The 71,811-nt window shown below is 37.8% G+C and overlaps 6 protein-coding genes and 1 pseudogene across 6 annotated transcripts; 3 read left to right on the plus strand and 4 right to left on the minus strand.

Annotated features, from left to right (window-relative positions):
* Positions 1-28,526: 28,526 nt before the first annotated feature.
* Positions 28,527-32,078, minus strand: LOC125218457 (signal peptidase complex subunit 2-like). Its single transcript, XM_048120128.2, has 5 exons — positions 31,918-32,078; positions 31,615-31,766; positions 31,159-31,240; positions 28,886-29,028; positions 28,527-28,813 (listed from the first exon to the last, which is right to left on the minus strand). The coding sequence occupies exons 1-5, from the start codon at positions 32,020-32,022 to the stop codon at positions 28,717-28,719; spliced, it is 579 nt and encodes a 192-aa protein (XP_047976085.1). The 5' UTR covers positions 32,023-32,078; the 3' UTR covers positions 28,527-28,716.
* Positions 32,079-32,451: 373 nt separating this feature from the next.
* LOC125223506 (peroxisomal nicotinamide adenine dinucleotide carrier) lies at positions 32,452-39,661 on the minus strand. Its single transcript, XM_048126684.2, has 11 exons — positions 39,293-39,661; positions 39,061-39,138; positions 38,886-38,960; positions 34,834-34,964; positions 34,700-34,754; positions 34,404-34,505; positions 33,677-33,745; positions 33,495-33,602; positions 33,323-33,391; positions 33,090-33,141; positions 32,452-32,986 (listed from the first exon to the last, which is right to left on the minus strand). The coding sequence occupies exons 1-11, from the start codon at positions 39,371-39,373 to the stop codon at positions 32,802-32,804; spliced, it is 1,005 nt and encodes a 334-aa protein (XP_047982641.1). The 5' UTR covers positions 39,374-39,661; the 3' UTR covers positions 32,452-32,801.
* Positions 39,662-50,292: 10,631 nt separating this feature from the next.
* On the plus strand, positions 50,293-51,949 carry LOC125223539 (putative acetyltransferase At3g50280). The gene has a single exon (XM_048126731.2). The coding sequence runs from the start codon at positions 50,358-50,360 to the stop codon at positions 51,789-51,791; it is 1,434 nt and encodes a 477-aa protein (XP_047982688.2). The 5' UTR covers positions 50,293-50,357; the 3' UTR covers positions 51,792-51,949.
* A 6,249-nt stretch (positions 51,950-58,198) lies between these two features.
* Positions 58,199-59,879, plus strand: LOC125221171 (uncharacterized; annotated as a pseudogene).
* Positions 59,880-60,944: 1,065 nt separating this feature from the next.
* On the plus strand, positions 60,945-61,717 carry LOC125223704 (Fasciclin-like arabinogalactan family protein). The gene has a single exon (XM_048126966.2). The coding sequence runs from the start codon at positions 61,048-61,050 to the stop codon at positions 61,621-61,623; it is 576 nt and encodes a 191-aa protein (XP_047982923.2). The 5' UTR covers positions 60,945-61,047; the 3' UTR covers positions 61,624-61,717.
* Positions 61,718-62,675: 958 nt separating this feature from the next.
* LOC125224338 (26S proteasome non-ATPase regulatory subunit 7 homolog A-like) lies at positions 62,676-66,963 on the minus strand. The gene is made up of 10 exons (XM_048127719.2): positions 66,705-66,963; positions 66,062-66,154; positions 65,887-65,968; positions 64,617-64,713; positions 64,397-64,472; positions 64,165-64,223; positions 63,955-64,077; positions 63,797-63,854; positions 63,594-63,679; positions 62,676-63,065 (listed from the first exon to the last, which is right to left on the minus strand). The coding sequence occupies exons 1-10, from the start codon at positions 66,889-66,891 to the stop codon at positions 62,994-62,996; spliced, it is 933 nt and encodes a 310-aa protein (XP_047983676.1). The 5' UTR covers positions 66,892-66,963; the 3' UTR covers positions 62,676-62,993.
* A 573-nt stretch (positions 66,964-67,536) lies between these two features.
* LOC125220112 (putative aquaporin PIP1-4) lies at positions 67,537-69,255 on the minus strand. Its single transcript, XM_048122248.2, has 4 exons — positions 68,878-69,255; positions 68,284-68,579; positions 68,047-68,187; positions 67,537-67,904 (listed from the first exon to the last, which is right to left on the minus strand). Exons 1-4 carry the CDS (start codon positions 69,206-69,208, stop codon positions 67,812-67,814), a joined length of 861 nt encoding a protein of 286 aa, XP_047978205.2. The 5' UTR covers positions 69,209-69,255; the 3' UTR covers positions 67,537-67,811.
* Between the last annotated feature and the right edge of the window lie 2,556 nt (positions 69,256-71,811).

Consider the following 71,811-nt stretch of genomic DNA (forward strand, 5'->3'; position numbering starts at 1 on the left):
GCATTGCCACTCCTTGGCATGTGGAGGGCATTTCGGACCTAGGAAGACTGCTAGAAAAGTGCTAGATAGCGGATTGTACTGGCCAACCCTGAATAGAGATGCATACGAGTTCTGCAAGGGTTGTGACCGTTGCCAACTGACCGGTGGAATCTCCGCAAGGGATGAAATGCCGCAAGTTCCAGTGATAGTTTGTGAGGTGTTTGACATCTGGGGTATGGACTTCATGGGTCCTTTTCCCTCATCTTATGGAAACTCCTACATCTTAGTGGCAGTTGACTACGTGTCGAAATGGATAGAGGCCAAGGCCACAAGCACTTGTGAATCCAAAGAAGTCACCAAGTTCCTCAAGAGTCATATATTCAGCCGGTTTGGGATACCAAGAGCAATCATCTCTGATCAAGGGACTCACTTTTGCAACCGAACGGTCGAAGCATTGATGAAGAAGTACGGAGTTCACCACCGCCTATCCAGTCCTTACCACCCCCAAGCCAACGGGCAGGCAGAGATCTCAAACAGGGAAATAAAGAGCATTTTAGAGAAGACAGTCAACCCCTCCAGAAAAGATTGGAGCATGAGGTTGGAAGACGCTCTGTGGGCATATCGGACAGCATACAAAACTCCTATAGGGATGTCCCCCTACCGCATCGTCTTTGGGAAGATGTGTCACTTGCCAGTGGGAATTGAGCACCGAGCATACTGGGCAGTACAACAGGTTAATGTGGATGCTAAGGCCTGTGAAGAGGAAAGGAAGCTACAACTACAGGAGCTGGAAGAGCTCAGATTGGAGTCATTTGACTCAGCCATGTGGTACAAGGAGAAAACAAAGATGTGGCACGACAAAAATCTGAGAACCAAGGATCTCCAAGTTGGCCAGAAAGTACTACTCTTCCAGTCAAGATTGAAGCTGATGCCTGGGAAGCTCAAATCAAAATGGGCAGGACCTTATATTATCACTGCATTACGTGCTAATGGAGCGGTCGAGATTTCAGGGAGTATCCCTAACTCCGAACCTTTTGTCGTTAATGGACATAGATTGAAAATATACAGGGAAAATGAAGAGGTGTGTGTAGTGGAAGAAATTCCACTACACTTTAAGAGCATTTAAATGACCAGTAGGAAAGGGATTTGAAGTTTCACTTGGTCAGCAGCATAGTATTGTACTTACTGACCGGGTAGAACTTCAAATACCCTTATTAAGGATGTAAATATTGTAAATAATTGTTATTTTAATTTAAGTCAAGAAAGAAAAACAACAAAAAGATTTTTTTCTCGGATCTTAAATATTAATTCGGAGTTCGTACTGACCACAAGGATGCCACTTAGGTGAAACTCTGAATTATATTAAAGAACCTTTTATTTACTTTTTCTAATTCTAGCTAATTGAGAAGAGGGAGTTGAGTAAAGTTTGAATTTTGGGTGTGTTGCAGCTTTGCAGGCGAGTGCAGAGGCTGGGAGGCGCGTGAGGCAAGGACGTGACAAGCAACGTCCAATCGGCTGTCAGCAAACACAACCGCCTCCCACACGAAGCGTCTCAACCGAGCGACTGCCTACAACCGGTCAAAACCCTCAACTGCCCACCCCTCTATAAAACACCCCACCGCCTACTCCCCTTCACTTTACAAACCCTTACCTGCACTCTCTCTCTCACAACCACCACCCCCACTCCGAAAAACCACCACCCACTACAGAAACTACCGCAAACCACACCGGCACAGCCATGGCAAAGAAGAAAGCAACCGTCAACCGAGCATCTACCGCAGGCGCGGCCTCGTCTGAACCCCAGACAGCTGCCGAATCAAGGCCGCCAAGCCCACAACAAGCACAACCACCGCCGACGACACAGACTCCGGCGATGGTTCCTTTAGACGCATTGGCGGCGTTTCTAAGCCAACAGGACCCCAACAGAGACTGGGCAGCAACCCTAGCCGGATTTGGCTTAACCGGAGGAGTGCCGGCGACATCAAACCCTTCCCCAACCATAACCACAGAAAATCCACCCACCACCACCCCAAAAACCTTAATTCCGACGTCCGAAAATATTTCCCCGACAATTCCTGCATAAGCAGAACCCTTCCACCCTTCTCTCACACACCAAACAGAGCCGCTGGACGTCAGCCCTCTTTCCGCCTATCAAGATCCCAACTGGGGAGAAACGCAAGATAAGGAAGGTGGAGGGAAGGCAAGCGAGAGCAAGAAGGATGAAGCAGAGGAGATTAGGGCCACTGAAGCAGATATCGATGCAGCGAAGGAGAAGATAGATCTGAACGAAACGGCCAGGAAGCAAGGGATAATGACAGAGGAAGAATTTCAAGCGGTTTTGGGTAAAGGGGATCGAATCGTGGTGAACACTGAAGGGGTGGCTGAGGTACTGGACCTCGCATCCCAGGCAGTAGGGAATGAGGAAGCAACAAAGAAAGCGGAAAGGTCGGAAGGGGTAGCCCACCAGTCAGAAGAGGAGAGACGAGACCCAGAAACACCTCAAGAGGAAGCCTCAGTGGTGACTAAACCCAAACCAGTAAAGAGGAGGCTAGTGTTGAAAAAGACCCCAAGGCGGAAAGGCAGAAACCCCAAAGAGTGTCACAGAGATGTTTGGGAAAGTGGACGTCCAACAAGGCAGGAGCAAACACCGCCGCAGATGCAGTGGAGATTTCGAGTGATGCCGAGAAGACTACTCCTACAAAACCTGGGGAGGAGCCCTCGAATGCTAGCCAGGAGGACACCCAATTGGCAACAGGGACAGTATCAACAACGCCGACTGACCAAGAGGAAAATACTGACAAGGTGGCTGAGGGTCTGGACCTCGCATCAGAGTCAGTAGGTCGGGAGGAGGCAGCAAGGAGTGATACTAGTACCCGCATGGTGGCCGAGCCTACCGCCCAGGAGAACATTTCAACACAAGCCGACGAGGAAGCAGAGGCAATGGATGTCGAAGAGACTAAGTACATTCAAGAAAGGAAGAGAAAGGGGAAAGCCCCTGTCAAGAAGAAACAAGTAAAGAAGAAGCAGCGCACTGCCAATGCAAGCATAGTGATCAGAGAGCCAGAAGAGAAAGAGAGATCAAGCGACACAGACTACACTTCCAGCGAGGATTCTGACTCAGAGAGTGATATCTCTCTGGAAGGAGAAGACTATCACGAGCAGCAGCTCCCAGACAACCACTTTGAACTAGTCCACCCTCCGGTAGAGAGGATTGTATACCGGCGATGGAGGGTAACGCTCACTGATGAGCTTATGGAGGACATGAAGCACTTCGACACCCAAAAGCTTCAGGACGCATTTGACGACAAGGATGCCAGTAGCAAACAAGTCAAATGCGGAAAGGTACTCCATATACCCTCTTTGGATGAGTTGTCTGTTCGTGATTCTTTCCTGGCCAGTATAGAGGCATTGGGCTTTGAGTGGCTGTTAGATAATAGGGACCCAGAGATATCCGTGAGATTAGCAAAGGAGTTTTTCACCACGTTTAGGTTCCAAGTAACCACAGACCTAGACGAGGTGTCAATCTCCTTTAGGATATTCGGTGGTGAACTGTCGATGAGTTTGATAGAGTGGACTGTCAGATTGGGAATGTGTAGCCTGGAGGAGGCTATAGGGCCGGACTGGAGAAGCCGTGAGAGGGGGGTACCGAGGCGTCATATAGATTTTGAGCCCCAGGAAGCCTGGGAGGAGTTAACCCACCCCAATGCTGGCCAGTTCGCCTCCATAAAATCCAGATCCACCCACTTCAACAATTCCATGCTACGGTTGGTGCAGCTCTACTTAGGCTACAACTTGTTGGGGCAGAGTAACTCAGCCGCCAGAACGTCCATGACAGAATTGTACCTAGTGTGGTGTGCTAAGCGTGGATGAAAACTACACTTGGGATTTTGGATAGCCTACCAATGCCATCTAATAGCCACCTACCCAGCCAGAAACTTGTCTCTCTGCAACATCTTGGGAGCCTTTGTGCGCAACAACATAATCATAACGGAGGCAGAGGACTTGTCTCCAATGTACATGGTCGACGCTCCTGGCCTATTTGATGTACCCTTCTTTGTCCGCACCAACTTGGTATATTATAGAGAAGGAGTACCCCAGTTCTACCCAATGGGAGAAGCCCCTGGGGGAAGGGCACAACAAGGCCAGGAGGTGCAAGCTGCCCCGATCGACCAAGCGCAGAGGCTGAGGCAAGAGAATCTGGAGCGGGCAGTGACTGAGCTGGCTGAGGAGAACAGACAATCGCGGGCGGAGATGGCGAAACTGACAGCACTGATGGAGAGCGTACTAAAGGAGTTCGCAAGAGGAAAAGCAAGCAATGAAGCTGGACCAAGCGGACATGGAGGACAAGATGCTGGAACCACCGGACCTGAGGAAGAGGAAGATGATGAGCAAGAGGAGGACGATGACAACCAACCCGGACCTGCTGAGGAAGAACCAACGGACCAACCTGCACAGAACCCTGCCCCAAGAAGGAGCAGGAGGTACATCTGATCGAACCACCCCTACTGACCAGTTAGTTTTTCTTTTTTTTTTAATTTTTTTAGTGTCTCTTTTATTTTGTTATTATGTCTTTCTTTGGTGCATATGTTATAATGTTTGTCTATGTGTTTAGTCGTGAGCATGTACCTCACACTTAGCCTACTGCGTAGTCTAAGTGTGAGGAGTTTATATGTTTATATTTCATGTTTGTAAATATTTTTGTTCTGTTTTGTACATCTATGTTTATATCTGAAACTCTCCCACTTAGCCTATTGCATAGTCTAAGTGTGAGAAGTTTTTAGATATAATATGTGTTTGTTATAAGTGTGTTTCCGTCATACTAGCCATTCCCACTTTTCACTTCACAGCCCGTATCTGGGGCAGACACTTGTGAAGTGAGAGGGGGGAGCAAATGGCCAGTATGACATGTATATATGTGTTATTTGAGTCAATACATGTTAGTTTTTTTAGGTTTGTTTAGGTCTAAGAATTATGTGCTATGTTTTATGAATGGGCTTAAAACTCAACTGCCTCGAACTGACGGTGAGGGGAATTGAGGGAGATAAGACATGCCGGAAAACGGGAACCACCCCCTCCAGTAACCCCTAGTCAGTATAGATGATGCGAGTATGAAGGAAAAACCCAACCCTTAGGTCAGACACGAAAGCCCTCTTAAAAGGTGAGTTAAAGGCCTAAGGTGGAACCACTTTCCACTAAATACTGAAAAAAAGAGAAGAGAGGCTACCACATGATGTCTAGGGCAAGGTGACCGCGTGTAGCAAACCCTGAAGGCAGTAGGAAACCCCCCTCAAAAAAAAAAAAAAAAAAAAAAAAAAAAAAAAGACCTACCCTTAGAACCCCATTTTCTAGCCTGACTTATACCCCGAAATAACCCATCAGCCACTGGAACTGTGTGCGTGCAAGGCATAAGGCAAGGAGGCAACTGCCCAGGAGGACATACAAAAGGAACCAGCTGAAGAAAAGAAAGGCAAAGAAAGAAGGAGAAAATCGATCTGGAATTTCCAGGTCCAAAAAAAATAAAGAAGGAATAAGGGTGGCAAAGCCACAAAGAAGAAAATTGAAGGAAATGGTCGCAGATACTTGACCACAAAAAGACGAAGGAGGAAGAAGGAATAAGGGTGGCGAAGCCACAAGGAAGCTACTGACCAGTTGGAGGCCAATGCCAGAAGTTGTCCGGCCGAAGAAGAAGCCCTAGCCAGAAGCCCGAATGCACACAGTTCTCCCTCATCGAAATAAAAAAATTAGTTTTTGAACTTAGAGCCTTAGGGACAACTACCCCAAACGCTACAAGCCACTAGCCCCATTACAAGCCTTAAAGACCTTCGGGAGCTGCATGTGAGATCTGAGTCCGAAACATCTGTGGTTTAGCATTGAGAGAAAACAGTCCTAACATCCCCTGTGATGAATGAGTGACTGAGTGAACCCAGTGTTTGGCCTAGGATTGGGTGATCGTGACAAGCAGATATACTGACTGGGGAAGAAAAGGGGGGCGGCGAAAGTTCAAGGCTGCCTAAGGCCGGATTGCACCTGATCTCGAGGGGAAGGGTGGTTGAAAATATAGCCTATTCTATGTGTATGTGTTTGTGTCATTAGTGTTTTCTTTTCTTTTGCGTCAGAGTCTTGAGTCTAGCTAGGTAGAGTCAGTCAGGGGGAGTAACCAGGCTCGAATTCGACTTATTTCTTTTTGTTTGTCTTCACGCTTGAGGACAAGCATGTGGTAAGTGTGAGCAGTTTGATAAGTCGTATTCTAAGCCTTGGTTACTGGTCAGTATGTCGTGAAATACATGTATTATCTGCAAAACAGTTGCTTAAGTGTGCAGGATTGAAGGATCCAAGTCAGTAGGTGACGATTCGTGTGACGCAAGTGAAAAGGGCACTAGAAGGGTGCGATACTGACCAGAATGCATGCCAGAGAAAAGTCTCGAGCTGGAGAAGGAGGATAGCTGGGATGATTATTTTACAAGGGCAAAAAGGTCAAAATGCGGGAGAAGTCTACCCTAAAAGCAAGGGCAAGCCTCCCTATAAAAGAAGCCATTTGGAGAGAGAGAAGGAGTTCGGTTCGGAGTTTGACAATCATACTTGGTAGAATTCTCTCTAGAAGATCCATCCTTCAGCATTATCTTACCTCTCGTTCCTCGCCACAGCCATGGTCACTTGACGTCCAGAGTTTGCCGGAGAAGTCATCAGTCCGTCGTTCCAGCCAGTTATCGTAGCAGTGTAGTAGTATCATCGCCCGGAGTGGCACAAACAATCTTAATCGCTTTCTTAGTTAAAGTTTACTTGTTTTCATCAACTAGTTATTCTGCAAACACTCATCGTTGTTGCTCTTTTGAAGTACTTTGTTATTTTCTAACATTTACGTTATGAAGTTTCTATTTCGCATGTCACTTTGGTTTGAGTTTGCTTCATTCTGCCTAGGGAAGTTAGATTTAGTTATTGCTTTCAATTTCTAAGTGTTTTCTATTCGGGAGTTGTTGAATTGAAGTTGTAGCTAAGTTAGTAAAATTCTCGTGCATGAGTTTCTTTTCTGCGCCGTGATTACCACCTTGCATGTCAGTCAGTAGAAGTAAAAGTTGCAGTTTACCGTTTAATTTAAGTTTAAGCATTTTAATCGATGGATCTTGAGTTTGAATGCATGAATCTGAAGTTTAGTTATGGTGTCTGTGTTCATATGATTTTCGTCAATACTTGGTGAGGAAGAAAACGTCAAAATCAACTTTAGTTTGAACCACTTTTGCTTTTAAGTTACTTTTTACTTTTGTTCCCTACTTTTCAGAGGTACTATCCAGACTTGTCAGAAAGCCCCCAGCCATCAGATACACTTTGTTCTCTAACTTTCCTCTTTTAGTAACTGTCTACTTTCCACATGTCTCTGATACACCTTGTCCCCTACTTTCACGAACACTCCCACATGTCTGTTATTTTCCCGCCTACTAGTCAGTAGAGTACTACCTTATTTCCTGTCTAGGTAAATCTCAACCCAAGCGTGGTAGCTAACCAAACACCCAGGAAAGTCACCACAGTTATCTAAACGTGTCCATCCTCGTGGGATTCGAGGCCAAGTGTGGAGGCTAGGGTTTTTTATAACATATGTGTCTCCTCCTTACATTCTTATTTATAGAGTTTATGATGGGCTAGGTTAGGGATCTATGGGGCTTGGATTGGGCCTCCCCCATTGGACCTTCTTTACTAATTAAATTATAACCCATAATTTTATATAAGGCCAATGGAATATTTCTTGTGCCACTATAGAAGAAATATTGACCGCCCATCCAATCCGTGATTACAAACAATCCGGGTTAACCTCTTTAATATATTATTTCCCGTGTCTAAGAATTTCTATATCCATTAATTAATTTTTAGTCTGCTATAGACTTTAAATTAATTAATATCTTTATTTCCAATAGTTTTTCTAGTACGAGATGTATATTAAAAATATACTTTTCCTTTTCTATTTATTCTTGGATTAAATCCAAACCGGTCGGGTTTCCGAATAATAGAACTTCTCTCGAACACCTCTTGGGGATATAGTCAAACCGCGCAGGCACACGATTCAATGTAATAATAAAACTGACACCATTCTAGTTATTAATTACTACTACCCAAGATATCAGGAATATTGGGTTACGAAAAACCCGCACCTATTGATAAGTCAAAGCAGCGTATGATTAAATAACGTGTGTCCTATATTATTACAAAGATTAGGAAATATTAAATCTCCAAGACATCGTCTTACAGTAGATAGCAACAAAGACGTGTTTATACTTTAGATCCATTCAATGCTATACCACACCAGTGTCACTAGTCATTCTCAAGGTAAAGACGACTTTCGGATGGACACTGTAACCTTTCACGATAGGTAGCCAAAGCCTATCTAGGTTGTGAAAAAGTTTTACTTCTACAAGGTACCGGTTGGGCCACCTACTGTGATGACCTGTTCCACGACCCAACCTATGTAGAAGACTTAGACTGATTTTACTTTCCGGCGTTTTAATTATATAATTTAATATATAATTAAATACGGTCAATACCCATTAAAGTAAAATACACAGTGTGAAGAAAACATTTATTATTCTCATTAAATGAAGAGTGTTTACAATATACAAGCAATTTATCAAATTCAAAAACTCGAAAAATGTTTTTTAGTATATATGTTCCAACAATCTCCCACTTATACTCAAAACATGCTTTCGAGTATACTACTGTCAATTTTCTTCAATTTCTCCCACTTATAGAGAAAGCAGGTCTGAGTCTTTAATGCATCTAACACTTATCCCTTCCATATGACGATCAAACGTCCCACCCGAGAGGGCTTTCGTGAAAGGATCAGCAAGGTTGTTTTCTGTTGCAATCTTGACTACTTGTATATTACCTCTCTGTACAATCTTCCGAATGATATGGTACTTCCTCTCAATGTGTTTGCTTGCCTTATGGGATCGTGGTTCCTTTGAGTTTGCAACAGCTCTAGAGTTATCACAATATACCGTGATGCTCTTGGGCAAACTCTGAATCACACCCAACTCCTTTAGGAAGTTCTTGAGCCATACAACCTCTTTTGCAGCTTCAGAAGCAGCTACATACTCGGCTTCCATGGTCGAGTCCGCAATGCATTTCTGCTTTGCACTCTTCCATATAACGGCTCCACCTCCCAAGGTGAACACATAACCAGAAGTAGACTTCCTCGAATCACGATCAGATTGAAAATCTGAATCCGTGTACCCCATCGGACATAGATCAGATGCCTTGTAAACTAGAACATACTCTTTAGTCCTCTTCAGGTACTTGAGTATATTCTTTACTGTAGTCCAATGTCCTTGGCCAGGGTTCGACTGATACCTAGCCACCATGCCTACGGCAAAGCATATATCAGGTCGTGTACACAACATAGCATACATGAGACTTCCAACTGCCGAGGCATATGGAACCTTTTTCATGTCCTCTATCTCTGTATGTGTCGTAGGACACATCTCCTTTGATAGATGAATTCCATGTCTGAAAGGAATTAAACCTCTCTTGGAATTTTCCATGCTAAAACGTTGTAGTACAGTATCGATGTAGGATTCTTGAGACAAGCACAACATTCTTTTCTTGCGATCTCTGATCACTTTGATTCCTAGAATGTGTCCTGCATCTCCCAAGTCCTTCATCTCAAACTGGGTAGACAACCAGTTTCTTACGGACGACAACATCTTATTATTGTTTCCAATTAGTAAGATGTCATCCACGTAAAGTACCAAGAACACCACATTTGCACCTTCAACTTTCTTATATACGCAACTCTCTTCTGGGCACTGATCAAAACCAAATGATTTAACAGTTTTATCAAAGCACATGTTCCATGCTCTGGATGCTTGCTTGAGTCCATAAATGGATCTTTTAAGCTTCCACACCATGTGCTCCTTGCCCTTAATTTCATAGCCCTCGGGTTGTTTCATGTAAATAGTTTCCTCAAGACTACCAGGCAAGAAGGCGGTCTTGACATCCATTTGCCAAACTTCCCAGTCCATGTAGGCTGCGATGGATAGGAGAATCCGAATTGATTTAAGCATAGCGACGGGTGAGAAGGTCTCATCATAATCGATGACTTCTCTTTGGGTATAACCCTTTGCCACTAATCTAGCTTTGAACAATTTAACTTTCCCATCCGGACCTCGTTTACGCTTGAATACCCACTTACTCCCAATGGCAATGCAGCCTTCGGGTAGATTTTCAAGGTCGTAAACGTCCTTATCCTCCATTGATTTTAATTCGGAATCCATTGCCTCAATCCAATTGAGACTATCCAAATCATTTATTGCTTCTTTGTAGTTCAGGGGTCAGGTTCCAGATGTCCGGAAGCTGAGTCTGAAGACTCTCCCAGACCAATCCACATTTCCGGTTCTTTTGAAACCCTCCCACTACGACGAGGCTCTACAATCGTAGGAGTAGAAGAAGTTGTATTACTTGGATCTTTAAGTAGCACATGTGCCGGACAACCCCATATCTTGATATGTTCTAGCTTGGGCTTACGCCCAGTCCACAACTCATGAGGTGTTTTGGGCGCTGACTTTGTAGGTAAGTTATTGTGGGTATAACACGTTGTTTCTAGCGCAAACCCCCAAAGGAATTTTGGCAACTGAGCATAACACATCATTGATCGAACCATTTCAAGAAATGTTCGATTTCTCCTTTCCGCAACTCCATTTTGTTGAGGAGTGCCAGGTGCAGTCAGTTGGGATTCAATCCCAGCTTCCGCTAAGTAACCCAAAAATTCATCACTAAGATACTCGCCTCCTCGATCAGATCGTAAGGCTTTTATAGTCTTACTATGACGCGTTTCTGCAAATGCCTTGAATAGTTTGAATTTTTCAAAAGATTCTGATTTGCGTTGCATCAAATAGACTTGGGCTAGTCTTGAATAATCATCAATAAAGGTGATGAAATATACATAGCCTCCCCTAGTTTGAATTTGGAATGGACCACACACATCCGAGTGAATGAGATCTAGTACTTTCTTGGCTCTATTTCCTTTGATCTTAAAGGATCTTTTGGTCATCTTGCCCTCCAAGCAGGATTCGCAAGTTGGAAAAGGGTCTAAGCTTAGTCCCTCAATTGAGCCAAGGCTCGCCAACTTTTGGATCCTTCTCGGATTGGCATGCCCAAGCCTTAGATGCCATAAGTACATATCATTCATATCATGTGGTGAAGTCTTTCTCTTGCGAGAAACAGATATGTTATTCGACTCAACAACTTGATGCGTAGAGCGTATAGTATACAAGTTATTATCCATGATACCTTGACAGATAAAATAATCATCTCTCCTTATAATGCAAGCATCATTGAAAGAAATAGAATATCCGTCAAAAACCAGTTTAGAAACAGAAATCAAGTTCCTTCTAAACGAAGGTATCAATAAAACATTGTTTAATACCAAAACTCTACTACTAGAAAAACGAATATAAACAGCTCCCACTGCAATCGCTCCCACTCTAGTAGCATCCCCCAGATGGACAATGATCTCCCCTTCACTTAGTTTCCTTGAATCCTGCAACAAAGCGGGATCGAAACATACATGATCAGTTGCTCCCGTATCTACTACCCATTGATGGGTAGAAACAGTTGCTAAGTAAGTTTCAAGAACATGAGCTTGGTGTTTACCTTGACCATTTGGACCTTTACCCTTCTTGGGGCAATCAGGCTTCCAATGTCCCTTTTCACCACACTTGAAACACTTTCCAGTTTTTCTTGCTTTAACCTTCTTCTTGCCCTTCCTTGCCTTCAATCCCTTGGCAGCCTGCTCTGTCTTGCCATCCTTCCTAGGTCTAGTGACTTTGGAACTGGAGGCGCGGTCAACCAACATAGCTTGCTTGGCTTGGGCATAAATGCCTTCAGCGTTTTGAAGCTCAGTTAGAAGCTCAGCCAAGTTAAGGTCTTGCTTAGTCATCTCATAGTTGACTTTAAACTGTTGAAAGCTTGCCGGAAGACTTTGGAGTATTATGTCTACCTGAGAATCTGGATCAATCGATCCTCCCAAGACCTCAATTTGATTGAGATGACGCATCATTTCAAGGACATGGTCCCTGACTGGCGTGCCCTCCTTCATCGTCTTATTCATGAGACTCCTAATCGCTAGAGATCTAGCAGATCGACTCTGAGTCCCAAAAAGAGATCTAAGGTTCTCCATGATCTCATAAGCGGATTCGTAGGAATGATGCTGATGTTGAAGCACATTTGACATAGAAGCCAAAATATAGCACTTCGCCATCTCATTGGCCTTAATCCACTTATTGTACACGGCCTTATCTTCCGCATAAGCATTATCAGCAGGTTTTGCAGGGCAATCGGTTTCAAGCACAAACTTATAATCATCAGCGATAAGGACAATGTCCAAATTACGTTTCCAGTCTACATAGTTAGGCCCCTCGAGTTTGTTTTCTTTCAAGATCACAGATAATGGATTGAGCGACATAATTGATATTGACTGAGAAAAATAAAAGGTATCCATCACACAACCATACATGATAAAGGAATGTAAAAACCATAAAACATTCGAAAATCACATATGCTATTAAAACGCTAAATAAACAAGCACCAAAAGGATGTCATGGATTATTTAGATTTTTAAAAAAAATTCTTGGTCACAATACCGACAGATAGTCCAGAGACCATAAGAATGGCATGGCTGCCTAATATTGCCTAAGCTAGTACCATAATTCTAGTCCTCAAGAATCTTATCTTGCTTTGAATACTCCTCTAAAGAAAGGTCGCACGCCACTCAACAAGATTCTAAGACCATGATTTAACATCTTTTAAATAATGCTCATTTCGTGATAATATCGCTCCCACTGGACTCAATATTCCTTCAGAAACATGCCTTTCATTTAAAAGAACCATTTTAGTTATTCAAATCTTATGAAAGCTGTAAATATTACTAATAACATAACTCCTCTAAAGAAAGGTCGAAATGTTATATAATTTACTTCACATTTGAATACCATTTATGGAGACCATATACAACATGACTGTTCGTAATTATCGCTTAGTCATTTTTTGTTAAAATGGTTTTCATTTGATTATCATGCAAGCAAATAATTATTTAACTCACATAAGATGTAAATCACATAGGCAAATAAATTTGCACACTTTGTCACATCACACATAACCAAATAAATCATTTGATTTTAAACCACTAAGTGTCTAAAACCAAATAATTAAAATAAATCACAATTTATCCTTTCCATGAACCATGGTACTCCGGATAAAAAGGATTAAATAAAATATATACCCCATTTGAATAAAACAAATATCTAGGGTATAAAAATTAGGTCAAGACCACACATTGGGCCTTGCCTATTAATCGGGCCATCTAAAACCCTAATTAGGGTTTTGCCCTAAAATAAAAGCAACTAGCCGCCGCCGCCTTCTAGGGATCCGCGCCGCCGTCGTCTTCATCGGGCTGCCTTGCCGCCGCCGAGCACCGAGAGCTGCCGCCGCACCGTCAGCCACCAGCCGCCGCTGCCTCGATCTGCGTGCGGTCGAACCCTAGGGGTCTCGACTGCCGCCAAGGCTGCGCGCCCAGCCGCCGCCGCCCAGCCTCCGCCAGCCACTGCTCCGCCGCTGTCTCGATCTGCGTGCGGCTATAAGCCGTCGCCAAGACTGCCGCCAGCCGCTGCTCGCCGCCTGCCCAGCCGCCGCCACCGCCTAGATCTGCGTGCGGCCGAGCCCGCTAGGGTTTCGGCCGCCGCCTAGGCCTTCTCCTCGTCGGCTTCGTCTTCGTCTTGTTTTTCTCCATCGTATTACATTTGTTTGTATTCTAACTATTACATTTGTTTACAAAAGAAATATACAAGGGAAAAACAAAACCTAATCTACCACGGTCAACCCCCGTGGGTTTACAATAAAACGAAGAACAACAAAATTCAACAATCACGCAATATTGCAAGCATGAAAACAATCATCCATCACATTTTTCAAACATGTAGATCTACACAAGTAGAACACAATAAACATAGATCAAGAATAAACTATCATAGATCTACAATATTCATAAGAATATTCTTATAGATCTAGAATATTCCATTAAACAACTATATAAAATAGATCTAGAATATGTTCTATAGATGTTGGAGTACTCTATTGTAGATCAAGACATTCTTCATCAATCTTGAATAAAATTCATAGATCTAGAATGTTCTTTAGCCGATCTAGAGTATTCACTTATAGATCTAAAATATTCTTCATTGATCCATGTAAGTTTGAAAAAAAAAAGATTAAACCCACATAATCAGAGCCTAAAAGCCTGGCTCTGATACCAGTTGTTGGGGATAATCGCAGCGGAAAATGCAAAACAAATAAATCCACATAAGAATCTATTTACGTGATTATGTGGGTCGATTCAATTTCATGCTTGAACATGTAGAAACATATAATTGTGCAATTAATCACATAATTTAATTTAAATTATGTTGTTGAATACTTACAACAATGATTCTCCAAAGAATCGAAGTGGCTTGCTACTTCTCCACGTGTAGATCTTGAAGCTTGATTGTGAATGTAAGACCAAAGATCTTCTAACCTATGACCCTTAACTCTATAGATCTAAATTCCTTGTAGGAGGAATCTCTTAGAAATTATAAGAATCTTGAAGGAGAAGAAAAGAAAGCCAAGTGTGGAGGCTAGGGTTTGTGATAACATGTGTGTCTCCTCCTTACATTCTTATTTATAGAGTTTATGATGGGCTAGGTTAGGGATCTATGGGGCTTGGATTGAGCCTCCTCCATTGGACCTTCTTTACTAATTAAATTATAACCCATAATTTAATATAAGGCCAATGGAATATTTCTTGTGCCACTATAGAAGAAATATTGACCGCCCATCCAATCCGTGATTACAAGCAATCCGGGTTAACCTCTTTAATATATTATTTCCCGTGTCTAAGACTTTCTATATCCATTAATTAATTTGTAGTCTGCTATAGACTTTAAATTAATTAATATCTTTATTTCCAAGAGTTTGTCTAGTACGAGATGTATATTAAAAATATACTTTTCCTTTTCTATTTATTCTTGGATTAAATCCAAACCGGTCGGGTTTCCGAATAATAGAACTTCTCTCGAACACCTCTTGGGGATATAGTCACACCGCGCAGGCACACGATTCAATGTAATAATAAAACTGACACCATTCTAGTTATTAATTACTACTACCCAAGATATCAGGAATATTGGGTTACGAAAAACCCGCACCTATTGATAAGTCAAAGAAGCGTATGATTAAATAACGTGTGTCCTATATTATTACAAAGATTAGGAAATATTAAATCTCCAAGACATCGTCTTACAGTAGATAGCAACAAAGACGTGTCTATACTTTAGATCCATTCAATGCTATACCACACCAGTGTCACTAGTCATTCTCAAGGTAAAGACGACTTTCGGATGGACACTGCAACCTTTCACGATAGGTAGCCAAAGCCTATCTAGGTTGTGAAAAAGTTTTACTTCTACAAGGTACCGGTTGGGCCACCTACTGTGATGACCTGTTCCACGACCCAACCTTCAATGTAGAAGACTTAGACTGATTTTACTTTCCGGCGTTTTAATTATATAATTTAATATATAATTAAATACGGTCAATACCCATTAAAGTAAAATACACAGTGTGAAGAAAACATTTATTATTCTCATTAAATGAAGAGTGTTTACAATATACAAGCAATTTATCAAATTCAAAAACTCGAAAAATGCTTTTTAGTATATATGTTCCAACATTTACACCATAAGGAGACGAGCAAAGGGTTATGATCAGTAGTGGGAGTCTAATCTCCATTAACGAATCCAAGCATTCATCTAACGAATGTGATAGTTATGTAAGAAGGAATCAAAGTCTTTCTAAGACAAGTTTGATTAAGAGATGAGTTGCACTCATTAAAATCTTATCATTGATGGGATAAACATTAAAGAAACTACCAACATCAGTACCTTCTAAAAAAACACGAGTTTTGGACTAGAACGTCTCTAGTCTAGCACATCTCAAGGTGTAATGTTGTTCCAACACATGTTGGAAAAGTGTCCAAGAAATTGGAGTTGAGTACTGAGGCATGTTTTAAGGTTTTTCCCAAATGATGTAAGGTTATAAGTTCTGTAATCTTCAAAGATATAATTCTTGTATGAAGATCAAGAAATGAACTACAAGCCTAACAACGTGATAACTCTCAAAATAAAGAGAGAGATATCGGATTTTCCACATTACCAAGAAGTCATACCATTAGAAACTTTTGCACTAATAAAATCAACTTCAGTACCTAAGATTGTAAGAACCATATCGTAGTGGGAGCGTTCCACTGGAACACAATAAGTTCATGGGTCTAAGAGTGTCGTAAGACTCAGTCTTAGATTAACTTGAACATAATCCTTTAACTACAATGTAGTATTGGTTAATTTGGATAATCATCTTTGAACAGGTGATGGATTCCATATTACAATCTAAGATAGACAACATGTTTTACAAGACTTGCAATAGTACGTACAGGCTGTGTCAGTCAGTGGGAGCAAATATCTTTGCAAGTGTAAATGTGGATCTCAAATGGCTAGACAATGACAATGGGTTATGCCCAAAGAGAATTATCTTCTTGCTATCGTTGTGCCAAGATTTATTCGATCATATTGTCTATTAGAACTTACATAAATTAGAATGTATGTATTATGATTGTCAAGACAGTCTTCTATAAATAGAAGTCTTGAGGAAATCATCTACTAGAACATTCTAATGGAATATGTAATTAAGGGCAAGAAACGCATGATTGGAAGCTTATATAGACCTTCGTGGTCTTAGGCAAGCATCTAAATCAGAGTATATGTGTTTTGCCCATAGCAGTGTTGTAAGCACAAGGAAGTTGAAAGTGCATTACATATGGTATTATTGGTACTCTACGATGATGCAATCTACAAAAGTTGCAAACAACTAAGATTGACATCTGGCGTGGGAAACTGGTTGTCTACCCAGTTTAAGATAAATGATCTAAGAGAAACTAATTACATTCTTAGCATCTAAGTCCTTTTAAGATGCTAGAAAGAATGTTGAGATTCTCTTAGGAATCCTATATCTACACATTGCTTGGAACATTTAAGCATTAGAAATTCCATGAAAAGGTTTATACCTCTCAAGATGGAATTGTCTTGTCTCTAGTCAAGTGTCGTTTGACGCTTAGTGAGATCAAGAATTATGAGACTAGTTTCGGAGATAGTTGTCTCATGTATGCTATAATGTGTACTAAGTTTGATATTAGTTTTGCTTATGCATAGCAAGTATATATCATATTAACCATGGCAAAGGATTTTGATTGAGGTAATGAATATACCCTAGTGCTTGAGAAAGACTAGTAACTATATTCTAGTTTACCAGTCATTCATGTAATGTCCTTGGGGTTACACTGTCTTAGTTTTATGACTAATCAGTGATCGAGTAAGTCATCATCTGAATATGTGTTTACCTTAGGAATATCTTCCTAATAGCTTTAATCGTAAGTTTGAGTACGCCTACAAGTACTATTTTTTTTATTACTCTAGTAAAGGCTAACTCAAGGGACACACGAGTTTATTAAGCTAAGCAATCACATATGGGGATGAAATTAATTAAAGATCAAGTATGCAGCAAAGACATTATGGTGAAAAAGATATAATCAGAGAACAACCAAGCAGATTCTTCTTTCACCTTGTGAAATAAATGGTAGTTTGATATATCTAGCATCAAAACCTGCTTTGTGTATAAGTGGGAGAGTTTTTGGCAGTGGGTATACTCGAAAGCATGTTTTGAGTATAAGTGGGAGATTGTTAGGTTTGGTATACTGAAAAGCATGTTTCGAGCAAGTTTCGCGCGAATAGAATCTTGCTTGTATACGTAAAACTCTACAATCCACTTTTAACCCGATTCAGTATTATTCGAGCAGTCTCGCACGAATAGAATCACTATTATTATTACATTCTGTTTGCTTGTGCATTTATAAGATGTTTTACAAACATTTAAATGCAAAAGAAGTAAACAAAGTCTAAGTCTTTAGCTTAGTAGACCGGTTGTGGGCGTCGTCCATGTAACGACCCGCCCATCTAGGGTATAATAAATGCGGCGACCGTTAACTAGGCGGACTTAAATGCATCAAAGATCATAGGCTAGGGTTTAATTTAAAAAGGGATTTAACCAAAGCATTTAATGAACAATTAAATAGGAAAAGAATAATGCCTTAGCAAAGGAATCCAACCAAAAAGGCTATCGCAATAAATGCTTATCAAAGTATCCAAAATATTCCCACGAAATAAAAGAGTTTAACCCAACCAAAGATCACAAGTTTCATAATATAGCGGAAGCGACCAAGAAAGAAGTGAGGCTATGTATGGAGACACAACGACACTTTAAGTACCAACAGATCATCTTATTATTTCCTACTCAACACCGCCGCCCGCTCGCCACCACTCAACCTGCACATAGGGAAAACACATGCAGGGCTGAGTACTATAATCATACTCAGTGGACTCATTGCCGAAAACAGTTTTATCACAAATATAGTTATCATGCCATTTTCAAGTGTCCATCGGGGTTTTAACTTTAGAAAGACCCGAGGCACCAAAATATATTCTTTATCAGATATCACGGTCGCGCAACCATTTTTCACATCGACGTTTACCATATCCTCATTCTACATGACAAGGAATGCAGCCGCAATCCAGGTCACTAGACCGGTCAACCCGTACGCTGACACTCGGTCTAACATTGGTGTACACTAACCCAAGTAGAGTTTGCGGCTCTACAAGGATCCGAATTCGATTAAATCAATAGTGGCATAGCCACGAGGGATAGGCACGACAAAACAAATCAAGGCATGATAACACATATCTCATTCTCATCAATATCAGTTTAGTACAATGTCCTTATTTTAAAAGAAAGCCCACCTCGTCGGCTTAGCTCGAGAGTATTCTCTTCTCCTCGTTTATCACGCTGAGAGCGCGAAGTATCACCTTTAAATTAGGCGTATCACAAATCAGTTTCAATCATTGATCTCAAATCATGCATGTCTCCCATATTTCCCTTTTTTTCCCATCGATTATTTTCAAAATCATCAATCAAAATCAAAGTATGATTATCATATCATTTTTATTCAAATAACAACTCCAAGTTCACCATTAAATCGTGTCACGCATGAGTGCTCCACACACACAACACACGCACACTAACACTCCACATGTGCACGCCGACCGAGGCGTGCACACACACACACACACGGTCACGCACACACACACTCACACATGTATCCCAAAATTCACCGATTAATTTCCCATTCACTCGATCTATATGCATGTGGACTCAAGAACACCGATTAATCGGTAGAAGAAGAGGAGATCAAAATTAAAGTACCTTTTTCCAAAAGAACAATCGGTAGAAACAAATTATAGCCTTGATTCTTCAATAAACTCTTGGATTTCAACTTGAATTCTTCTCAATTGATGAAGAAATCTTGAAGAAAAGTAGAAGAAATCTTGGAGAGAGTGGGGAGAAGTAGAAGACGGTTTTTTGGTAGTGGGAGGCGTGATTTTATGATCTAGGGTTTTGGTCTTCTCTCTTATTTATAGAGTGCCAAAATAATATCCCACAATTAAATAAATAAAGAGATTTGGGAGAGATAATAGGAGAAGTGACGTTAATTAGGTTGAGAAGAATGGGGAATTCGAAATTCCTAGGCTATTTAATTAGCCTATGATTTAATTTGAATATTTCACGGAGTAGAATAATATATCAGGGAGCAAGAATAAATAATTAAATCTCCCCAATATATATCAAAAGTGGCGTGTAGTTCATTCTCAAAAGGGATTTAATATAAATCCTAAGTAAATTAGGATATGGCAATATCTTCTTAGATATGGCAAGATATGGTAGGATATTCTAGCATATTTATATTTATTCATGGAATAGAATAAATAAGGGATCAAATAATATAATAAACAATTCCCTCTTCTCCAATATATGAGATTTTAGAAAATCTCATGGAAAATCAAAGGTGGAGTTTTCGAAAATTTCATCAACAAATAAGGAATATTCGGACTTTAGATTTAATTTGGATAATTATCCCAAACCAATAATTAAATCCAAGAAAAATAGAATTTCTTCTCCAAATAATAATAGGAGGGATCGAATAATTCCACATGATTAAATAATGCTCCTATTTAATTCTCACTCATCCCTTAGGAAAATAATTCACCACAATTATATTACTCCGCATCAAAAATTCACACCCAATCAATCATTTCTTCACTTCCTCTTCTTTTTCTCAACGCATTGACCTTTCAACGGCCACGTCATATTTTCCACATCTTTGACTATTCAATAGCCACGTCATACTTTCAACAAGTTGACTATTCAACTCAATCTCAATTCTCATACGCAATTAGGTCACAAAGACATCATGCAATTAATTACTCATCGAATAATCCACATATCATAGCATTTAAGGCATTTAATGCAAAAATTTCATAACCCGAAAATTAGGGTTTGAGAAAGTGGGGCGTTACAGTCCACTTTAAGGTAACACGGTCAGATCTATGCTATGCTTTGCAAAAGAAAAAGAAGAATTTCACAACCTAGATAGGCTTTGGCTACCTATCGTGAAAGGTTGCAATGTCAGTCCGCATATTTCTAAGTCTTACTGAAATAAGATGACATTGGTGTGGTATAGCACTGAACGGATCTAACAGCAAGACGTGTCTTTATGCTATCTACTGAAAGACTAGGTCTTGATAAAATACTATTTCTTAATCTACATATGTTAGCATTGAGCATACGGTATTGATTATGCACTACTTTGACTTATCAAATGGTGCGGGTTTTTCGCAACCCAATAATCCTGATATATTGGGTAGTGGTGATTAATATCTAGCGGTGCTAGGATTGCTATTATGTTGAAACATGCGCAAGGTGAGTCTCGTTTGATAATGTCCTCAAGAGGAGCTCGAACAAGGTTTTATTATTCGGAAAACTGGCCAGTTGGAGTTTTATTACTCTATGAATAATAAATAAATGTTTCTTGCTAAGTCCACTCTTGGAATTAATAAGATATTAATTAATTAAGTCCATAGCAGACATTAATTAATTAATGGACATTTATATCTTAAGCGCGAGAAATAAATAATAAACAAAGTGGAAACCCGGATTACTTGTAATTTCGGATTTGGATGGGGAGAGTTCAATATTACTTCTGTAGTGGCTGCTCGTAATATTCCAATATAAGCTTGTATTAAATTGTGGGTTCAATTTAATTAGTAAAAATCTAATTGGGCGAGCCCATATCCAAAACCTTCCATAGATCTCTGTCTGGGCCCAAAAGGAACTTAATATAAATAGGAGAATAAAGGAGACAGAAAATATAATTTTTATAGCAAAAGTTTCGTCCCCCTCTACCTAGAGGAGTTCGAATTTCTCTCCTAATTGGAGAAGGATTTCTTCTGTCTTCCTTATTCGAGTCCTAGTATTTTGATAAGATCAGTCCACCCTGATATCGAGATACAGTTCGGGAAACAGAGAGAAGATCTGTGGTCTAGTATTGAAGATCATAACGTGGAGAAGGTGCGAACAATCGACGATTCTTTGGAGAATCAAATCGGTAACTCTAAACCGTAGAAATCATGTTTAGGATTTATTTTCTATGAGCATGAATTATTTGCGTTCTAGCATGCAATTATCTGTTTCACATGTGAATTGATTAATCGCATAATCGGTCAAATAGATCCTACGTCTGATTTATTTGTTTTGTACAAGTCTTCCGCTGTGCAAGGGGCACCAAACCCCAACAATTTCCGAAACACTATATTGACATTTTCATCTAAAATCCTAATTTGGCGTTTTTTTTATCTTTTTTTATTTTATTAATAAAAATGAAAATTACATGTGGCAAATTATAGACCACACGTTTTCTAAAATCCTATAACCTTAAATTAGTTGTAGTTAGCAATTAAATGATGAGTTAGCAATGGATCAATCCCCCTTACTAGTATGTACTACAATTGATGTATTTTTTGAACAATTAAAAATAGCGCTTAATATTGAAAATTTTGCATATTTAGTCCGAAAATACTAGTGTTACAAACACATATCGATTATTTTTAATGCATGCGTTCTTCAATTTTAAGTAGTAAAAGAATTAAAAATCTCTATTTTCTACAAATTTAAGGTAGGAACATTGCATAAATATTTTAAAAATCGGAAAAATAATGTAAAACTGTGTCAACATCCGTTAATTATTTTAACAACCAATCCTTACTTAAATAAGATTTGATGATACGTCTAATTATAAAAAACATTTACTAAGACATCATTTCATTTCTTTTTCGTCGCTAGAGCATCCACAATGGGTGTCCGATCGCGCGCCCAATCGGCCGAGATCGGGCTCGGGCGTGGTCGGGCATCCATTGCAGGCGTCGGTCACGCCCGAGCGCGACCAAGAGTTCGGTCGCGACCGATCGTCCGCCCGATCGATCGGGCGCCCATTGCAGAGGCGCGCCCAAGCCTGAGCCCGAGCCCGATTTTTTCGGTTTTTTTTTTTTTTATTTAACCCTAATTTAAACCACTATAAATACGCCATTTTCTTCACTTTTCACACACCAAACCTTTCACTTTCTCTTCTATATTCTCTCAATATCCACACTTTCAACAATGGATCCGAGTCAATACCCAAGCCCGAATAATGTCGACGACGATATGCCCATGTTTGGAGGAGGCGGCGGCACCCGGTGGCCCGGTCACGAAGACTACCGGGTTGAGACGCCCGCGTCTGTAGGATCCACTTTCGTCTCCGACTCTGAGTTCGATCCGTTCTTCGGCACCGAGGAGTATCGGGTTGAGGATAAGAAGCCTAGTTGTGGGCAACCTCCTGCCCCTGTGCGGCCGCCGCCGAAGAAAGGGAGGAAGAAGATGGCGCGGAAAGAAAAGGCGCCATCGGTCTCAGTCCCACTCCCACTCCCACACGACGAGCCGAACGAGGAGTACGCAACAGGGCGTACTGACTACGAGTTGGATGAGTACCTGAAGGTGGCTCAATGTTGGGTCGATGTATCGGAGGATTCGATATCCTCCAACAACCAGACTTCGACCAGGATGTGGGATCGCATTGAGGAACGCTACAACGAGGTGAAACCGAAGTGGGCGTTCAAGCGGACCAAGGTTCAGCTGCGCAAGTGTTGGGATCAGATCAAGGTCCACATCAACAACTTCTGTTATATCTACAACAGGAACAGGGACGGAAGGGCTAGCGGTGAGAGCATGGAGGATGTCTTCAACAAGTCGTTGTCCGAGTACCAACGGCAGTTCAGGCAGTTCAAGCTGTACAATGTTTGACTGATCTTGAAGGACAAGGGGAAGTTCAACGGAGGGATACAGGTTGGATCCTCGGCTCTGAAGCGGACGAAGAACACCGCCGCTGGCGATTACACGAGCAGCGGGCCATCTCCTGTGGATCTGAACGCTGAGCCGAAAGGGAGTTCTGGCACGCCTACGTCTACTTTTAGACGTCCCATTGGTACCAAGGCTGCCAAAGCCCAGGCCAAAGGGAAGATGAAGGCGGGCGCGTCTGGATCAGCGGCCCCCCTGCAGGCTGCACCTCCTCCATCTGTTCAGCTCATGGACAGGGCGATCGAGGAGTTCGGAGGTTATCGCGAGGTGGTTGTGTATAGGTTTATACTTGACGCCCAAAACAGGCTTCGTCAAGAAACCGATCCGGAAGCCCGACAGAGGACTAAGAATATGATCAAGAATTTGGCGCAGAGGTTGAATTTAGATGACTAGTTTGGTTTTTTCTTTTTTTTAGTATTTTAGTTTTAATGTAGTTTTTTTTAATCTAAGTATGATGTAGTTCCACTTTCCAATTAAGTAATGTAGTTTTTTTTTTTTTTTTTTGCATTTGTGGTGTTTAAAATAATATAATTTGGTATTTTATAGTAATTAAAAACAAAATTAAAAAACAACGATTTAAAATTGAAATGAAAAGTGGATAAGAGATAGGGCATGCACTAGGGCTCGACCATTGCAGAAAGATAGGGCATGCTGACGTGGCAACCACTAGGGCTCTCATTAGAGCTTCCACTAGGGCATCCACTGTGGATTGCTCTTACTTATCGCCAATGGCTTGCCAGGCGAATTGAACACCAAGAATTCATCACTTCTCATTCTTCAGCTGACTTTGATAATTTAATATATTTTTAAATGATAATTTGATTTCAATTTTATGTTGCTGCCCAAGAGTTGTAGAGAGAGAAGGTTAAGATAGAATTAGAGTTGTCAGCTGGGCCGTGGCCAAATTAGAGTTGTCAACGGGCTGGGCTGGCCCTGACCCAGCTTGGACCAGGCCTGACTCACCAATGATCGAAGCGGGCTTGGGCTGAGCTTAGGGTTGACAATATTTGGCATGACACGATAACACGACACGAACTCGCACGAAATTAATGGGTATGTGTCAAGGCTTATTGGGTTCGTGTCCTTACACGAAAACTTCGTGTCGTGTTCATGTTACACGTTAAGAAATAATATTAATATATTATAATACTATTAGTTTTTTATTTATTTTAAAATTTTAAAAGTAAAATTTAATATAAGAAATAATATTTATATATTATAATATTATTATTATAGTGTCGTTATTGTGTCGTGTCATATATTTGTTGTTATCTTGTCGTGTCGTTATCGTGTCGACACGATAACGACACAACACGCATGATTTGCCACCCCTGCCTGAGCTCATTAGTTGAGATGAGCTCCAATTGGGCCATTTTGTAAACAAAGGCCCAGGACCAGCCCAGGCTCGGGCCCATCAGAGGCCCAGCTCCTATAATTACTTTATTTTAAAAAAAAATTAATTAGGTGATTAGTTTTTATAGTAGTATATTTCTCTATTTATGCATGGCATCTTGTGCACGAGACATGTTAATTTTGTCTATATCATATTTTGGATGTCTGAGAATGGACTTAAACAGTAATAGTTTAATATCAATATAAGTTTCCAACCAAATCAAGAATGCAACATTCAATCTTGACTATATCTAATTTTTTTCTTATATTTTTTTATCCAAGATGTAAAAAGTTGGTTCTAAAGTTTAACTTAAAAAAATTACTTATTCAAACCTTAGTATTTGATGAATAATTATAAAATTCTTTAAATTTGTTAGTTAGTTCATATACTTGTAGTGTTGAATAATTATAGAATTCTTTAAATATGTTAGTTAGTTCATGTACTTTTAGTTTAAAAAATACAAAATCAACTCACATTTCATCATCATCTACTGCCAAAACTAACAATATTGGTTATTTTTTTAGCTATACACTTACTTTAAAATAGAATAAAGAACATGAAAAATATTGTTAATACAAAGTCAATAAATTAACTTAAACATATTGTTTAAATTTAGATTTAGTTAATGAGATATAAATACTAGTACAAGTTATATGCTTTATTTTTATATATAATAAATTTAGCATATCTTTAAAATAGATAAACAAAAAAAATTAAACAAAGCCCAGCACAGCTCAGGTCCATATGGCAAGTGGGCCTGGGCCGGGCCGGGCTAAGCAAAATTAGAAAAAGTCTGACCCATCCCAGCGCAACCCGCCTCAGACATGGGCCTGGGCCTCAATATAGGCGGGCCTCGGCCAGGCTGGGCAGGCCCTACCCACTTGACAAGTCTAGATAGAATAACCAGCCACACTTGATAAGGCACTAAGTAGTTAAAATTTCATGTCTAATTAATATTTTATAATGAAATAGAGATAAATGTACATAAATGTATATAAGAATGTATTAAGATGACAACCATTCTTAAAGTGACAACGTACTACTAATCTCGTGCTGCCACGTGCCATGTTATCCAGCAATATTAGGGGCGTATTCAGCAATATTCATTTAGTAGGCGTTCAGTAATAGATGGATTGCAGTATAGATTGTTGACGAGTATTGCAGTGTAGATTGTTGTTGAGTATTGCAGTATAATGTCTAATTATACAAATTGGTTTTGTTATTAATTATTCTATTAGTAATAAAAGAGAAAATTGTATGAAAAGTTTATGTCGAATTTTCACATTAATTCGAAATAATTATACAATATTCAATTAAATTATTTTTTTTCTTAATATTGATATTTATTTAAATTTTAATAATTTTCTAAATTGTTGTAGAATGATAATATGTAATTCATTTTAAATTTATTCATATTTTGAATCAATTTTCAATATAAATTATCTAAAAAGTTCATTATATACAATTTTCATTTATCATTTGGTGATTGTTCAGTTTATTAGATAAATTAATCATTAAATGTAGTCTAGAATTGAGTTGTGCGATTATTTAGTTATATGACTAATTATACATGATAATCCATATAGAATTGAATTGCGATATTCAAACTCATGAGCCAAACACAGTATATATTTAGTCCCGAAATAGTATAACATTGAAAACCGAACCGAATGTAAGACATGTCATAATAATTTTGCATTAAGTCATTATTGATATAAGGACCCTCACATGATTTCTGTTACTCCCTTTGTTCGCCGTTAGGAGTCTCATTTCTCGGTGTCACGGGTTTTAAGAAATGTTAAGAAAAATGGGTGGAAAAAAGTTAATGAAATGAGTCTTATTTGTATATACTAGTATTAACACATGTGCTATGCACATGACATAAGAGTTTTAATTAATGAATACAAAATATAATAAATATATAGAAAATATAAATTCTAATCAATGTGGAGATTTAAAAAAACATAAATGTATTTATCTGGTCTAACTCTAAATGAAGAATTTACTACTCTCTAATGAATGAAATATCTATATATTTTTAATTTATAATTTAAATGAAGTAAAAACAATAAAAATTAATGACAAAAAGAAGATGTGTAACTATGTTCAAAGAATATGACTTAATTAGAATAAGATATACAAATAAAGAAAATATGTGTGAGTAAAAATATTTATTGATAGTGCTATGGTAGTCATTAATCCAAATAAAAAGTAAATTAAAATTTAATAGCTTAATTTAAAAAATTAATTGAAAATTTTCTAGAATATTAAACATATCCACATTAAATATATGAATAATTTAAATAATAAAAATTTAAAACTTCTTTGAGAAGTCAAGTTAAAAAATTTGTATTATCCAATAATCACAGTTTAGTTGATTATTTATTTCTTCTGTTTAACTTCAGACCATAGCATAACTTGATATATATGGCAAAGACTGAATGAATTTTTAATATTAGAAAGAATAAATTTCTTACTTCCTGCCACATATACGTATAAAAATTAAATTATTACTTAAAATAACAATAATATTTTATGCATCTGGGAGTTTTGAATAATGTGACAATTTACAATACTATTTATATTAAGAAGTTATACAGACTTTATAAGTTAGATTTAATTTTAAATATATATAATTTCATATTATTTCCGTTAATTATGTACACTAAATTTAAATGTAAATATATTTACACACTATATAGCTTTAATATTAAATATAATTAATAAATTTAGTTTTAATATTGCATACGATAATTTTAATATCTAAAAGATTATAAAAATATTTAATAAATCAGTTATTGAATTAAAATAAATTTAATATAAAAATGCATACTATTATAATTGTTCTAAATTTTGATTGGCAAGCTATCATTTAATTGGACCAATTTTCTATCCAATGGTTGTCATTTCTCAAAATGACCAAAAGGGTAAACAAAATAGCTTTATACTCCCTCCATCCCATAAAAATTGGCTCTTTATGGTTGGCACAAGTTTTAATGCGTAATTTGGTAAAGTAAGAGAGAAAGAGAAAAAGTAGTTGAAATTGTGTAGTGAATGATGAGCCCATAAATGAAAAAGTAAAAAGAAGGAGAAAAAGGTTACTATAAATGGATATGGCCAATTTCTATGAGACGGATGAAAAAGGAAATATAGCCAATTTCTATGGGATAGAGGGAGTATTTTCCGTCCAAAAATGACAATATTGTCTTTCCATCCAACCCTCCCTTTTTAGTACTCCCTCCGTCCCAAGGAAGATGACCCCTTTCTTAGGTGGCACGAGATTTTAGGCAAATTTAATTTGTGTGTTGAGAGGAGAGAGTAAAGTAAGAGAGGAATAAAGTAAAGATAAAGGTATTTCCATTTTAAGTAATATGTCATTTTAGTTGGGACAAACTAAAAAGGAAAGTGGATCATCTCCAATGGGACGAAGGGAGTAGTATATAGATATAGATATAGATATAGATTAGTTTTAAATGAAATATGAGGAAAATGAGTTATTTGAATGCCAGACCTATTACTATTTATAATAAAAATGAATTGAGACTCCCATTCGCAGACAAATAGAGTATTACGGAAGGCTGGATACACTACCACTTTTAATGAAATGAGCTTTAATTAAGAATGTTCATAAGAATATGGAATTTAAAATAACCAATGTAAACAAACATAGAATGATGCTAACTTCACGCAAAAATATCATGGAGCAGCTGAAACAAAAAAACCAAACAAGAAAAACCATGGAATATAAATCTGTAAATTCTTCCCATCATTACTTGTAGTACTAATTTAATCAGAGTTGTATCAGTAATCCTGCCCAAATTTTGATAACCATATTTGTAATACAAAACCCATTCACTCTCACTTTCAATTACTGTTCTACCATGTAAACTAGTCCGCATGAATGCAATTCACTGGTATATGTTACAAGTTGAAATTTATTTGCTCTTTTTAGATTCTTTGGCATAATCATTTATCAGTCCCTCGACGTCCTTCCAGAAAAATCCCTCCACCAAAACTCCATCCTTAGTGAACCTATTAAAGGATGCAAACAGAATTAGTACCAGGAATGTTGTTCGGCTATGGCTGGGAAAGTCGAGAGATTACCACTTAGTAACACTTTTGGTAAATTCAACTGATGGCTTTGCAGATATCGATTTGGGGTCTGCGCTGGCTATGGTAAGTGTATACATGTCTGAGAATCTTGGCATCTTAGAAGTCACTACTAACCCAGTAGAATTGAAAGAATCCTGTTGAAACAATTCAGCAGATATGTTTCAGTTTCTCTTTACATACAAAATAAAATGTGAATAGTGATATGAAAAAAATCGAGTAGGTAATCATGATTTATGAATCTTTTCTTCTTAACTCTAAAACGAGAATTTTACTATGCAATGATTACAGAGTGAAACATAGACACCGAGGCACTCCAGAAAGATCCCTACGGTAAGCTTCTTATATAAGTTTATCTCGACCTGGTTACTCCAGACAACCTACAAGATAATTTATGAAACAAATCTATCCAAATCTTTCACAGATTGGAACAAAACTCTGTTTACTACAAATGATATTGTTGTGCCAGACTTCTAAATTAATTTCTTTGAACAGTATGCCTCGGGAAAATAACTTGGAAGGCATGATATAATCACCATGCTAAACCCTAAACCTCAGCTCAAATGAAAAATAAATAGGCTAATAGATAGTGTACTAATGATCATTGATTGTTCATATGAGACTTGCTGTACAATGTACATTCAATTTACTGACATAAGAAACACATGATGAGAAGAAAGTCATTCTTTTACATAAACATGCAATCAGGAGGGAAAAAAAAAAGTGAAAATAAGCAAACTAATGGGATTTCCTAACCTTAAATGGATTCCCATAAACAACTAAAATAAGAAGACAATACAATATCAGAGAGTTTAACAACTTCTATTAATACTTAAAGTTCATCTAAGATTTTCTTCTATAACAGAAATAGATTAAAAAGGGAACCTGAAACAACTTGAGCTCTCAAAATATTAACATCACACCTTTCAAGTCTAGAGGGATTAGACCCCAATAGGATGATGAACTTAGAAGTAAAAAGCAAACAAATATAAGATGAGTATCTATCCAAGAAAAAGGACATATAAACCATTTAGACAAGCTAAAGTTTCATTTAACAATTAAGAGTAGAGAAGAAGCAATATCGAGATACAAATCTTATGAAAGATTAACAGCGATATGGTCAACCCATGTAAGCTAATACATGATCTAAAACACTAACCATGACCTTAGCATAGCTAATACAAACAGTTTACTATGCAAACCCCAAGAAATAGCCCAGGTAATCTGGATACTATACAGTAACCAGAATGTTTCCCAGTTTGAAATTAATATTTTTGCTCTGGTAAAGGTAACACCACATATACTACGAAGTATGTATATCAGTGGGAAACTACAATGAGAGTGAGACACTGAGAAGAGTATTTCATTTGTGGTATAGGAGCAAATATAAAACTAGATGCGGGATGAAATTTCTTCTTAGAATATACTTATACTCAAATGCAGGGGAAACCAAGCTGAGACAGAAGGTCATCATTTTCTAATACAAGATCATATCGATTTAAATCAACTTGGGTTAAAAAATCCGAGTATCCTAATGCTCTGCAGCTCTGGATATATGCATCCATTTTCTAGGGTTCTAGACTATGCGAGATAAAGAAAAGCCCTTTTAGCCCCAGGAACCTAGGCAATCTGACAATTTAATTTAAAGTAAAATTGCAAGAAACTAATTAAGTACAAAACATTGTTTCTAAATGTTGGAGTTTAATAACATTGCTCTGACAGTGATATCAAGAATAGCCTAAGTCTATATAATGAAGAGAAATATATGAAAACCAATAATCTCTATAATAGAACAAATGACCCCATCAGATCATTCAAAAAACCATGAACATCCCCTAGATAAAATACCAAAGTTATCAATCAAGAAAAATTACTTTTACATTGACAGGTTTCAGGAAAATAGAAAGAAAAAAAACATAAAAAGTGAAAGATGAAATGATCGGAACATGAGAATTATGGATACGGTCAAATGAGAAACATATTTTGCACTGGTTTACATGACGCAGCATGAGTTAAGAGGGAAAGCAGGCTGAACATCATATGTTCAAACTTCAAACAAGAAGAAACACATTGAGAGACCCAAAGTTAAACATAATTCACAGTATGCCAAAACTAGTATTATGTGTAACATATTCAATAAAACACTAATTAAAAGATCTGTTACTATGTAGAATACCAATGCCACATGGTACTTCGAATCACATAGAATAAAAAGAAAACTAAGAACAATAACATACAGCGCATGAAAGAGAAAAGTTAGAGCTTACAGGTGGAGGATAGGTGAATAGAATGGCATTCTTTTCCTTCGTGTTTATAATCAGTTGCAATATCCCATTGAACAAAACATACTTGCCAGTGTCAAGGATCAAAAAACAGTACACTTCTCAAACAGAGATACACGAACCGTCAAATGAGTAATAACCCTTCACGGTTTTTGGTGAATTAGACACTCAAAAATGTAAAGGCACCATTACTTTTGTAATCCATAGTGGAGTGAGTATGTTTTAGAGAAACAATAGAAGATAAATAACATTACGCATGAAGGTTGTGTTTTTCCCTATCAGTCATTATAGAAATGCTCTTTTCAATTATCAACCAGACCAATCTAACAAAGCTGATAAACGAATGAAGCAAAAGAAAAGGGAAATCGATCACAATCCCCAATTCCAGAAAAATCTAAAAAAAAATCGAACTTAACAAATTAGGCGAATGAGAAAGGATATAAAACGATGCAACCGATGAGGAAGTCCTGATTCTCGGGGAACTTCTTGTTGTAAAACTGCGCAAAGAGGGCAATAACAATGATGATCGCCCCAATCAGTAACCGAATGTTACTCATCCTTACATCTTCAGGATACCCTTTGCTTGTCACGATCTACAACCAGAATAAGTTGAAAACCAGTCAAATCCAAGTCAATTTCGAATCAAACCATTCAATCAGGTAGAAAAAATCAAAATGAAGAAAATTCCCAAATTTCATTAAAATCACCAAAATTGATCATGAAAATGCGTAAGAAATCGCAAACCTCAGTGACAGACTCGTCAAGAATGTGTTTGATGGAATTGTGATCGAGCAGATTGGTCTTCTTAGGGGTCTTATTGGCGGGATTTTCCACTTTCTTCTCCTGCATTTTCTCTGATTCTAGGGTTATTGTCGGAAGACAAATTGTACCGTATGTATGACTGCAGGAAGAAAGAGACGACGTAAAGATAATTCTCATAGTTGGGCCGGGCTTTATTCGGGTCGACCCGTATGGGCTGGGCTTAGATTAATAAATCTAGCTTAAATAAATGATTTTAAGCTTCCTTAAGATTTTGGTGTGTACATTTCATTAATGTCAATTTGCTGTGCTAAATTGAAAGCATCGAAATTCGAAACATTATTTATCTATTGTGCACGATATTATTATAAGAGATTGACTAAAATAAAAACGCCTTTGTAACCTTGGTTTAAAATCCCAAATTTGAATTTGTATATTTTCCAACAAATTTTTTTTATATATTCTAGAAAATTAGTTCGGAGTAAATAGTTTTGTAACAGATATACTTAAGAAAGTGCCTAAATCCACCAAACCCACTTCAGAATATGGGTATTTTAGCCTTTTGGATTATATTGAGTACGTTACATTACCCTGACATTGTTGAATAGGATATATTTAATACGTTACATTACATTGTTGAATAGTAGCACGATGATCAATAATCTGAAGACTAATTTGAACATCAATTTTCTGTCCACGTTACAGACTTGGCGGACTAGTGTACACATAACCCACGCAGCAGCAAAGCAAACCTGCCACAAAATGATACTCCATTTTGTTGATAACATTTATATTTATTAATGTATTCATTTTGGGATTCCAGTAGTAGAAGTTTCCCGGCAGCAGTAATTTCCCGACACAGGAGCACATCACCGTTGTTTCAGTTTCACCGGATCATTCGATAACAACCATCTGGTACCCTTGACAAGTTCTTCCTTCACCATAAAAAGCACAGCAGCTGCAAGCACGCTTTGTACGATTTTTGTACTCATGCCCTTATAGAAACCATAGCAACCTTCATATCTTATCATCTTTGCGATGGCATCCAAGGTGCCTGCACATTGTCAAACAGCACCCTCTCAACTAATCTATAAATTGTTTGGATTTGAGGTGGTATGTTTCTGATGAGAGTCCAGAATGCAGCCACTTATACAAACCTCTGTATTGATGCCTTTTGTCTGCAACTATTTGCTTTGCTTGAAGCCGTGACTGCCAGAAGAGAAACCTCAAGTAACGTTAAATATCCCAAGGAAACAGCCACTATACATCAGATATTGCTCGATTTTATGCATTCTCATGAATACTACTATCTGCTAACATATTTCATGTGGAGCCTACTTATAGAATAGGCTGATCATGTAGAAATTCTGCAATAAAATTTTAGTGTTACCTTGACGACCAGAAGAGGATATGTCACTACTGTAGCTCCAAGTTTTGCCATAGCTCCCAACAAAAATATCTAACCATTATTATGTAGTAATCTTTAAGAACCAATAGCACAATAATATATGAAAATCTAGATACAGAAGTATTAGATACACTCGAGAAATAAAAAAAATTACCTCAAAGGCAGTGACATTACTGTTACCCTTATTGCTTGAAAGCCGTCGCTTCTTCAGCTTCTTCAAGAGAGTCTCATACAGCATAAACTGTATTGAAGGATTGCTTACCTGAGACAACATCAATGATTATCAATACATAAGAAAGCAATTGCACATAGACTTAAGAGTAATTTTGCACATACCATGATCAGGGTGGGTAAAACACCTCTCCAAAATCCCAAGACTCCCCCTTCACCATAAACTTCTTGAATCTGAGGATAAGAACATACTCATGTAGCCGAAGAGGATTAAGAATATAGTGCTTGTGCATGGTACACAGTCTAAATTCATTTAAAGTCAAAGCCATATAGAAGCATCATTATCAGAATTAACTGATAATAAGTTTAGGGAGGCAAAATATGATAAAATTAATAAAGGTCATCAAAATTGAAGGGCACTGAGGAAGTAAGAATATGAGAGGCATAGTATGAGAGCAGCAGCAGTTTTTTATTAAACTACATACTTAAAAGTTAATGGTCAAACAACAACAGTCACAAAAAGGGTAAAGGAACATATGTGAAACAACAGAATATATATCAAATCTACTTATTTGGGTTCAGGGAATCCACCACAGAAAAATTTACTATACTTTCCCACTCAAAGGAGAGTAGATTAAAACACCAAAAAAAGATAAATCAATTCAAGCGATAGGTCTACACCATGACTTTATGGTGAACCTGTCCAAACAAATGAGGCAACCTATATATATTCCAGCATGTTTTGACGAAGTCACAAATGTAACTCTGGGTCCAATATGAGTTGATTAGTCACAATGAGTGAACACTACTTATATGTGAATGAGCGAAACACTTTATGTGCAAATATTATTTTCTAGCATTCTAATAAAACAAATTCAAATTATGTACATACCGCAAGGCTAGTACCAAAGGGAGGAGGTTCCACTGCAGAAGGAATTACATCCTCAGGAGACAGCAAACCTGTAGAACTTGGTTGGCTTTTCTTTGTGTGTGTCTGCATTTTTCACCAGGAATAAACCAATTACACGTCAAACAAAAAACATCAAGTAGCTTCTTTGAACATTTAATCATATTTGATAAATTGATGTTCAATTGTCAGTTAATGCTGAGAATCTTTTAGCACCGCTCAAACAGTTAATGCAGAGAAATTTTTATTGAATTAAGCAAAGATACAGGATGAATGATGACCTGCATGCGAGTCACGACCACCCAAATAGGATTTGTCAGCAGCACGTTTACACACCTGTTAAAAAAAAGAAAAGTTCTTTAATGTCATCAGTCACCTTGTGCAAAATGAATTGTAAATCCAAATACTGTATTACCCAGCCATAGCAGCAACTACAAGCGATGAAAGCATTCCAACTGATCCATCACCAAAGCCATTTCTCTTTCGCTCAAGAGCAGTAGCTTCGGCCTTGTTCCTGAATATTTGATAGAAATAATAGTAAACACCCTGTAAAATAAGAGTAGCAGTTACATAAGAACCAGACATCTTGATTAAACTTTTTACTCATAGCTACCAAGGACATCTGGAAAAACAAAACCATGAATTTATACTTCATCTAGTATTTCACAATTTCGTAGAGTCTATTAACTATTATACTTTTCATAGTAGTTCTCAAGATTTAACATCATAGATTTATGATAACAATTTGTCATAGATTTGTGCACATATTTATTTTAACCGTGTCCCTGTTATTACTATGGATATCCCTGTTATTAGTATTATGGATATGTTCGGAAGTAAACACAGATAATCACGAATATAAATGAAACGACCACATGAATTGTTTATCAATTCGATACTATGCGTATCTACGTATGGAGGTAATGTTAAGCCATGAGTTTCCTACATAATTTTTGGCCGCACAATTTACAATGAGAGAGCAGTTATACTTATAGGCAATATAGACAAGTTAATCCTAATCACACTACGAAGCATACCATAAGTACACAACTCATAAGTAAAAACAATCCAAGACATGATAGAAAGCATATTGAAGCCTGACAACTCTCAAGTAACCACATCTTCTTGATCTGCACCCTACATCCACTTAGCATCGCCTAAGCTTATGGCCGCACTGGAAGCCTGCATGCGCCTAACATTGATGGCCCTGCTAGCACCTGTTGGCGCCGACCGGGCAAACTGCTTTTCTCCCACTGTTCAGCCGCCTGACAGAACTGCGTTCGGCTTGTGCCCACATGTCGGCTGCGCCCTAAGTGTGTGGACCCTACATGACTATACGCTTGCACCTGCGTCGTGCCACAACCATCGTTGCTGGCACCCACTGACCCGTGCATGTCGCCTAAATCGTGCACCCGCACACTGACCCTGCAAGTCGCTAATGCTGACCTCGATTGTTGCACTCCAACACAGCGGTCGAGGTGCCATAGCTAAGGTTATGACTCCCATTGGCTGCAGCGCCTTCTGACACGATGTCAACTGCTCGCATCGACGCCTCCCAAGGCATACCAAGGGCCTTCGGCTTCTGATGCTCCCATCCCTTGACATCCATAGCCCCTGCGCACCTGCTGAGGCCTGCTGAGAGCCTTCGATCCCCAACGCCCCGCGGTACGACGTCCAGCACCCCTTCACATGTCGGGGTGCCCTCAGCACCCGTTCTCGCGTCTCCCATTGACCCGAAGCCCGACCGTAGCTCCTGCCCTGCACGTACGCCGCCCACAGCCCCAGCACACCCAGCTGCCTGCGGTGCCCTTTGCCTGTGGCCTACGTCACACCTCCTGCCGAGGGCACCCACACCTGGCTTCACCCCTGCCAACATGCGACGCACTACTCCTACTCCTTCCGTTGCTGAGAGCCACAGAGGGACGTCGGGTCCCCTTAACCGACAACTGTCGAGGGTAATCTCTCCCAGCTTCCCCCGTGACCATGCGTCTCCATCTCTACTGCTCGTCCCACTCGTATACCCTTTAAAAAAACAGCACCCGACGTGCACTGTCGACAACCTCAGTCTTCGGCTTGTACCCTAGGGGTGCTGTCTATGTTCTTCGTGATTTCTCTCACTCGAACCTTAGGCTATGATACCATTTGTTGGTAAATAAACACAGATACTCACGGATATAAACGAGACGAACACATAAACTGTTTACCTAGTTCAATACTATGTATATCCACGTCTGAGGGAGATGTCAAACCAAATATTTCACTATATAATTTTTGGTCGCAAATTTACAATGAGATAACATCTCTCTATGTATACGCAATATAGAGAACCATAATTCTTGTCATATTAGGAAACATATCATAAGGAAATATGTATATCCTAAGGACACAAATCCTAGTCAGGATAGGGACCATATTGGGTCTAAAATACATCAAGGTCCATACTCCAACAAAATATTCTTCTGGCCAAATATAATAATTTAACCCAATAGTATCATTTGTTCTAAGAAATATCCAATACACTGCAAATAACAATTTCTTACCCAATAAATACCAAACGCTTTCAATCATATCCCAGGCCAATTTCCAGCATTCAAAAATCCGACCACATTCACATGTACTGATGTGGAAAATTTGGGTGTCCCATATCACCAAAATGACATCACTTTATATATGGCTTATTTGGGGGAAAAATAAACAATCTCAAGGTACCCCTTTCAATTTCAAGAAAACAAAAGAAAATATCTTTTTCACCACCCAGCTTGCCCATGGTACCCTTTCCCTCGGTTACCATCGCACTTGTTAGTGGTGCCACAACTGCATTGTAGACACCTCCGACAATAACTTAGATCACCCCAAACACGACGTGGTGTAAGTGATATTATTGGGCTTAAATCATTTGGCCTGTATATTATGGGACATACAAATATTCCACCTTGTATTCAAGAGGTTTTTTCTACGTAAAAAATTTATTATCTCCTTGATCTGAAAGTACATGCCCACCAGAAATTTCTGCTTTAGTTATTACTATTTCATTGGAGCTTATACTAAAAGTGCAGTTAACCCTAGGGCTCAGTTCTCATAAACATGAATTAATTAGTTGGACAAAGGAAAGTGCACGAAGTAATTAGTTGGATAAAGGTAGATGGTGATTTTTACTGTTACCCAAATATGGTCTCATAATGTGTTTGTTGTCTCATTGTATACATCAATACAGCAATTCATTGGTTTTATTTTATCCGTTCTCTCCTTACATCTATAAAAGAGGGACAGAAGAAACACAAGATAGGGCCACTAACCAGGGTATTTGAAGTTTTGAACAATCTAATTAACCTTTGTTTTAGATAGGGTCAACTCCAATCTTTAAGAGTAGGATACAGGTCAGATAATAGAGTATCTTCATCGGGGAATAGCTTGGTAAAATACAGTACTAGATGAAAGTATCTACATCGTAGAATAAATAATAGAGCATCTTCGTCGTGGTATAGATTGGTAAAATAGGGAATGGATTCCCTGCTGTGTTAAAATCACAGCAGGGGGGCTGCTGTGAAGCTAAACGCAAGCTAATTACACTCAAAACGCGGCCTCATTTCTATTTAAAAGCATGAATATTGATAAAATAATTATACTACTCCATTTATTAAAAAAAAATCGTAACATAAAGAAACATAATGATACACCATTTGTGGCCCACACAGCAGCACTATTTCAATTTAAAAATACAAATAATGATAATATTATTATCTTCAACACAATAAATATAAATATTATATTATGAAAATTACAAAGCACCATTAATTTTGTTGTTGTGCCGTAAGTTGCAGCAGTGATAAAAGAGAAGTGAGGCTGCGTTTTGAGTGTAATTAGCTGCGTTTAGCTCCACAGCAACCCCTGCTGTGATTTTAACACAGCAGGGGATCCATTCCCGGTAAAATAATACTAGTACTATAGTAGTACCAATATAGTACTATATCTTTACACAGTTCAGTTTGATTTTTCGAGGCAGAAGAATTATACTTTATTCCATTATGCCTAACAACCAAAATAAATTATACTAAAGGCCAATTATAACACGCAAATACCGACGGCACACCATTCAATGAGCGGGACCACATTCACCCAACAATATTGTTTAGGCTTTTCGTCGGGCTTCAGTCTTCATCATATGTTGGCAGCTCGTATAAGTTACATTTAATAATTTAGGGAAACGGCATAAATCAACAATTTGCAGCACTTTTAATAATAACCTAAATTTCTTGAACAAAAAAAAAATACTTTCCCCAAAGTTATTAGCCATAATTCCAATCAAGATATGCAAAACCCTAGCTCTTTTTCTAGGCTTATTGTGTAGGCAATAAAAAATACACTAAAAAAATTAGAAAGCTATACATGATGTCATCACGCTAAAACCACAGAACCGAGGAAAAGGGAAGAGCTGAAAAAAAGTAAAATTAAAATAAAAAAACTGACCTGAGAAGCAGCAGTGCCGACGAGCGACGGCGCTAATCCTCCGTATAGCCGCTCCCACCCTTCCTGCTTTACAACCTGCATTTGATCTCAAGGTTCCATTATGCAGAAAGTGAATAATTTAATTAGAAGATTAACAGTAGAATTTCAAAATTGGACCACAGGAGAGAGAGATGACCTGATACATTTGTTCTAAAGTCCCAATTTTCCTCCTCTCCTTCTTCGGATCTCTCTCTGTTTGTTGCCGAGTATTTACCTAGCAAAACGAAGGATCGTGAACATACTCACTCCACTACATCCAATACCTCAAAAGAATAAAATTAACTGAACAATTTAGAGCTCAAACTAAAAGTAAAAGGGAAAAAAATATATGATGAAAATAAAATTAAAAAACAAACAAAAATCCTTACAGTTTGGAGAGGATATGTAATGAGCTGAGCGATTATTCCGCCGCCGGCGCCGGCGAGGCCGTTGATCAAAGCGTCGGACATAATTCCGGAAACTGAAGGACTGAATTTGGGGAAATGAAAGAGAGAGAGAAAGCGAGATCTAGAGCGAGAAGGAAAAAAATAGAGTTGAGTATCTCCGAATTTGGAAGCTTGCGTGCTTAAATTGTTGAAAAACACGCGGAAAGTGCCTATTCTCTTCTCTTCAAACACCAAAATCACTATCAAATGGACAATTGATTAATATCCTTAATCCTTATTTATCAGCGTTCTTCTTTAGATGACTATAGGGGTTTAATTTTCAATTCCTTTCAGATGGGATTTTCTTTCACAACCCATTTGCGCTGTGTGAGTATATGTGTTTACTAGTAAAAATTAAGTATTATTTTGATCGTCTCTTAAAAACAAATATTTTTAATTTTTTTTTATTTTAGGAATTAATCTACTAGCACCAGTCCACCCTCACTAATTTTTTTCTTACTTCGTCTATTTATTTATCTCTTATTTTACCAATTACTACTAACTCTTATAACCTAGGGGTATTTTGGTCCAAAAAAAATCTTAAAAAGTACAAAAGTCCTTCCAATAATATTATATCAATGTATATAGACGTATGATATAATTAAAGATAGAAATCACATATGATATTAATGCAATGTCCATGGACAAAAATGTAGTCTTCATTATATTATATTATTGTGAAAAAAAATTGTGTCAATATTAATGGAATGGAGCAAGTATCATATAGTGTTGGGTTTAAAAATTGATCTGTCGTTAGAAATTAATATCAATTTGAAAATTTGTGCCTCTTCAAAAGTAATGGGAAATCTTAGAAATCCCTCGAACTTTATGATTTCTTAAAATTTCAAATATGGCCTCAAACTTTATGGTCTTTTAAAATTTCAAATATGGCTATCACATGGGAAATCGCGATTATTGAGTCTGGTCTTTGTAAAAAAAAAAGTAGAATTTCAATGTTTTAGAATCAATTTTAAAGTGTCTGCCTAAAACTAATAAAAAAAAGAGAATAGTTGGGCTGGACACTCTAAGATGTAGTAGTAGCAATTAACTTTGATTAAAATCCAAATTAACCGTATCTTAATGGGCTTTGTTGGGTTTATTGACTGGATTTATAGCTTAGTACTATATGGTTTCTTAAGTCCAAAAAAATTCCCCATTATCCGTTGTATAATTTATAAATTCGTAATTTAAAAACTCCATCATTTTCTAATACATGGAGTGTTGGACAGTTTGATTAGTAGAGCCTTTCGTGTTTTCCTATATTTGAACACTTTAAAAGAATTGGCTTGTGTTCCATTAATTCCAAGGTAAATAATTTGTTCTATGTTTGAACACTTTGAAGAATTGGGTTGTGTTCTATTAATTCCAAAGTAAATATTTTCTATGTCCAGCCCTAATGCATTTTTTACTGAAAGAAGAATAACTTAGAATTATTTGTGAAATCATGAACATTAATTTACACAACCCGTAAAATATTCAAACATAAAACTCGATGCACTCAAAAATTTGTAACTTCGTTCATTAATTCAATATTTATTCAATATGAAATCTCAAACCAAATGTTGAATGCATTTTCTGATATATAATTACAGCCTGCTATTTGCATACTTAAATCAATTATAGAAAAGAGAAACATGAATAGCACAACATTTGGAGTAATATTCATGAACCTATCATAAAATGAAGGGTTATTTGCATGTAAATACACGAACCTTTAATATTTTCTACTTTTTCTCCCGAATTTTTATTTTTAAATGTAAATACATGAACTTTGAATTTTTTTTATTTTTCTCCCATCAAAGCAAAATTAAAGCTGATGTGAAATACACTTAGGATATTACCATCTACGAGGCAAAAGGTGGCAAATCAATATAACATGTTATTAGCTTGTAAATACATCAACATTCAATATTTTCTGATTTTTTCCCTAAAATTTTCTTTTTTATAGTTTAAATGTATGAATAATGAGAAATCTAATTTTTTTTTTCCAATAAACAATTTCAATCATAATAATACTTACTAATAGTTTTACCCATTTTTCTAACTTGTAACTTTAGTTGTTTTAGACGATAAATTAGTTTAATTATATTTAACTGTCTAAGACCTTGAAATTTATATTTCAAATTGCATTTGATTAGAATGATGATTGTTTTTGTTTTAATACACTAATGCTTTATTTTCATGATTTAAATGATTATGTAAAAATTTACATCTATTCATATTCTATTTTAATTATATAGTATTTTTTTTATTTAAATGATGTGATTTTAAAAATATTATTTAAATGGAGTATTATTTTAAAAAATTCACTCTCCATAAATTTTGATATATATATTATAAATTAATATTCACATCTAAATTTACAAAGTGTTGTGCATTAAATAATTTAGAAAAAAATTTATTGTTGGGAAAAAATATTCAAAGTTTAGGGAAAATTCAAGAAAATCTCAAAGTTCGGGGGAAATTTTAGAAAAAGCCGAAAGTTTGTGTGTTTTTCTGCTTCAATACTCGTCGCTTTTCGCCACGTTGGCACATTCGCCGTACACGTCAGCTTCAATTTATAGAAAAATTTATATGTTTTCGGGAAAAATCAGAAAAACTAAAAGTTCATGCATTTAGATTCAAAAATAAAAGTTCGGGAGAAAAAACAGAAAATGTTGAAACATACAAATAATCCTAAAATGAAAATGAAGAGGTGAACTTTTCTCAATTATTTCATTGTATATCTCCTGCCGTCGGAAGTTTTTATTAGATTAGAATGCTATGATTCAGAAAGCGCCAATTTCACTTGATTTTACTCTAAAATCTGAACTTTTATAAGTTATGTGGTCTGTTTGCTAGCTATATTTTGCTCACATTTGCTCAGTAGCATATCTATGATTCTTAATTCGGAGGATGCAATATTTAATTATAGTGACTTAGAGCATTTAAATTCGATGCTACCATTTTTCTACCATTTTATTAGTTGTGAATGTTTTACATAAATATAGTAATCTCATAACTTACTTGCTATTGCTTTTAATGTGCTTGAATCTAATAGAAATGGGTGTCGGTCTTACAAACAAGCTTTAAAATCAAAATTCTGGAATCTTTGGCTTAGAGCCATGAATGACGAAATTGTCTTCTTTTATTCTTCTCAAAACTTGAATTCTTGCGTATTTGTTGCTTCTATTGTTGATTGCAGATGGCTTTTTAAATTGAAAAATGAAATTGTTCGGCTTAGATATAAGGCTATACTCAGTGGCGGATCCAGGATCACAAAATCGAATGGGGCAAAATAAAATTAATCGGAAGCTAATGAAGGGGGCGACAATGAAAAAATCACGACTGGGTCCATGGTACGGATAGCCGGGGAGGGGCGGTCGCCCCCTCCTGCGACGAAGGGTTTACTCATCAAGAGGGGCTAGACTATGCTCAAATCTTTACTCATGTTGTAAAGTGTACTAATTGATGCTTGCTTCACATGTTCACTTTAATTGGGAAATGTAGCAAATGAATGTTAAAACTGCTTTCTCACATGACGATTTTGATAAGTCTATCTACATGAGACAACCTGAAAGTTTGTGGATCCAAAGTTTTCCAACCATGTGTGCTTACTAAAAATACTTGTATGGTTTGAAACATTACCCTAGACAGTGGAACATCAAGTTTGATTTTTGTATGCGGAATACCCTTTGGTGTCTAAAGGAACTTGGTGATCTCCTAAACTAATGGATCTAATCTTCTTTGGGAGGAAGGGAGTAAGAAAGAAAAAGGAAAAAAGTAGTGTTAGTAGTACTAATGGATTGCGGGATCCATATTATTAGGTGTTGTGTAATTATTTAAAAATTTCCATATTTTAGATTTAGTCTAATTTTAGAGGATGACCCAAAATGGTAAAACTAGTCAATTTTTTTAGACGGAGAGAGTATTATTTATTAAATGATTCTCGTACATAATTGATATTGGTAAAGGTAAATAAGGTAATTATAATACATTCACTTCTGATAGAAAGCTAAATATTTCTTCCATGGCTTTTAAGTTATAGTAATATGTTCTTGGATTGATTATATAAAATAAAATACTCTTTTGCTAGCGCACAATTTTGTGCAAATAATATTTTCAAATATAAACAATTCTTATTCAAAGCATAGTTAACCTACAATTACCAACAAAACTACAAAACATGCTTACGACAAAGAGAACTTTGGCAGGTTCATTAATTAATCAATACGAACAACCAGATGTTCATAACATCATGCGAACTTTATTTTATTGTTGTTCCAACCGCTCGAACTACTAACAAGTTCCATTTTTCATGTCAACATATATTAAATTAAATTTTTCACTTAAAAAATGGAATAAATATTAAATTATACAACATTTAATAGAATATCATGGTAAGTGCATTTAAGTTGACTTAAATAACAGTAGTTTGGTAGGTCTAAACCTTTGATGAGAGAGAAGGGGCAGCCGGTTGTAGGAGGTTTATTCTTGGAATACAGATGCCAAATTTGGAATCTAAAGTCTTTAGTTTTGTATTTATGATATGATAGATACATGAATGCAGCTACAACAATTTGATTAAGTGACACAAACTGAATTGGAGTAGTTCATGATATTATAGAGTAGTGTACGTGTAGTGCAGAGTTTTTATTGTATGCATTGGGCATATATATTTCAGTAATTGGTAATAGAAACTAGCTCTAGTATTAGTGCAATTTAGGGTATTTTGTCAATTTGAAATTTAATAACAATCTTAGAAATTCAAATTATGTCAGACTTGGTGTATTTAAAAGTGAAACCAATATTGACTTACTTCAATTTATTTAAACATCTACATTAAACAATCTCATTTCAACCATAATCTATTTTCCCATGTCAAATATGGTGTATACTTTATTTAAGCTACAATAACTTAAGAAGGCCAGCCCTATTTTTCCAATTACAAACCCATTTCACCAATTTTTATCAGTTTTTATATTATTTTCTTACAATTTTCCTATTATGAAAAAAAATAATATATTTATCATCTATCATTTATCATTTTTCATATTATTTTCTTTTAATACGGCGCGAACTTAGGATGATCCTTCCACATTTGGATACATCAGTGGCTACCAGAGTCTATTGCGCATGCTCTTACTAGTATTGCATCATAGATTATGGTAACTTTATTTATATTTCTACTGAATTGAGTCTATTAATATAGGTAGAGAGAGTTAATAAATGCAGAGAGAGTTGTGATTAAGAAATACTCCCTCCGTTCCCCAAATATTGTCCTACTTTGACTCAGCACGGATTTTAAAAAATGCAATAAAAAGTGAGTTAAAAATGTTAGTGGAATATGAGTCCTACTTTTATATATTAATTCTAAAATAAAATGTGAGCAGGAATGAGTTAGTAGAATATGAGGTCCACTACTAAAAATGGTAAAAAGTGAAATGACACAAATTTTATAGGACAGACGGAAATAGAAAAAATGGGACAAACTTTCAGGGACGGAGGGAGTAACTAAATTTTTTGCATAATTAAATAGTAATAAAATATAATAGTCATTTTTGGATAATAATTAGATTATTTTTAGATTGATTAAGTTTGTAACACGGATTTCAGTTTTATATCGTTTTAATACCTCGTATAACTAAAACAATCTCAAATGATATCCATGTTTCTAATCCATTCTTTCAATTTTAATTTAATTGTACATATTTGATTTCTAGTTATAGAATTATGTATTACTATGATATAATTATTTATTGATTACTACTATGATCATATAACAAATTATTCTAGTTTACGTTTCGGATAAATAAATATAAATACAAACAATAGACAAAAATATTGTGACCTTCTACAATTAATTACACTTTGATATATCAGTCAAATGTTACATATACTCTCCTCCGTTCTAACTCAAACATTAACCACAAAATTATGTACCAGTATAAAGTTCAAAGCATCCATTCATTCGAGAAACAAATTCATCCAAAATGGCAAATGATTGCAACATAAAACTAATTTGAGCCTTATTTACAGGGATTAATTATTTAACAACAAATGAAATGACAGTAGTAATCCAGATTCCAGCCTACTGTTTCTTCTGGGTTGACATTTTCTATTGTTCTTGACCTGTCACACACGTGGACACAATATTAATCCCACAATGAACTTAGACGCCTAAAATATTTACACACAATTAAATGAACCCCAACTTAAAAAAATCAAAGTGATAGATAAAACTACATTCATATAGGTACTGAGCAAAGGTCTGTGTTTAAATACAAATTTTTAATATCGTACAAATTTTAAACTATGATTTGAACCGTTAAAAAATTGTACAAATAATAAAATAATAGCAACAAAAAATATCAACATAGTAGCAACATAGTATCAACACCACATTAACCATTAACACTGTGTTGATATTTTTTATTACTGATATTTTGTTATTTGTACATTTTCTAACGATCCAGGTAGATGTTTGAAATTTATATAATATATAGAATTTGTATTTAATTACGTCTCATAATTATATAGGTGAAATGAGACTAATATGCAATAATTTTGTGTTAAAAATGTGTACTTAAGAAGGTTGCACGCCGACAAAAGCAAAAAACCGACCTTTTTCGATCAGGTAATCTGTATAAGCTAAGATTGCAGTTGTCAAAGATTAAATAATGCCCAAAACAAAGCAAAATGATACTCCCTTCATTCCAAGATAAGTGACTTATATTCCTTTTTGGGGTATCCTACTATAAGTTTTTAGCAAAAAGTTATCTCTCTTACTTTATTCTCCGCCCACTTTATTCTCTTCTCTCCTCTACTTTTCTCTCTCTCGTACTTTACTCTCTCCACTTTAACTTATTTAAATATCATTCCTTAAATCTCGTGCCCAAAAGAAGTAGGTCACTTTTCTTGAGACGGAATATTGCCAAGTAGGATAAGGTAAATATTTGGGGTTTGGATTATGAATTTTCATGTCCTAACTTTTAGAACTTACTCCCTTGTAGTAGTAATAATAATAGTAAAACTCAATATACTTTATAAGTTATACGCATAACTTATAATGTATAATGGTCGTGGCGAATTATTAAATACTCTTGTGTTTCGATGACTCATAAATAAAAATTGGAAATTCACTCCAAAATTGCTATCCATATGTTGTACTCTAAAACGAAATAAGTCATAGACTCACAATGACAATAGAAATAAAGTTAGAGCATCTACGCCGGACGTCCCGGCGGGCGTCGGAACAGCGTGCCGGACGTCCGTCGGCGACGTCCGCCATTAGGCGTGAAGGAGACGGACATGGACGTCCGATGCCGACACGGGAGATCCGCGGCATTCCCGGGACGTCCGTCGCGACGGCGGGCAAATGGCATACCGACGAACGTCCCGATGCGATTTTTTTTCTTTTACAAACTCTATATATACGGCTCGTTGAACTTCATTTCATTCGCACCACTTGTTTTAACAAGTTTCTCTCTCTCTACATTCATTTCTTTTGAAGATAAATGGAGCACCACGATAGTGATTCCCCCCGCCACGAGCGAGTCACAAACGCCGACTTTTCCCTCTCGAGTTGGGGGAAAAGCCAGCGGAAGTGCACCGATGTCCGGGATGATGCCCGGAATGACGACGATGATGCAGCAACCCCAAATGGCGTTGATGATGCCCGAGTACTACAATATGCCCGGGATGATGCCCGGGTACTACAATATGCCCAGGATGATGATGCCCCAGTTGCAACAAATGCCGGGGATGATGCCCCAGATACAACCCGGGATGATGATGCCCCAGATGCAACAGGGATCCCCTGCCGCTGCGGGGGGAGCAGGCAGGGGGGCCCCAATCACCTGGGTACAATGTCTATCGCCCCTATATGGATTTATTGGCTAGTGACTCTCCCCAGCGTACTCCGCTGGAGACTCAGTTCGCTGGCATCGAGATGTTCTCTTTTGAGGAGTTGGGGATAGCTCTGAGGACGGAGTCAGCCATGCAGCCAGCAGCGCCACTGGTGAGGACGCGGAGGCCGGGGAAGAGCAAGGCCACTAGCTCGCGTGCGGCGACCGATGGTGGGGCGGGGGAAGAGGAAGACGGCAGGAGAAAGAGGACCGTCTGGAGCATTCCGGAGCGCGTCGCGCTGGCAAAGGCATGGATCAGTGTAGTCGAGGATCCATACGTCTCGGCCAACCAGCATATCGACAGAATGTGGTGGCGCATTAGCCAAAGCTACCTCAAATTCAAACCGGCCGACGGGAAGCCTCACAACGGAGAGCAATGCCGGAAACAGTGGGAGCGGCTGAGGAGGCAACTCAGCCGATTTGCCGGCATCTACCAAAACAACATCCGCTTGGCAACCAGCGGCATGACCTCTGAGGAAGTGAAACTTCTGTCTCACCAACAGTTCCCCTACAGTGAAAAGGGGTTCGGGGAGTTCAAATATTGGCAAGTTTTTCTTGTGGTGGAGTCTTCCCCCAAGTTTACGCGGGTGTTGAAGCTGGCTGGCCGAAGCGGACGAAGATCAACGCCTCCGGCGAGTACAGCAGCAGTGCCGGTTCCCATGAACTCCCTGAAGCCGAGGCAGAGATCTCGACACCTCAATCGTCTTCCCGCCGCTGTCGCCCAATTGGGTAAAAGGCCATGCTGCGGATGGCTAGGGGAAGTGCCAGCAGGTCCCAAGAGGTCCAATTGGAAGCTCCTTCCCTGGTCACTCCCGAGCTCAACAATCTTGCTGAACTGCAGATGACGCAGGTCATGCTCGAAACAATGGACAAGTGGCATGCAGCGACGGATCCCTTGTACAAGCTGATGTTGAAGGATGGGATCGACACTCTGAGGAGACAGTTGAGGCTGCCACCCTTGCCCGCTGATGGCGCGCCACGGGCGACGGGGACGACGAGTCTGGCGATGGGGAATGAGACGGGGGGCGCATTTGTCGAAGCTTGGGGTTGTTTTTTTTGTTGGTTAAGTTTGATTTTTGTAAAATAATTATGTACTTTTTTTAAAAAATAAAGTGGTTGCATTTTCTCCGCATTCGTGTCGAAATTTTAATTCCGTAAATTTTTTAATTCTGTAAATTATTTAATTTGGTGAATTTGTGAATTTTTTTTATTGCAGGAAGTCCTTGGGGATGTCTGGCATTGTGCAGTGGGATGTCCTTATGACGTGACAGTGCTGTGGGAGGTCCTTATGACGTGGCAGGAAGTGTTTTTGGGAAGTTCGTCGGGAAGGCCGACGGGACATCCGCACCACTGTGGATGCTCTTATGGACAAGTTTAGGATATGAAAGAAGAAAAATTGATATGTAATGATGAAATGGCATTGTCATTTCTTGGGGTCTCATTTATTAACCATTTCATTCGCACTAAATTTTCATATTTATTTTCTTAAAATTTATTTAATACCTAAAACTCTAACTTTTCGCAATTATAATCCATGATATGAAAGTTATCTAGTTTATATTCTTGTTACCAATATCTTAATAATTACTAGTATTACTATTTTATCATTTACTACCTAGTTTGTTCATGGTTAATAAGCAAATCCAATTATTGCCAAAACATTCCAACGTTACATTACATTTAGATCCGGTTAACATATGAGTTATTATTGAAGATTGTTTTTTAGTGGAGTTTGAAGTTCGAATTTTGACATTAAAATTGACATTCAATATAGGGCATCTCGAGTACATAATCTAGCAGACTCTAGCTTGTTCGTTGAACATAAGAGTGTCCATAATAGTCCGAAACAGTCCACAGGCATAAAAAATCCTTTCGCCACATCATCACAAAATAAATTAAGAAAAAAAAAACGGAAGAAGACCACCGACGGCTCACAATAGGCCGCTGCGGAACCGCCGAAGCCACCGCCCCGTCCACGCCGCATACGCGGTTCTCCCTCGCGCGCCCCTTGTCAAGCAATAGACCGCTGCGGCGGGCCTATTGTGGACACTCTAAAGTAACTGAGTGAGAAATTGATGCGACAGAAATGTTCGAATTTGATGTCGGTTCGTAAATTAGATTGAATATTTTGTTAAAAGTTATCCTCTATTTGTCCCAATGTTGTTGAATCGTTTTTTTTTTAATTTGTCACAAAGTAGTTGAGTCATTTCTTTTTGGCAAAAACATTATCCTCTCTCATGCTTCTCTCTTTTTTGTTCATTATTATTTTACTCTCTCCACTTAACCTTTAACAAATTAATTTATTAAATTTCATACACAAAAATAAATACCTCAACTATAGAACCGAGAGAATATTAAACATCATAAGGTATAATAATCTATTGGTTCGGATCCCAAAAGAATTAGACTTGAATATCTTTTGTTAGTCAAAAAATATCCTTAGTGGATATTGCACCATTCAAGGAAAATCTTAAGCTCGCTTACCATTGTGTGAGATTTGCAACTGAATCTCAAGTGTATCCATCGTAATCTCATCAGATTATCATGCCTCCTCCACCATATCTATTTTTAATCCTACTTCCCATAAAATAACTAGTACTACTAATATATATTTATCCAACTGATATTTAACATGTTAGTATAGAAATTTTTATGTTCTATACAAATAGATACTTTAGGATTTTAATACATAATTAATAAAGTAGGAGTTTCATGGAATATTATAGTTAGTAAAGAATATATTCATCTCACTAGAGAAATTTTTTATATAAAAATTAGAAGTTAGACTATTTCTATAAACCTACAAAATGAAAAAGTTTCTAATTTTATAAGATAAATGAAATAATACAGTATTTACTAAGGCCCCTCAATGCTTTTGAAAATGTTAGTAGGGGAGTAGTATAATTTTGTAATTGTGTCTCAATTTTGCAAAAAAAAATATTACTACTACGTTTAGGAGCACGACATAAAGAAATTAAGTAGAAGTCAGAATTCTCGAAATAGTATTGACGCCATAATTGAACACGTGCCACACCAATAATATCTTTTGAGTAGGCATTCATCAAAAAAATAAAGAGTCAACTAACCAAAATCTAAAAATAAAAAGCATCAGCCAACAGCAAATGCATGAACCCCAGGCGCTATATATACTGCAGAAGAAGAAGAAGCACAGCAAAGCAAACATGGTTTCGCAGTCTCCTCTTCCATTAGTCTCCCAATGCACCGTCTTCCCCCACCGCAAATCCACTCTCCCCGATCTCAAGCTCTCCGTTTCCGACCTCCCCATGCTCTCCTGCCACTACATCCAAAAAGGCTGCTTATTCACGCGCCCCCCCATCCCTTCCTCCCTCCTCGCCTCCCAATTGACGCGCGCCCTCTCCCACGCGCTCTCCCACTTCCCCCCACTCGCCGGCCGCCTCACCACCGATTCCCACGGCCATGTCTACATTGCTTGCAACGACGCGGGCGCCGATTTCTCGCACGTGTATGCTGCCGACATACACGTGCGGGATTTGCTACGCTACTCCGACGACGTGTCGCCCGAATTCAAGCGCTTTTTCCCCTGCGATCTCACCGTCAGCTACCGCGGCCATTCCCGCCCGATTCTGGCGGTTCGGCTCACGGAGTTAGCTGACGGCGTTTTCATCGCGTGCGCCGTGAATCACGCCGTCACGGATGGGACCTCGTTCTGGAATTTCTTCAACACCTTCGCGGAGCTCAGCCGCGGTGTGAGGCGGATTTCTAGGGCGCCGGATTTCAGCCGCGGCTCGATTTTTATGTCTCCGGCGGTGCTGAGGCCGCCGGAGGGCGGGCCGGAGGTCACCTTCTCCAGCGACGCGCCGGTGAGGGAGCGGATTTTCAGATTCAGCAGGAAATCGATTCAGAAGCTTAAATCCGTCGTCAACAATGGGAAATTTGAAGACGGAATTGACGTCGCCGAGCTGATGGGGAAGCAGAGGAACGACACGTTGAAAACGGCGGCGAAATCGGTGGAGATTTCGTCGTTCCAATCGCTGTGCGCGCTGCTCTGGCGCGGGGTCACCCGCGCCAGGAAGCTGCCGGAGGGAAAAACGACGACGTTTCGGATGGCGGTGAACTGCCGCCACCGGGTGGAGCCGAGGCTGGCGCCGCTCTACTTTGGGAACGCGATCCAGAGCATTCCGACGCAGGCGTCGGCGGGGGAGGTGCTGGGGCGAGGCCTTAGCTGGTGTGCGGAGCAGCTGAACCGGAATGTGGTGGCGCACGACGGCGACGTGGTGAGAAAATATGTCGAGAGGTGGGAGCGGGACCCGCGGTGCTTCCCGTTGGGGAATTTTGACGGGGCGATGATCACGATGGGCAGCTCGCCCCGGTTCCCCATGTACGATAATGATTTCGGATGGGGCCGGCCAGTTGCCATCCGCAGCGGCCGCGCCAATAAATTCGATGGGAAGATCTCGGCCTTTCCGGGCCGAGAGGGCAACGGAGTTGTGGATTTGGAGGTGGTTTTGGCTCCGGACACCATGGCGGCCTTGCTATCCGACCCGGAATTCATGCAATATGTATCTGCTTATTAGTAAACATATTACTAGTATTTTAATGTTACAGCTACTTAATCATTTAGTATGTTTAGAAAAAAGAGAAGAAAAACAATGAGGGTGTGATTGACAAATTTGTGATACTATATTTTTGGCCTTAGTGTAATTATTGACATTTAGATTCATAAGCCAATTTTATTCCGTGACTAGATTGTTTGCTGATATTGAACAACGGATGGGGATCCCCTGTTGTGCAAAATGCCACAGCAGGGGATGCTGTGGTGATCCAAACCATTGATATTTGAAATGAAAAATACTATTACATCCATCATCCAAATTTTGACACGGTTTGACCCGGCACGGGTTTTAAGAAATGTAATAGAAAGTGTGTTGAAAAAGTTGGTGGGATGTGGGTCCTACTTTTAAAGTTTAATTTTATAATAAAATATGAGTAGGAATGAGTTAGTGAAATATGGGGTCCACTACCAAAAATGGTAAAAAAATGAAGTGTGTCAAACTTTCAGGGACGGACCGAAATGGTAAACTGTGTCAAAATTTGGGGGATTAAGATAGTAATAAAGTATGTGAAACTAATTTGTGGTGCAGATCACCACAACATCCCCTGCTGTGGCATTTTGCACAGCAGGGGATCCCAGCCTATTGAACAACTGATACTAAAATCGGGGCGAAGGGGGCTGATACTGCACCAAAGATGTGTAATTGCACAATTTTATAATAGTGAAGTCATTTTTGCCATTTTGATACGTTGCATAGCAGTGAAGTTATTTTTCTTTTATAGTAAAAAGTCAACACATTTCTTTTTACTTACTTTATTCTCTCTTCATCTCTCTATCTTTTTCATTTACTACTTTATTCTTTTTTTACTTAACACATTTAACACAAAAATCACGTGCCGAAAAAAACGTCTCTATTACTGTGGAACGGAGGGAGTATATTTTAAAATCGTTAGACTTTAGTATTACTCCCTCCGTCCATGATTTAAAGAACCCTTTTGTCATTTTAGTTTGTCCACGATTTAAAGAACCATTTACTTTATTCCAATTTTAGTATGTGGACCCCACATCCTACCAACTTTTACACTCACAATCGAATATAAAACTAATACTCCCTCCGTCCCACAAAGATTGTCCCATTTTTCTATTTCCGTCTGTCCCTCAAAGTTTGTCCCATTTCACTTTTACCATTTTTGGTAGTGGACCTCATATTCCACTAACTCATTGCTACTCACATTTTATTATACAACTAATACTTTAAAAGTAGGACCCACATCCCACCAACCTTTTCAACTCACTTTTCATTACATTTCTTAAAACCCATGCCGAGTCAAAGTGTGACTTTCTTTGTGGGACGGAGGGAGTACTTTAAATGAGTCCCACATTCCACTCACTTTCTCCCTTTACTTTTTTTCACAAAGTCAAAACAATTTCTTAAAACTCTTGTCGAGTCGAAATGGCTTTTTTAATGGTGGACGGAAGGAGTATTATTTTTTACTTTTTTAAAGAATGAACTTTAAATACGTGTCAATACATATTCCAAATATAACCATTGTATTCAGGTTATGGACTACTCCCTCCGTTCCATGTTAATAGAATCATTTTTCTATTTAGGAAAATTGCAAGTTAATTGAGTCGTTTCTATTTTTGGCAAAAAGTAATTCTACTTTTTACTTTATTCTCTCTCCATTTCTCTTACTTTTTTCACCAACCATTTAACACATTAAATCAATCATTTAACACATTATTCTTAAACTCCGTGCCAAAAAGAAATACTTCTATTAACATAGAACAGAAGGAGTATATGTTTTCAAAATAAGATGGTTCTACTTGTATTTGTCAAAGATTTCAATTTAGGCCATCAAATTTCAGAAGGGCGGATAGTAGTACGGATATAGAATACAATTGATCTTTACTTTTTCAGTTTATCTTTGTTTTACCTTATCTCTTCAATATGGGACCACTAGTCCTACACTCTTCAAAACGACAGATTTAGAAATATAAGTCTCAATTTGCTGACTTTTTGAGATTTGAGATTAAATTCACTAATTTTTTTTCTTCTCTTTTTCTTATTATTTTTTTTTCCAACATTTATCATCTGACCAAACTACCCCCCTCAAATTAAAATCCAAATTCTGAAAAATCAATAGACATCAAGGCGAAGGAGAGGAGTGGATCAGTGGGGGATTCACGTCATGTCCATCGATGAGAGCAAGGACGAAGGCATCCTGAAAGTGTTCCGGAAGAGATGAAGGCGTGTCAAGAGTGCTGTCCATGGTGGAATGTCCAGAGGCGCGTCAGCAATACCGTCTGTCTTCTTAGCAAATATCGTCCGACTAAGGTATGGAGTAGTTTGTTAGGGTGTCTCCAATGGCGGACGTCCCGGTAGGACGTCGGCGACGTCCTACCCGACGTCCGCCGTAGTGAAGGGGAAGGGCGCCCACGCCCGTCCCATGTACCCATCCCATGTCCTCGCCCCTCAGCCCGACGTCCTACCTGACGGGCGCCACTGTAGCGTGGGTAGGACGTCCCACTCGGAAGTCCCACCGATTTTTTTTTTTAAAAAAAAACTCTATAAATACGGCTCGTGTCGAAATTTTAATTCCATAAATTTTAATTCCGTAAATTTTAATTTTAATTGTGAATTTATTAATTTTATTGCGGGAAGTCCTAGTGGGAAGTCCTAGTGCAGTGAGAAGGGCTAGTGATGTGGCAGTGGAATGGGAAGGGCTAGTGCTGACGTGGCAGACAGTTTTTGTGGAAAGGGCTAGTGGAGGTCCTAGTGGGAGGGGCGCCATCGGAGACACCCTTAGTTTCCACCATCTAAAGTACCTATTACTACACTTTCCACCATCTAAAGTACCTATTACTACACTTAACAACCCATATCTGTCCCAATCTTAACACACTCTCATGTATTCGCAGGCTAATAAACTGCAAAATGGTAATGCCATCACCCAACTTGGAAGATAAAGACACTACACTCAACGGCTCACATAATATGATTGCTTATAGATAGCAACTACAGTCACTATTGACTTTGATCTTCTATGTAAAGTGTAAACGCTTGTGCTGTAGGAACAATTACTCTGTATTTTAAGTTACAAATTTCTATTGATTTTTCAGAATTTGATTTCAAATTTAAAATTGATAGTTTGGTATAGAAATTTTTCAGAATTTGATTTCAAATTTGAAATGAATAGTTTGGTCAATTGATAAATGTTAGGAAGGGAATAATAAGAAAAAAGAAGATAAAAATCTAAAAAAATAAAAAACTTTTATTCTGAAAAATTTGCATGTCTCAATTTCAAATATATCAATGAATTTAATCCCAAATTTTAAAAAATCAAGAAATTGATACCCATATTCCAAAATCTCTCCTTTAAAATATCATGCTATATTTAATGAAAAATAACTCAGTGCATTTATGACTTTTAAAGTCCACTTTACAATAATTAAAGTTATAGTCTGAATTAATCTTTAATTTTTTTATAACCCCAGTTAAAATTTCAATCGGTCCACGCAAATAAAACATCTTTGCTTCTGTCCCAAAATGATTAATATAATAAATTTTTTTATGTTAATAATAGTTTGAACTTAATTGCCAAAATCAGCTTTTCCACTGGCACGTCAAAATTATAAGGTTAAAATATTGACTCATAATTTAGTACACTCTCCGTCCCATTCAAGATATCAATTTTACCTTTTCTTTTTCTTTTTTCCAATCAAGAGACCACTTTCCAATTTTACCTTTCATTATTTTTATCCCAAAAATTAACACTTTCATCTATAAATACCTCCATTTCAACACAAAAAATCACACTACACCAAACAACTCTCTCAACCACAATTTTTAGGATTTTAATTATGTAATTTTTAATTTTTAGGATTTTAATTATGTAATTTTAATTTTTTAGTAATTTGTAATAGTATTTTGGGTATTTTTAATGCATTTTAATATAGTGGAAATATTTTTAGTAATTGAAGTATTTAAATTGAATAATAGAATAGTGGGACCCTTGAGCATGCTCTTGCGGAAAAGCATGGATGTGGGTGTTGTGCTCTTGCGAAAGAGCAAAGAATTAAAAATGAATAAAGGTGGGTGCGGGCCCATATCTGTGCTCTTGGCAAGAGCATGGATGTGGATGCTCTTAACAACACTTCTTAAAATCGCGTACTACTAAAAAATGTGGTCATCTTGAGTGGGACGGAGGGATTACTTAAAAACATTAATAAATATAGGCTATATATATCATTGTTATATATTCAGGCTAAAAAAAATCACCGTGGAATTTAAATTGTATGTACTCCCCACGTCTCCTAAAAATAGAAGCTTCTTTATTTTGGTTCGTTCCCTAAAATTAGAAACTTTCTATTTTAGAAAATTTCTTTATTTTTATTGACGTATGGCCTATTTTCCACTAATTTTTATCACTTTCGTAATTAAAATCCGTGTCATTTTGACCCAGCTTTATTTTACCCAAATAATACCCGCAAGTGTACGGGGTTATCGTAGCAAACAGCAAGCAAGAGTATATCGTATCCCACATAGACAATTAAGTGTAAACCTAAGTACCACGAACAAATTTCAACTACTATCCAGACGATTAAGAGTTTTGGGTTTTTTTCTAACAACTACGAAAAACATATAAATTCAGAGATTAAAATAAACACTTAAACAAGAGAATAAAGAAGCAAGTTGTAAAAATGATAGAGAAATATGCAGAATTCAAGGATCCGATGCACAACTCATAGCCTAACCCAATTGAAACCGATTTACCATTTAAAGTCTCCAGAATTGTTAAAATCATCACAAATATAGATTAAACCCCCTCCCGAGGTGAGAAATCCGTAGATTAGGTGTAATAATTGAAGTTCCCTTCTAATTCTTAGACCTAACTCCTAATAGTTCGATTAGATTAAAGATCTCACTCAAAACCTCAACTCTCCCGAGTTTTATTGAATTAAGGTGTGAATAATTCTTCTTTCAAGGTTAAATATTTCATCTCCCGATTATTCTAAGAAACCCTACACTCCCAATTGGTGATCAAGCAATTGTTAGGAAAAAGCACAAGAATAATTCAAACAATTGCAAGAGCAAGATAAAAACAAAGTCAATTGGATTAAAACTATAAATCAATGCATCTTCACCAAGAATTCTATATAAAAGATGTTTAGCTACTCATGTTCATGGTAGAAAACAAATAGAAACAAGGAAAAACAGTGGAAATCATGATGCGAATCGCAATTGGCGGAGGAATTGAAGCTTGAATCTTCAATCTTCTTCCAATAGTTCTTCACAAAAAGAGAGCGTGTGTTTTGTCGCTTGTCGAGAATGAATAGAATTGACCTAATTCTTCCTTCTTATTTTCTCTTCAAAATATTGCGTTTCAGCTCTAAAAAACGCCAAAATGACGGACCCGGCCGGGTGGAATTAATCCACTGGAAATTCACCCGGCCGGGTGGGACTTCTTTGGTACTCTCTGGAATCTCGCAGGCATAATTACGCCACCCGGCCGGGTGGAATTATAGCGTAATAATTCACCCGGCCGCGTGAGATTTTATGGACAGCGCAGTGTTCGTATAACAACCATAACTTCTTCTACCGAACTCCGATTGAGGCGTGCGAGATACCCACGCGAAGCTCTTTCGAAGACGAAGAGATTGGTATGCATTAGGGGCTGATTGGATTTCAACATCTCCAGTTAATATTGTCTCAAACCAAGGCTGCTGCACATCCACATATTTTGTACCTTTTTCTACACATTCTTAACAAAATGGTCAACATACCAACATAATAGAGAAGTAGATATAAACACGCCTAATAATAGACGAAATATGCTCAAATTCATACAAAACCACCCTCTAAAACCATATAAAATCCAAGTATGTCACATTTCAAAAGTTTTCATTTTATAGGATATATAATAGTGGAACGAAGTGAGTATTTATTACTCCCTCCATCTCCTAAAAATTGAAATTCTTTTCCTATTTGGCCGTCATCTAAAAATAAAAACATCTATATTTTAGGAAATTTTTTGTGTATTAAGGTAAGACCCATTTTCTATTAACACACTTCTCTCTCTCTCTCTCTCTTACTTTTCTAGTTTTACATTAAATTTCGTACCATTTCAAAAACATTATTTTCAGGGAACGCCGCAGTAGTAAATACCTTCATTCTTAGAGCATCTGCAGCGGCGGGCGTCTTGGCGGACGTCGGACCAGCGTGCCAAATGTCTACGCGGGACGTCCCCCATTAGGCGTGCGACTGGCGGACGCGGACGTCGCTTGCGGTCATCGGAGTTCCGCTGCTTTCCGAGGACGTCTGTAGGGACGTCCGCCATTGCGGTGCCACGACGGACGTCCCGGTTTTTAATTTTAAAAAAAAACTCTCTATATATGGCTCGTTGAACTTCATTTCATTCGCACTACATGTTTTTACGAGTTTCTCTCTCTCTCTATCTCTATGTTTCTTTTAGTATATCCAAAATGGCTAGTGGTAGTGGTAGTGGTGCGGGTGGTAGTGGTGGGGGTGCTGATGACGTACGCCAGCGAATTAAAGATCAGGTGCGGGCCGCTACGTCCAGGGAGATAAATCATGATACAAGCGGCCTTGCAGCAGCAGCAGCCGGCGGTACCTCGACCCATCCATTGTCGAGCTATAGTACCCCAGCACCACATTACTGCACACTGTCGGTTGAATGAGGACTACTTCGCTCCGGAGCCGCGATTTGGGGAGAACATGTTTCGGAGACGTTTTACGATGCGTCGTCCGCTATTTCTGTGTATCTTGGGCGCTTTAGAGCGTCGATACGAGTATTTCAGGATAAGGGAGGATGCGGTTGGTAAACCCGGCCATACGCCCATACAGAAGTACACTGCCGCAATCAGGCAGCTGACATACGGATGTGCGACCGACATGTTCGATGAGTACTTCCACATCGGCAAGACGACTGTCCGTGAATGTCTGCAGTATTTTTGTGAGGGCGTTAGGGAGATATTCTGGGAAAGGTATCATCGGAAGCCTACCCCCGAAGATTGCCAGTCTCTGATGGATATGCACGGGAGTCAGCACGGGTTTCTGGGGATGTTGGGCAGCATAGATTGTATGCATTGGGAGTGGAAGATCTGCCATGCCGCCTGGAAAGGGGTGTACACTACCGGTTTCAATGGCAAGAATCCCACGATGATCCTTGAAGTGGTGGCTGACTACCGGCTGTGGATTTGGCATGCCTATTTTGGAGTAGCATGGTCGAACAACGACATCAACGTCCTCTAGTCGTCGCCCCTTTTCAACGACCAATGCATGGGCGTTGGTTCGGCCGTCAGTTTCGTCGCCAATGGCAACCAGCACAATATGGGCTATTATTTGGCGGATGGGATATACCCTATGTGGCCCGTCTTTGTGAAGACGATTTAATGCGCAACAGACGAAAATAAGATCTATTTTGCGGGTCGTCAGGAGGCAGCGCGCAAGGATGTGTAGCGGGCATTTGGTGTGCTCCAGGCTCGATGGGCGGCAGTAAAGGGTCCATCACGGCTGTTGTATATTGACAGCATCGATGATGTCATGTACGCATGTATTATCGTTCACAACATGATTGTCGAAGATAAATGTCTAGTACTGACTGATTGGCCAATGATGTTGATGTTGCCGGTCCATGCCATGTCGTGGCCACCATCAATGTACGTATGGGGATACCCCATGAAGAAGTCGATCGAGTTCGTGTATTTGCCGACATGCGTCAACGACAATCCCATATTTGATTCCAGAACGATATAATTGAAGAGCTATGGACGCGGAGGGGTCGTCGTTGATATTAATAATGTAATTTGTTTAGTATTGTTAATGTACTTTTTTATTTTTTTTATTTAATGAAATTATCATTGCACTTTCTTCGTCCGTATTTGTGTTGAAATTTTAATTCCGTAAATTGTTAAATTTGGTGAATTTGTGAATTTTTATTATTGTGGATGTCCTTGGGGATGTTCGTCATCATGCAGTGGGATGTCCTTTTGACGTTGCAGTGCAGTGGGAGGTCCTTATGATGTGGCAGAAGGTGTTTTTGGGAAGTCCGTCGGGATATCCGTCGGAACATCCGCACCACCGTAGATGCTCTTAGTAGTATTTTCTTGGGTAAACTGCCTCTAAAATCGTCAACTTTTACAATAGTTTGGAATTTCCCGTGAACTTTAAAAGTTGCGTGAAAAATCATGAATTTTACCGGGTTGTGCAAATTTTCCGAGTCGAGTATTCCGGCTAAGCAATGTGATGATGTGTCCATTAATGCTGACTTGGAAGATGATTTGGATGCTGAGTGTGTTTATTCTCGTTCTTCTTCCACTTCATTTACCCTAATCCTAATTATAAAAAAATAAAAATAAAAGTAAAAGTGAAAAGAAGTAGATCTTCTCCTTCCTCACTCCAGCGCCGCCGCCACCGCCTGCCGCCGCTCCTTGCACCCCCTGCTCCCCCACTTCTTCTCTTTCTTTCCCTCCTTTTTTCCTCTTTCCCTCTCCTCTATCTCTCCCACTCTCGACCTCTTCGCCGCCGCTGTGGGAGCGGCGACGGTCCGTCGCCCTCCGTCCCTTCCTCTCGCTGGCTTCACCCCCATCATCAACATCCATCACCGACCGCTCCTCCCTCTCCTCCAGAAACCACCGTTGACCACGCCTCCCCTACCTCTCACTCCAAATATTTAAAGGCAAGATCCCCAAGTCAAAATAGGATGTGAAATCGTGGCTATTCGGATGATGATGTTCTCCCAACGGCGCCGGAGGAGTTTTAGGTGATGTTCTACCTAGCGCCACGGCCTGCCGCCGCCCCGACGCACCACCAGCTGCTATACTCAGCGAATTTTTATTTTTTTTTCATCAAACACAAAACGGCGTCGTGTCATGCTTTCGGCTGCCTAGTCACGCTTCCGGCTGCCACATAGGGTAAGTTTATGCCAGAAAACTTCAAGGTCGGGTCATTCGGAAAATTTGCACACCCCGATAAAATTCATGATTTTTCACGTAACTTTTAAAGTTCACGGGAAATTCCAAACTATTGTCAAAGTTGACAATTTTAGAGCAGTTTACCCTATTTTCTTCATTCTGGTCAATTAGTCGTGTACTCGAAAAAACAATTTTTTTTTTGAAAAACTATTTAATTTCATTAAAATAAACACAATGTAAAAGTAGTGGACTTTCATCAATGGAACCTCATCGAGTTAACCCAGCCATTTCCATATAATTATTCTAATTCTGATTCAGTTTGTCTACCTCCATGTGCCAAAATGAGAAGAAGAAAATTGGGGAATTCGAAGCTGAAGAACCGAGTGAAACTCGTATGCGCGATCGTGACCGTTTCATTCATAATCACACAGATCTTCACTGCATTCCAGCTCATAAGCACGCCTCGATCGACAACTCCTTCCACCAAAACAACCGATCTCTCCAAGCGCGCGAGCATCGGCGAGTTTGGGGAAACAGTGATTAAGTTGTTACCTGAAGATCTGGCGTTCACGCTGTTCCTGCCGTCGGAGGAAGCGATCCGGCGCGATCTTAGGCTGAAGCGGAACGATAGCGACTCCTATGCGGTGCTGACGCGGGTGCTCGGGTTTTCGTCGGTGCCGAGGTGGATTTGGTCCGGCGATTTGGAGCGTGGGAAGGAGAAAAGCTACGATTCGATATCTGGATTGAGTTTGTGTGTGAGCAAGGATTTGAATGGAAACGTGGTGGTGAATGGAGTAGTTTCGGAGGAGGTAGATTTGAGAATTGGGGAAATTGTAGTGCATGTGATGGATGGAGTAGTGATGGATGCTGAGTTTCAGCAATCGGTGCGACCCGATGATGATGATGATGATGATTAGTTTTACTTTTATTTTACTTCTGTTTGGTTAGATATTTATTTTAAGGAATTCCGAATTCTTTTTCTTAATTTTTCAAAGTATTCCTATTGTTAAAGTTTTTGTTTTGAACAGAGTTGATTAAACTTTCTAATTTTACAATAGTCAAACCGCAACAACTATACATTATTTTATTAATAACTTATACATTAAACTCTTCATTAATATCTGTTCGCGAATAAGAGTCTCATTTTCTCATTTTGGTCCGTTTGCGAATAGGAATCCTAATTCATTATTACTATAAATGATAAAGAGACTCACATTCCACCAATTCATTCCCCTCACATATTATTTAATATATACAAGTGGAACTCATATTCCACTAACTTTCTTCCACCCATTTTTCTTAACATATCTTAAAATCCATGTCGGAATGAAATGAGACTCTTATTCATGGACGGAAGGAGTACTAAGCTTTTATTATACATAAAAATTTGTGCTAAACTAATACTTTCTTCATCCTAAAGAATATGCATTTTGAATTTGGTATGGGTTTTAATGCAAAATTGGTAAAATAAGAGAGAAGTAGAGAAAAAAATTAATTAAAGTACTGTTAGTGATGAATAAATCACACCTCATTAGAAAGAAAAGACTTTTCAAAATTTGAAAGTGCATATTCTTGTGTGACGGACTAAAAAAGAAAGAGTGCAACGGAGAAATTAGTTCTATTACTTTAAGATGGTGTTCGGTTTACAAGATAAAATAATACAAACATACAATCTAGGATTGAGTTAGGAGATTATTTTAGTCACAGAGGATTAGCTATAACTAATTATCCCATAATTATCCATCTAGGATTGAGTTATAAGGTTGAATCTTATGAACCAAACACACTACAAATTTAATCCTTGATATAATCTTGCAAATCGAACGCCCCCATATTAAATTTATACCAAACTAAATGTTTATACTTTTCAGATATGGATTTCAGAGATGGAAGGAGTATATGTAAGATGGTCCGAACTGCATATTGTGGCCTTTAAAAAGCAGGATTAAATAAAATACTAGCAAGAGAGTTAGAAAACACAACATTCCATCTGTTTCATTGGTCCAACTTAAAATTATAGGTTCGCTAAACGAAATAAATAATCACTATCTTAATACGTATAGAGGGGAAGAGAAAGAGACACTATACCAATACTGTTACAAATCTGAATGACTCGAGATTTCAAAATTCACGGCCAAAAATCTAATACGAAGACTGATGACTTGCTCGAACTTGAAAGAAAGCTTTCTCATTCCAGTTTTGCCAAAATGCTTCTGAGATCTCCAAGTAGATTATCCAAGATTTGGAATATCATGCGAAAGGCAAACTCCCCAGGAAGATCATATCTTCAGCTAGCCGCGGCAGTAGGCACAGCAACTGGCTTTGAGTCTTCTGCCTTTTCATGTTCTTTGTTAAGCATCTGCAATCAATTTTTCCAAAATCTCACAATAAGAGAACAAAGGATTCCCAAACCACAAGCCTATCTGTGCCTATTTCAGGAACATTGCATAACAAGCTTTCGCGTGGTGGAGTAACCTTGGAATTTTCTAAACTACTACTATAGTTTAATGAATTTGCCTAACACATAATAGTCCTACTTACTGGACTACTGTAACTCGTAAAGGAGTAGACGAGTTACTAAAAACACATGTTTATTAGCATAAAAAGAAGCGTGTGGCGCTAAATAAATTCAGAAAGTTTACTTCTACCATCTCAAGATAGGTCTTACTCCAAATTGTTTATTCAGGATAAGAAGAATTATTCCCACATACAATAATACTTCAACTTTGCATGTTACTGCATCATGGATAAAAGCACAACAATCAAAGCCACAAGTGTTATTTATTAGGAAAAGTTTAGAAGATCAAACAAATCTGATTGTTTCTCATTGTTAACCAGGTCAAAAACTCTTACTATAATAAAACAAGACATTAGAAAAACACCTTACCTTGTTATTAATCAAATTGTGGAGAGCAATCACACTTCTGATAAGAGATGACAGATATATGACCAACATCATGTCATTTGTTTTCACTATAAACAAAACAAAGATCCGATATTACATTAGAAAAAAACTTGAAAATGTCATGAACAAACTTGTCAATTAAAACATGAAATCAATAAACAAACACTGGCGCTCATCTGTTCTACCTGCAAAAGATTTCACGAGTTCAGACACATTTAGGTTGGGGAGAAGGTTGAATACATCCTGCAAATATTTTTCAAGATAAGGCAACAAATTGTTTAGCAAGAGAGAAGAGAAATATAAATCTCATATATTAAACACAGAGAGAATGCAATACTCGTACCTGGAGATGGTAGAGGATTTCGTGATTCAGAGGGAGCTTTTCTTCGATAACCAGATCGAGATAACTTCGAATTTCTTTCAGCCGAGCATCCAAACCCTTCAGAGCAGCAAGTTTTCCAGTCACCTGAACATGATAGAGATAGACATGCTTATTCAAGAAAACAGCAAAATATAATCAGGATACTAAAAGGATACAAGGGAATAAAAGAACCTCTGTTGCAAGAGTGCTGATAGTTGTGTCTTTCACATCTCTTAACAAGTGTTCCACTCCTAACGAACGACAATAGAAAGCATTAGCAGTTTTAGGTGAATCGAACCACCTCCTAAATATCTAATTTCAAGGGCAGAGTAAGGGTGGAAGGCAGTTGGAAAAAGCATGCTTGACAATGGAACAGCAAAAGCAAGAAACAGAATAAAAGGCAAGTTTCTGTTGAGGTGCATACCAATTTCTTCAACTTCATGGGCAGCAATTTCTGAAGGAACATGCACAAAGACCTTTTGGCTTTTCTGAGTGGCATTCTGCAAAAATATCCAAACAATTAGATCAACCTACTCAAATAATCAGAATAATGCTAAATTGTGTCTTTGTAGTTTTCATTTTTCAATTCCTGTCATGGTATGTCTGGATGCATCAATAGACACATAGCACCATTTTCATCATACCTCTTTAACTTCCTCAACAGCATAATATGCTTTTGTAGGTATTCCAAGCTCTTTTGGCTGAACGTCAATGATCACCAGTACAGGAGTAGAAACATAGCTGCAAGAAGAAATGATCAAAGTAATCAAGTGTAAAGAAATGTTAAACATTGATGGCCAACAAGAAAAGCACCAGCTAAGATGGAGAGTCCCATAAACTAAAACTTCAGTAACTGCTAGAAAATGATGTAAAGTTGGAAAAAAACACTTAATCTCAACCAAGCTGAAAGCATACATGAGCTAGATGGGGATTCCCTTTTCACTTTTATCTAAACAAAGTAACAAACACACCCTCCACTTTTTTCAAAAAAAAGAAAAAAGAAATGTGATATCTTTTGTGGGACAAACTAAAAAGAAAGTGTGACATCTACTTTGGGACTGATAGAGATCAAGCTAATGATCTACATTATCTCTTGAGATCATTTTCATTATTGTGGAGATTGATGAAAAGATTACTTTAAATGTTGAGGATTTGTTTCCTTGTTTATTTATATGCTAATTAACTTTCCTAGCTTAGAATGCGTAGGAGTCCTATAAATAGCTCCTCTTTAGAAGAGCTAGACATCTTGGAAAATAAAGTGTATTAGGACGGTATCAACCGTAGGCCTCTTCGGAGGATTGTTCTTCTTTTATATTGAATTTCAGTTCTTGTTTTACTTCCGCCATTCACTCCATATCAGGGACAGAGGGAGAAAAAGAAAAGGAAAAATGATTCATGAAAATGCACAAGGAAAACAGAAAAATGTAACAGTTCAAAAGACTAGAAAATTTTAAATAAAAAACACTTAGGAACTAACTAAGAATTTGCGGCATGTGTTGTGAAATTTTCTAAAGTCAACAGTCACATTCTTAACAAAATCTTCCAGGAACCAAATTACAGCTAAGGAATGAAGAATATGATAAAAGATAAAAACAAAGACAAATTTCATATCCTCTCAGTAAGAAACAAAATTTTCATAAGAAACGATAGTACTGTTTCTGAAGACTAGTGGTACCAAGTCAGTAAAATAAAGTGCATGATCCAACATCAGTTGACAGACAACTTACCAATCATACAATCCTTTCAATACTAATACCATACATACACCTCAGATTTCACAAGAAATTAATATATTCTTAACTGCAAGCAGAGCTATTAAAACACAAACAAGAATCATCAATTTCCAAGCATCCCACTAATGAAGATAAATAAATAATAGAACAACATCATTGTGAATTGGGACAGAAATCATACTCGCTGAAAAGTCCATGAATATTTAGGTCATTCTCCTTCAGTTTTGGGCCAGTGCTATACCAACCAACAACGTGCTCCTTGGCTGACAGAAGCAATAGAAACATAAGCTTGGAGTTGAACAGGCAAAATGTGTTAATCAGAGGTTCTGAATGTAGAGTCTTGGAATATCACATACCATTTATTCTTCTAAACATGGAAAACATTGAATCATGGTAATTATGATCGAGGAACCAGATGCTGGGGTCTCTGTCATCTTCTTCAAAAGGGACTGTTTATACCATACATATATATCAGTTGGATGCTGTTAGCAGTATTTATACAGAAAAGGGAACATAATAAGCAGTTTGGCAATTGATAAGTAGCACACGGTGAGTGAAAGGACAGCCAATGCAACTACAATTTTGTATCTCTCTGATAATCCTATTTCCATTCCATTTCGACACACTAAATGACAACACAATGTCTACGCCCTTTTTACTTTCACACCTTCCCGTAGTCAAAAATAGAGTATTTCGAATAATGATTTCCAGTCATCAAGCAATTATCAACTGAATTGTATTTCCAGTCCAAATCTGATGTTATTTCAAGTTCCATTCAAAATCCTTACCCTCGCAACTGATCTAATGCCCTACTAATTTAATTTACAGGATACCTAACCCAAGAGCCCCAATTAAATCCAACACAAAACCCTAAAAAAATCTACGTCCAAACACGCCATAAAACTAATTTCTTAACCTACAAGCAAGTCCTCACATACAAAATTAAAAATTGAAATGAAGTCAGAAATATAAAACGCATGATAAAAAGGGTAAACTGACCGGCGTAGCTGTTGGTGACGTCAACCGTGCCCTTGAACGAACTCCCAAGTAGAACGCCGACGACGCGCTTCCTGGTGTCACGCGCCACCCGATTGTAGTGATCGACGATGCTGAGCAGCACCAGAGGGTGCACTACCACCTTGTCGATCGGCCGCGAGGAAATCTGCTGCGATTTTATGACGTCCATTTCAGATTTCTTGAGCTGGGGTTTTGGTTTGGGACGAAAGAGGAATTCGGTCTTCCTTTGTATTTGTATTCAATTACAAAAAGTGAGCCAATTTATTTACTCCTATTTTTAAATGGGTTAAGTTAAGTCGAATTGATTTTCAGTGGGTTGGGCTCAAATCGTTAGGCTTCTCGCAATAACTTACTTCCATTTTAGGAGTATAACCCAAAAACAATTTATAACAATTTATGAAACTTATACAATTACTTATTTAATTCGTTCATAGTTAAAAGTCCTATTGTTTTTATTTTAAATTTTCTTAAACAATTAATCATCTCTTATTTTAGATAAATTTATTTCTTGAATAAGATAAGTCTCATTCGTTACTAATAGTACTTCAATCACTTTTCTATTTACCGATATTTTACATTAAATTTCTTTATAAGAGGTCAATGTAATTTATATCCATTTAAGCATTGGTTATATTGTGAATTAATGACATACTTTGCTTTGTTGATTATAATGGACTAGCTCTTGGGAATAGGGTGATTAGCCACACTCAATTTTCAACCATTAAATATAATAATATTTTAATGTAGGGGTGGGCAGGTGAATTATTATCAATGACCATTTGGCATTTGACAGCCAAACAAAACATGTTACAGATAATTCCAAAAACCAACTTACACACTTCTTTTTTGTGTTATTTGATATTTTCAAAAGCCTCTCTTTAACATGAGCATTTATCCCATCACAATCTTGGCAATCTCCAACACAGATGATTTAATACATACAGCAAACCAAACAAAACAGAAAAGTGTGGAAAATTACAACATGGACTTGTTTTTTCTGTCTCTCCTAATTTTGTTTCTTCAAACAAATTTAATGCAACAAGTTGAATGATCAAAAGGCACTGCTTTCATGCTATGGGACAAAGAAGATCACTTGCTCTTGAATGGGATGGCTCTGATCACCACCACATGATATAGAGCCGCAAGGGCCGCTCCGATGAATGGTCCGACCCAAAAAATCCACTGCAAATTTATCATAAGAAAATGAGCCATCAAAAAATCTAAGAAAGTTTTGTGTAAAAGTGAAATACTAGAACAATTAATAGGAATTGGACGAAATAGCAAAATTGGACAATTAATGGAACAGGAAGCAGTAATAGCTTACATGATCATCCCAAGCTGCATCTTTGTTGTAGATGATGGCTGCTCCAAGACTTCTGGCAGGGTTAATACCAGTTCCTGTAATAGGAATGGTTGCCAAGTGAACCAAGAAAACTGCAAATCCAATTGGCAATGGAGCCAATATCTGCAAAAAAACATCATCATAAAAAAACATAAATTAACTAAATACAGTACTTGATAAATATAGTAGTACTCCTAATTAATTAAAATTTGTACATACGGGAACATGGGAGTCTCTGGCGCTCCGTTTGGCATCAGTGGCAGAGAAGACGGTGTAGACAAGCACAAAAGTCCCAACTATTTCAGCTCCGAGGCCTTCGCCCTTGGTGTAGCCATGGTTGACTACATTGGCACCGCCGCCCTTGGTCATGTAGAGCGTCTTATGAAAACCCTTGACCACACCAGCACCGCAAATGGCCCCCAGGCATTGCATCGCCATGTAGAACACTGCCCGTGTCAGCGACAATTTCCTTGCTAGGAATAGTCCGAAAGTTACCGCAGGGTTGATGTGTCCACCTGCAATATCATTTCCACCTCAATATCCATAACCTTTTTGTTCTCGCGGATAAATGTTTTTTAGTTCGTACGCCTATAACTATCTCATTTACTTTTTACTATTTTCAGTACATGAACTTATATTTCAACAAGCTTTTCAAAGTCACGTTTTATTGAAAAATTACTGTATTATATAAAAGTAAGTTCTAACTAATTTTTGTTTTCAAAATCCAATCTGAGTAAGACAATTAATCGTGGACATTTAAAGTTGAATTTTATCAAAATGACCTGAAATAAAGTTGAATTTTATCAAAATGACCTGAAATTCCGGCGGTGCAGTAAACGAGAGCGAAGATCATGCCACCGAAAGCCCATGCGATGCCCTGAATCCCGACGGAAGCACACTTGGAAGGGGAGTTCTGAACACCCATGACGGTGAGGATACTGATGTACAAGAAGAGGAAAGTGGCGATGAATTCGGCGATCCCGGCTCTGTAAAAGGACCAGGAAGTGATCTCACCAGGCTCGAACAAGGGGGCCGGCGGCGGCTCCTTGTAGTCCTTGTCCTGAGTCTGCGCCGCCGTGCCAATCGGCTGCCTCTCCGGGAACTTGTTGGCGCCAACTCTCACATCCTCTTCCTTGTTCTCCATTATTATATCTCTTTGGTCGTGACGATTTGTGGATGAATTTGTGAGTTGTGAATTTGTGATGGTATGTTTTTATAGTAGTGAAGGAGAGGAGTGGGACTTGTATTTTTATTTTTATTTTTAGTTTTTGTCATTATAAAACAAACCGACCATTAATCATACAAGAGTTTTTTTTGTTTGGGTATATGCATTTTATTACTAGCTTCGTCTTACCATAGAAGTCATATTTAGCGTGAGTACAAATTTTAAGAAATGTAAAAAATTAGTGGATTGAAAAAGTTATTGAAATATGAGATCCACTTTTTAATATAAATTTTATAATAAAATATGAGTAAAATGAGTTAGTAGAATACATGATCTGATTATTTATAAAACAAATCGACCATCAATCATACAAGAGATTTTTTTTTTGTTTGGGTATATGCATTTTATTACTAGCTCTGTCTTACCATAGGAGTCATATTTACCGTGAGTACAAATTTTAAGAAATGTAAAAAAATAGTGGATTGAAAAAGTTAGTGAAATATAAGATCCACTTTTTTATATTAATTTTATAATAAAATATGAATAAAGTGAGTTAGTGGAATATATGATTTGACTATGGAAGTATAATTTATCGTGAATTGAAATGAAAAAATATGATTGTTATTACTAGACGGAGGAGTAATTTTTTATCGAGTAAGTGAAAGCGACGTGGGTAACCCAGGTGGCACAAGGAGGTCCATCAAAGTGTTAAAACGTTTATTTTGTGGTGATGGATAAGAGCGGAATTGAATAATAAGTTTATTTTGTGGTGATGGATAAGAGCGGAATTGAATAATAATGGTGATGAGAGAGAGCGCCGCCCAGCTTATACATGAACTCTCCTATAAATGTTTTGGCATAAAAATACTTTTTAATGCTATTAAAAAATTAATTAGTGCGTTTAATTATACCTCTTTAGTAAAATATTTTTATTGTTAGTCTTGCAACTAAAATTAGAAGACATAAATAGAAGCATCTAGTATAATAATTTGCCTTCAATGTAGGAACACTTTTTTTTTACATTCTATGGTTATTTTAAAAAATTTAAATATCAATTGGTTATCAAATTTTATATCCCTAAAAGATAAGTTGTTTTGTAATGCTAGTCATCTTCTATTTTCTCAACGCGTGGCCCGTGGGGACTAGACAATTCCGCAAATTCCACAGTATGGTCACAATTTGGTATAAGCAGTGATGCCCTTGATGAAAAATTAGAATATACTAGTACACTAAATAGTTTAATTATTCATGAAATACCTAAAAAAGATTAACATCTCCCAGAGCTGGGGAAAATGAAATCCAATACTACTACTATACATAAAATTGTTGTGCCACTATATACACTTATAACATAGGTAGTCATTAGGAGTGATCTTCAAATTTATTTCATTATTATTTTTCTTTATATTCTGCATGCTACATAGGCAGTCTTTGTGTATATTGAATACTGGTATTGCGAATATGCTTTGGCTTTAAAGACTTCGTTTCACGTCAATCACTACCTGATAATGCAATTTATTAGTATATAATTAGGTCAGTATTATTTAAACTATAGTTATATTAATAGTATGATTCTAATATATCCATTCTTCGTTGCCCCACATGCTAAATTATCATTTCCTTCGTTGATGAGCTGCTAATAATTACATGTATAATGTATAGCTGCCAGCTCGCATCCCTCAATGGATAACCAATGATTGACTTCTTATTCTGCTAATTAACTTTATATGAAGTGATAATTAAATTTATTTATTAGTGTTTTGTTCCTTTTTATATGTGACCATGAGAGGATAATATAGATCAATTAGTGGGAGTATTATGTAAGCCGTCATAATTAAATAGTGGGAAAGATAACCTGGAAAATTAGTTTGATGAATGCCCCTAGCTAATTTCTCAAGTACAGTACAAAATTGGTTGTTGAATGTCATTTTCTATATTACTTCATCTTGGAAAATGTTTGCCAACGAAATTTGGTCTAATATATACTGAGTTTGTTTTGTTTACTTCCGACGTTAATAGGGATGATTCATCAACTCCATTTATTTACTAGAGTGATCTACATATTTACACCCTATACTTATAGTGATGCACGTATGTGGTTCCCATATTTTAATATTGGTTCTTATACTTAGAGCATCCCCATCAATGTTCTTGTTAAAAAGTATAAATGTGTGCTCGGACACATTTTTATTCAATTTTTACTCTCTGCTCTTTTTTCGCAAGAGCTCAACACCCATATCCATGCTCTTCTGCAAAAGCATGCTCAAGGGTTCCACCATTCTATTATTTAATTTAAATAAAAATATTTTAATAATATTAAAATGCATAAATACCCGAACTACTATTACAAATTATAAAAAAAATAAAAATTACATAATTAAAATCCTAAAAATTAAAAATTACATACTTAAAATCCTAACAATTAAAAATTACATAATCAAAATCCTACAAATTAAAAATTACATAATTAAATCCTATAAAATACATCCGTGGAAATTTAAAGAAGACTAGTCCGATGGCGGTATCCCCAATTATTGTCGAAGACCTCGTATCATTGCATGATGTGCATCAAATTGCTCGGG

Source organism: Salvia hispanica, chromosome 1 (genome assembly GCF_029641045.1).
Source record: "Salvia hispanica isolate PSC_SH4W2 chromosome 1, Shi_PSC_v1, whole genome shotgun sequence".
In the NCBI taxonomy this organism is placed as follows: Eukaryota; Viridiplantae; Streptophyta; class Magnoliopsida; order Lamiales; family Lamiaceae; genus Salvia; species Salvia hispanica.

What these genes read in the sequence shown, in the direction of transcription:
- LOC125218457 (XM_048120128.2), bottom strand. Translation starts at nt 32,022, where the DNA reads ATGCAGGAGAAGAAAGTGGAAAATCCCGCCAATAAGACCCCTAAGAAG. An exon ending in CTCATCGGTTGCATCGTTTT is followed by an intron (nt 31,241 to 31,614) that starts ATATCCTTTCTC and finishes TGACACTGGCAA; the next exon opens with GTATGTTTTGTTCAATGGGA. An exon ending in ACCAAAAGTGTTACTAAGTG is followed by an intron (nt 28,814 to 28,885) that starts GTAATCTCTCGA and finishes ATCCTTTAATAG; the next exon opens with GTTCACTAAGGATGGAGTTT.
- LOC125223506 (XM_048126684.2), bottom strand. Translation starts at nt 39,373, where the DNA reads ATGTCCGACGCTTTGATCAACGGCCTCGCCGGCGCCGGCGGCGGAATA. An exon ending in GTAATGTCACTGCCTTTGAG is followed by an intron (nt 33,392 to 33,494) that starts GTAATTTTTTTT and finishes AATAATGGTTAG; the next exon opens with ATATTTTTGTTGGGAGCTAT. An exon ending in CAAAAGGCATCAATACAGAG is followed by an intron (nt 32,987 to 33,089) that starts GTTTGTATAAGT and finishes GACAATGTGCAG; the next exon opens with GCACCTTGGATGCCATCGCA.
- LOC125223539 (XM_048126731.2), top strand. Translation starts at nt 50,358, where the DNA reads ATGCATGAACCCCAGGCGCTATATATACTGCAGAAGAAGAAGAAGCAC.
- LOC125223704 (XM_048126966.2), top strand. Translation starts at nt 61,048, where the DNA reads ATGAGAAGAAGAAAATTGGGGAATTCGAAGCTGAAGAACCGAGTGAAA.
- LOC125224338 (XM_048127719.2), bottom strand. Translation starts at nt 66,891, where the DNA reads ATGGACGTCATAAAATCGCAGCAGATTTCCTCGCGGCCGATCGACAAG. An exon ending in CATGTTTAGAAGAATAAATG is followed by an intron (nt 65,969 to 66,061) that starts GTATGTGATATT and finishes TGCTTCTGTCAG; the next exon opens with CCAAGGAGCACGTTGTTGGT. An exon ending in ACTCGTGAAATCTTTTGCAG is followed by an intron (nt 63,680 to 63,796) that starts GTAGAACAGATG and finishes TTTTGTTTATAG; the next exon opens with TGAAAACAAATGACATGATG.
- LOC125220112 (XM_048122248.2), bottom strand. Translation starts at nt 69,208, where the DNA reads ATGGAGAACAAGGAAGAGGATGTGAGAGTTGGCGCCAACAAGTTCCCG. An exon ending in CTGCACCGCCGGAATTTCAG is followed by an intron (nt 68,580 to 68,877) that starts GTCATTTTGATA and finishes ATGATATTGCAG; the next exon opens with GTGGACACATCAACCCTGCG. An exon ending in CCAGAGACTCCCATGTTCCC is followed by an intron (nt 68,188 to 68,283) that starts GTATGTACAAAT and finishes GTTTTTTTGCAG; the next exon opens with ATATTGGCTCCATTGCCAAT.